This window comes from Hemicordylus capensis, chromosome 1 (genome assembly GCF_027244095.1).
Source record: "Hemicordylus capensis ecotype Gifberg chromosome 1, rHemCap1.1.pri, whole genome shotgun sequence".
NCBI lineage: Eukaryota > Metazoa > Chordata > Lepidosauria > Squamata > Cordylidae > Hemicordylus > Hemicordylus capensis.
In genome coordinates this window covers 272,369,105-272,441,193 of record NC_069657.1, presented here as the reverse complement: position 1 = coordinate 272,441,193, position 72,089 = coordinate 272,369,105, and the positions used below count along the sequence as shown (strand labels likewise).

Genomic DNA, 72,089 nt, shown 5'->3' with positions numbered 1-72,089 from the left:
GATTGAAAAACTGGAAAAGAGGGCATGAGAGAGACAAAAGAAGAGAGCAAGACTAATTCCAGACAGTAACCAGCAGTAGACCAAGCAGGAAAGGCAAACAGGCACTCCTCTCTCCATCCTCCTTGCTGGACTTCTTTCCCCCCTCGCTCCATCCTGTACCACCTGCTTGTGCCTTGCATAAGGGGTTTGTGTACAGCATGTTGGGAAACTATGCTCTAGAACAGGCATACTCAACTTTGGTCTCCCAGGTGTTTTTGGACTACAACTCCCATAATCCCCAGCCACAGGGGTCAAAACCCAAGGATTATGGGAGTTGTAGGCCAACATCTACAGGAGGGCCAAAGTTGAGCAGCCCTGCTCTAGAAGATGGTAAGGACCCAGGGAGCTACCTGCAGTCTCAGGTGGGACAGCTGCTCACTAAACCTTCAGGGAGATCTTGCCTTCCTGACTCTCCTAGTGAAACTCAAGGATCTCCAGTCACTTCCGCCCTTTGGCAGAACGTTGATCCGAGTGTAAAGGTGCACAATTCTAGGCATAGAACTAAAGCAATGGACCACCTTTCTAGCAACACCAACTCCTTAATTAAGTGTGACTTAACAAAACAAGGCTGGTTTACGTTCTCAGCCATCTTGCCATAATTCTCTCCTATTTCCCCTCTTTAGGAACAAAGTTCTGGGCAACTGGGTATGGTTGATCTCCTTGGCCGTGGCACTGTCTTCATTTGGGTCAGCAAATGGAACGTTCTTCAGTGGGGGCCGCATGTGCTATATCGCAGCAAGGGAAGGCCATATGGTGAGGGCTTGGAAGCCATTAGCATGTGTGCGACTTAAGACAATGATCATTGATCTCTTACATCCACTGTAATCCTATGGGAGTCAAGTCAGTCTCTTACTATTATATGCATGTATGGCTCTTTGTAGACTCATGTGACTGCTTCCCTACCAGTTAAGACAGCTCCTGACCTGATTGATTGATTGATTGATTGATTGATTGATTGATTGATTGATGGGTTGTGTGACTTATACTATGACATGAAAAATATGGATCAAAAAAAGTATAAGGCAGCACCTTTTAATGTCACTATTATTTTAATGTATGCCACACTTATTTTTACATGACTGAAAAACCTGGAGTGTTTTGTGAGCTGGGGAGATTGGAAGATAAACTGTCACTGCGATTTTTATTTTTATTTTATAGTTGTTCCTTTTCTTTGTCCGTGCTACTGGTATTAAGTCCCATTTCCTCTTTTGAAAGAGGGTTAACTTTTGTAAGTGGTGGCCAATTTTTTTTGTCAAGTGTGCTACTTACTACCTGAATCTAAAAGGATGATATTCTGGTACTCTGGTGCACTCATGTGATATGGCACCCCCTTGTGGCCTGGTGTGGTTTTGCTTCTAGTCAGCCAAGCCAAAGAGCAGCCTGCAGCACAGAGAGGCAGGCTGGAATGCCATGACTGGACTCCGGAGCTCCTGCCCCCACCTCTGTGTGCCACCAAGCTCGGCTGCCTGTGCCACTTGTGGCATGTTTGCCATAGGCTGGCCACTTGTGTTTACAGCCTGATCATCCATAAATCAATTTGGCAATCCAACTGGGATTATATAAACTGATTTAACTAAAGCAACTAAATTAGCTTAAAATCAAGATTTACTCAACGGGAGGACTACTGGATCTCTAACCATCTATGCCCACACTTAATCATTTAGGAACATTAGGAGTTGTCTTATACCAGTGTTGCATCTAGCTCAGTATTAGTAGCAGCTCTCCAAGACTAATTTAATTATTAATATAGAAACAAGCATTGGAGGGCCATAGTAGCCCTGCAGAGATATTGGCATTGTACAGGTGTACAGGTATCTGCATACATGTGCATGGCTCTGTGTACATGCATTGTTAAAAATGAACTTGGGGATAGCCCCCCTTAAGTGCAGGATACAGATCGGAAGTATGTTACTGTACATGCATGGAACATAACATGTAATAACTGTACATTCATACAGTTTTGTATGTGTCGCGTCCCCCCCCCCCCGCCACTGCTGTGATTAGGGTGGAATTCCATGGAGATTCTCCTTCTCTTCTTATTGGAAAAGTACAAAAACACTCCACGTGCAGCTTACACGTGGTGAGAGTACTTGGTAGAGTTGCTGAGCAATCATTCTTGAGACGTGTTGCACCAGAGTAAAATCCCCTTTCCTGAGTTAAAAATCCACTCAGAGGCAGGTAAAATGCAAAGAACAAAAAGATTTTAGAAAAACTTTATTCAAAATACTACAGACAGTTTCCATCTGAGGCTCTCTCAGCTTTTAGTTACAGGTAAAAGAAACACCCAGCAGTTGCAAGACTACAGTGGTCCCTCGACTTACGTAGTTAATCCGTTCCGAATGGACGTTCGTAAGTCGAAATTTTCGTAGGTCGAAAAGCGCACCCACGGAGGTCTGGAAACATTAGTAAGTCGAGGAAACCGCATCTAATAATTCGTAAGTCGAGGAAGCCAAATCTAAACCGCCAACGACTTCCGGTCTTTTTTGTCATTCGTAAGTCGAAAACGTTGGTTGTCGAGTAGTTCGTAGGTCGAGGGACTACTGTATTTCAAAAAGCACCCCTGTGTTGCCAGGAGTAGAGATGTAGGAAAATCCAAAAGCCCTTTTTACAGTTTACAGAGTCATTCACAACTCCCTGTTGGTTAGTTGGGTGCAGGCTCAGCATTTCTGAGCTTAGTTACATTACAGACAGACAAACTTAGAACAATAGCAGGGATAAGCACAGTACACAAAAAGAAAGATAAGTTTCTGACACTGACTAGCAAACAGTTCCCTAGACTAAATTTCCAGAAGCCCTGGCTTCCTTCCCCCTTGAACTCACCACAAACTCCAGGAGAAAATTCAAGCTTCCTGCAATTCTGTCTCTCAAGGATGTGCAGATGTCCTTCCATACGACAATTCTCCAGGCTAGCTGTTGACCATGAAGCAGCAAAATTCCATTGCTCCTCATGAAGCCTTCCACCTGTCCTCTCTCACCTCCCACCTAGCTGCTTCTAAACAAAGACATGCTTCTCTTCCTGCCTCATGGCCCTCTAGGTCCCACCCACCATGTGCTGGGTGGCTGATCCCTAGCCAGTCAGTCAGGACAGGGTACACTTCCGGTTCACTCTTTACAGGACAGGAAAGGCTGTTACTGCCTGATCATTACACATGCTCATTAAAGTCTTCTGTGTCTTGGGAGAATGCTCCAATGAAGTCAAAGTGAAAAATGACCAACATGGGTTATTCATTGATTCATTGATTCATTCATTTATTTCATTTTATTTCTACACCACCCATCCATTATGACTGTCTTCTGATTTATGTCTTGATTTTCAGCCAGATATTCTATCGATGGCTCATGTACAATGTCTCACACCTTCCCCTGCTCTGATATTTACATCTGTGGTGTCCTTAATTATGATTATACCCGGAAGTTTTAGTCAGATAGTGAACCTTTTCAGGTTTGTACATTTAGTATTTTCATTGTTCCTCTATAATACTGTTTTGTCAGCTTCGATTTGAGTATCATTATTCCACCTCCCCCACCCCCGCTACAGTTCTATTTCTCTGGGGTATATTGATGATGAATTTGTACCTTTTTTCCTTCAACATTCTAGTAATCATTTGTTATAGATGTAAGAAAAAAACTGATCGCAACAGGTTTTTACTGAATGAGGATCATTTTGGGTTGCATATGCATCTATTGCATGTCTTATAGAATTTTCAAAACCAGTATGGATCCCTGGGGGACACCATATAAAAGTTCATGTTTTGAAGAGCAGCAGTCTCCAAGGGACACCATCTGGAATCTGCCCAAGAGATAGGAGTGGAACCTGTTTTTTCTGATCTGACCTGGCTTTACAGAGGAGCAAGGTGAGGCTCTGTGCATAGTTGGCACTGCTCCCTGAGGTCAAAGAGCTGGCAGGACAGCAGGAAAGGGAAAGAGCTGTTAGATTTCTGATTTCCTTTCCCCGGTAATGGCCTGCCATTACTTCTTCTCTTTCCAACCACCACCAGATAGTTGCCCCATAATCAATGAACACACACCCTGTCTTCCCATCTCCAGACAAACCTAGACACATGGTAAAATAATCTCACCCAAGGCTCAGACAAAGAAGTTATAAAAACAACAGCTTCTGCTTCTAAAACCACCACAAAAGAACATACTCTGCCCCAGTCCCACACAGAAGGCCTGGTGCCAAAGGCCAGCCCCCTTTGGTGGTGACTGCCTACTGCTGGCTGCACCTCTGGCATGCCTCCTTCCTCTTAAGCCCCCGAGACCCAGCACCTCCCCTCTCATGAAAGACTCAGAGACTTGGCTGATGGTCATTAATGCCCTCAGGTGCAGCTAATCATGCAATCAGGAACAGAAGGCCACAGCTCCAACAAAGGGAGCTGAGCGGGAGCAGAGCAAGGCTGATAATCTGGCCGGGCAGGAGGGGTGAGAGGCAGTAATCAATCTCTCAGTCCGAAATGGAGGAGACCAGCTGGCAAAGTCCAAGCCTCTTCTTACCTTGCCCCCTCTAGTCTTCCTTCTTTCTCTCCTGGCACACCTCCCTCCTTTTAAGCCCCAGAAACCCAGAATCTCCACTCTCACGATAGATTCCAAGACTTGGCTGGAGTAATTAATCCCTGCAGGTGCAGCTAATCAGGCAATAATAACCTGGCTCTCCCGGGTTACCTGGGAGAGCGCGCTGCCTTCTGCATGATCCTCACTCCACATTAAGGTAATCGAGAGAGGTCCATCTCTGGATACCGCCAGCTCGACTCGGAAGCGGGTCTTCTCATTAGTCACTCCTGGGCTATGGAATGCACTCGCTATAGATATTCAAGGCTTAACATCTTGATAGTCTTTAAAAGAGCCCTTAAGACACATTTTTTAGCCTGGCTTTTAGTAATCTTCGTTTTAAATTGTTTTAATTCATTCTTGTTTGAATTGTTTTATTGTGTTTTTATTATATTTACTGTTGAGAATTGCCTAGACCCTCAGAATCAGGCAGTATATAAATTAAATAACAATAGTAACATCAACAACAATAATAATACATTAATTAAAATTAATCATTTTTAACAGAATAGATCAGTTAGCAATATGAAAAAATTCTAATAGCTTGTCTCAGTGCATTTTGAATGTGGATATACATGACTCATATCTACTGCAGGAGCTTTAAAAGGCTTTCTGGCACTCAGTATTTGTGATCTTTTATTACTAAGAATGTTTATTATGAAAGCAGGTACTGCATGATCCACCACTGACAAGATGTTTCTATGGTTATTTCTCTACAGTTTTACAGCTTGGCTTTTCTATGGGACAACTATTGCTGGTCTCCTGTATTTAAAGATCAAAAAACCAGAATTGCCAAGTTCCTACAAAGTGAGTCTTAAAAAACAAACAAACAAACAAACAAACAAACAAAAGACAATCACTGTTTTCTTGGTTGTACAGAAACATATTTAAGACCTTAATATACTTTAAATAAAGAGTTTATTTCAATTTAGCCTGCAAGAATTTAACATCTATTTCATAGGCTGCACCTTCTTTTAAGGTGTTTCTTTTTGACATAAGAACAGCCCTGCTGGATCAGGCCCAAGAAGGCCCATTTAGTCTAGCATCCAGTTTCACACAGTGGCCCACCAGATGCCACTGGAAGCCTACAGCAGGAGTTGAGGGCATGCCCTCTCTCTTGCTGTTACATGTTAAGCCTTTCCCTATAAACCCTATTCTGAAGTGTACAGTTGCATAGCTAGACACCACTTCTTTATTCATGGACACATATGTGACATGTCAGTTATGTACATGAATAGATATACTTAATATGCCAGTATCTGGGTGAGAAAGAGCATGCCAAGAATGTTTTGTTTTTCACCATGTCCTTTACTGTTCTTCTGCAGCAAAGAGGTGGGTCGGAAGGCAGGAAGAAGGCAAGGGCCCCTGTGGGGATGGAGCCCATCTTCACTTCATACTCCAAGGCCCACTCCAACACTGCTACATCCCTGCAGCTGGCCGGGAAGATTAATCCCTTCCAACTAGCTTTAGAGCTCTTGCTTGCTGGATTGGCAGTCAGTGGAGAGGGGCTGAGGGAGTCTGATTTTATTTAAAACCACCATCAGGTTTTCAAATTGGAAATGTTGACTTTAATCTGCTGTGATAGACCATTTCATCTTCCGTCATGCATGAAGCTATATGACTTTTATGGTCAGATGTGTGGAAAGCTAGAAATATTTTTGACGAGGTTCCCACTCTTCCCTAATTATATTTGTATTGGTATTCATATTCATATATGGCTTCCACAAACATGTGTTCTGTTTACACAGGTACCAATCATCATTCCAATACTTTTTTTGGTGGCATCTATCTACCTCGTGCTGGCACCCATCATAGATCAGCCCCAGATTGAGTTCCTGTATGTCATCCTATTCATTTTCAGCGGTATCCTCTTTTATTTCCCTTTGGTTCGTTATAAGCTTCACCCCACATTCTTAAGAAAATTCACTTTGCATCTGCAGTTGCTTCTGGAAGTTGCCCCAACTGAAAAGGACGTGAACTGATTTAACGTTCACATGAATGCACTGAGAGCAAAAATATCCACTGCTGTCACGGAGACCAGCAATTATCTGTGCACTTCCCTACATCTGAGCAGAACGATATCTTTGTCGGGACTAAATCAGTATATCAGAAACTGAAATTTGGTGCAAACATTGGTATTAATTGAGGAAAAAGGATATTTAATGGATGTTTCCAAACTATGCCTTTTAAATTACTTTGCGTGCACACTATAATAGCAATAGCAATAGCAATAGCACTTACATTTATATACCGCTCTATAGCTGAAGCTCTCTAAGCGGTTTACAATGATTTAGCATATTGCCCCCAACATTTTGGGTACTCATTTTACCGACCTCGGAAGGATGGAAGGCTGAGTCAACCTTGAGCCCCTGGTCAGGATCGAACTTGTAACCTTCTGGTTACAGGGCGGCAGTTTTACCACTGCACCACCAGGGGCTCTGACAACCACTGACAACTCACGTAACTGCTGATAACCATATACCAGCACTTAACAAGGAAGTGGTAGTGGGACCACTATTGAAGAAGCCTTCCCTGGTGCCCTCTAGCCTGGAAAATTATTCACCATTTTCTAATATCCCCATTTGGGCAAAGTGACAGGGCGAGCGGGACTGTCTCAACTACAGACCGTCTCAGATGATATAGATTATGTAGATCCATTTCAATCTGGTTTCCATCCAGGGGTTCATGACCAGAACTGGCTTGGTCACCCTGTGACCTAAACCACAACTGGGTGTGTCTCTGTTGGTTCTACTGGATCTCTCAGCACAGGGGTGTCCTTAGAGAGTCCTGATGAGGTGCAGGGCCTGGGGGAAATCAGCCAGTGTGGGGTTGGGATGTGCACGGAGCCACACCAGGTGGCTCGATGGTGGTGGGGGGTTGCAATTTAAGGGGAGGGGAGGGTGCACTTATCCCTCCCTCTGCTTTTCCCCCACCAGCACCTGGTTTTCAGGGTACAACCCTATCTCGTTGGAGATGCTGCCAGGGAAGGAACTTGGAGCCTAGTTGCTCTTCCCAGATCGGCCCGAAGATCTTTCCTGGCTCTGTACTTGAGATCTTTTTAGGAGAGGAAAGCTGGTCTTGTGGTCGCAAGCATGCCTTACAAGACATATCCCAAAGCTCCATTACAAGACAGGCCAAAAGTCCTTCCTCCATCATCCAGCACGCACACATACACCCCTTAGCTTGCTCAGGTCATGCAGCAGAGGCATCTGGGCTCTCTCAGACTATTTTACCAAGCCAGGCAGTGGCAGTAGTGACATTCCTAGTCTGCATGGTGGGGCAACAAAAGATGTGCCCAACTGCAGCAAGGAAGGGAAAATGAATAGCATGCCCCAACAGGGAGAGGAAAAATGGTAGTAGCAGGTAGGCCTGTGGGATGGTGCCCATGGTGGCAGGATGTGGTGTTCGCTGCCCCCTGTTCCTCACTTCCTATCTGCACCTGATGCAGCCACCTTACCCTGCATCATGGAAGAGCCACCCCTGAATGATTATGCTGATGATCATGTTCACAAAGGCCCCATCACATGGTTTATCAACATTGCCATCAACATTGCCATAGTACTGCTAGAAAACTTCAACCCATCTCCTAAGGGAAGGAACTTGTGTGGATTCTGTGCGAAGCCTTCCTGTCTATTGGACTGTGGAATGAACTAGTTGTAAAGGCACTTCTTGGAATGATACTCCTTCCTTCCATGTTGGGCCCAGTCAAAATACCTGTTTGTAGGCTGCCAGTGCCAGGGGGTTCAAAGCTCTGTCTGAGGGAAGCCCCAAGCTTGTTGCTGCAGGTGTCAGTGATTGACTTCCTAACCATTGTATCACAGTGGCCTGTGACAAAGGAGCCTCTTCCTGACAATGCAGCTGTGCACTGTGGGTAAGTGGGATGATTTCCATTAAATCATCTACCACCAGGATGCCTTGACTGATGCCTTCCCTGCATAGAAAAATGAAGGGGCTTCATCTGTGCAATATCATAATTGGTGTGTGTGTGGAGCTGAGTTGCTAGGGAAGCTGTGTGAGTTGCTGTGTAACCTCTGATACTGGTAGTGTATCTTTTGATTTCTATTGGTAGTGTTTTTGCTTTCTGATTTCTGCTGGGAGTTCATAAGTTCATGATTATGATAGATTAACATAATGCTGTCATGGTGGGACCATAGAACTGGCCTGACCATCAATGTACACAAGGGCCCAATATCATATTGGTATCAGGACATCGATACCTCATCTACACCTGTTTTGACATGTTAATAATTCAGATACAAAGTGCAGTAGCCAGATCTTTTTCATGAAAGCCACAATGCTGTCACTCTCTATCAAAGACACAACATGTATGATACATAGTTTGGCTTCAGCCTAACTCCTGCCACTACATACACACCTACATCTGTTATTCCAAAGATCTTCCTGATGGGAGTTTTCTTCTGCAGTAGAAAAGCATGACACGAGAGCTTGTGGGTCGCTTGCCTTATGCCTCAGCTATGGGATCAGGATTTATTTTCTTTGCTGGAGACCTACGATCCCAAGAGAACAGTCAGCAGGAATGTTAGGTTGAGAAAGTAGGCAGATGCGTTGGAGGCCCAAGTTAGGGAGTGTTTTGGAAATGTTCTAGGAGCTTCAAAAGCTGATAAATAAAACTAGCTAGGACGGACACAGAGCATCTGCGCCTCTGACAGCCCGCCCGGCCCATTTCTCCCCCTCCTCGCCTGCGGTTTCTGGCCGGCTTTCAAGCCAGCCTGTCCCCTCCTGCTGCTGTCTCCTCATCCCGGCGACCAGGCCCGCCGCCTCCTGGCAGCCCATCTGCCTCCTCACCCTGGCGGCCAAGCTGGGCCCGCCACCACCCTCTTCTCACCCCAGCGGCCAGGCCGGGCCTGCCCACTCCTCACCCCGGTGGCCCAGCTGGGCCCGCAGCCACCTCCTCACTCTGGCAGCTGGGCCGGGCCCTCTGCTGCCTCCTCCTCATCCCAGTGGCCATTTTCTCCGCGTCCCATCGCTAAGCCGGCAGCTCCTTACGAGAGCTGCCATGCATGTGATTAACGACGGGTATGCCTAGGAGAAACAAATACATAGATAAGCAAGTGAGTATGGGAATCAAGCAAAGGAGAAGGGTTTTGAGACAGAAGAACGGACCAAGATGCATTTGGCAGTAGCATTTTGGATTTACGTGTGTATGGTGAAATGCGATGAGAAAAAAGAGGGAGACCAGAACTGCCGGTTACAATCAGAGAAAAATGGGCAAATGAATTTAGCAGGACAAACTGACCCAATAAAGTATTTGCCATATGAACCAAGGTTTTGTTATTCAATTGAAAGTATATTAGACAATATTCTTTCTCATAATGGCAGAATAAACCCCAGTATTTCAGGTTCTGTGGGGATGTTTCACACCTAATATTTGTTTCCAAATATCTAACAGCAGAATGTTCAACCTTGCCTTTGCCTTGTCTCTGCCTGCAACCTTCTCACTGTAATGGACCATCACATTGTTTTACACACCATGATCAGTATTCCAAAGGTCTTGTCAAACCATGCTGGAGTGGATGGCATTCTAGGGCTCTTCCAGACATCAGTAAACTGTGGGATTTGCAAAGCTTTTGCACAAAGTCAAAGCATGCTTTTACTCCTTGTACTCACATGGCAGCAAGCTTCTGCACTACTTCCGAGCACAATCTTATTCTCTGTAAAAATATGGAGCAGGGACCTTGCATGATCTTTGCAGTGCCAGCTAGCTCTCGCATTCTGAGAGGAATCTACCCCTTCCCCTACTTGACTGGCAGGTGGCAATGTGACAATCCTGCTTGGTGTATGTACAGAGAATGACACCATGCTAGCAAGTAGTGTGGACGTTTGCTGCAGTGCATGTACAGGGGATAAGATCATGCCTGGGATGATCTTACTCCCTGTACACACACTGATGATCATCCATGTTTGGGATGATCTTACTGCCTGTACACACACTGATGATCTACAAAAGCTTTGCAAATCCAGCAGTTTATTGCCATCTGAAAGAGCCCCAAGCCCATTTCCGAATTCTCACAATTACTCATTTGGCAGCACTAAAGGCCCTTCCAGATGCTGCAATATTCCCACATCAGGGAAAACTGTCACAGTGAACAACATGGGGAATCCACAATAAGAAGAAAGAGGTTGTGTTATATTCTTTGCACCATCTATTGGCAATCTGTGAAACAACTATGAAAGAACCGTCTTCTTTCAAGTTAGAATAGGAGTATCGAAAATGGAGCTCTTTCACTGTTGTTTCACAGATTGCTGCAGATAGACAATAACTCTAGAGGTGTGCACGAAGCCAGCTGGCCCGGTTTGGTTCGAGACCAGACTGGACTCAAACCAGACTGGCCAAGTTTGGTTCAGCCCCCATCGAACCCTGCCCCGGTTTGGTCCGGTCCAGAGGGGGTTCACGGGGGGGGGAAATTAAAAATTTTAAAAACCCTGTAGCCCCTTCAAGGGGGGTTCCTGTAGGCCGCGGGGGGTGGGGGGAAGGTTACCCTTCCCCCCGCCGGCCTCTGAAATCACTGCCGCTGCCAGGTAAATGGACTATTTTCGGCCCATTTGGGCCTCTGTAACTGTGCATGGCAGACATTTTGGCCGCCACCACGCATGCGTAAATGGCCTCTGTGAGGCCTGGCATGGCCCATGGTCTTGCAGAAGTCATTTGCACATGTGCAGTGGCCATTTTGGAAAAACCAAAATGGCCACCACACATGCGCAAATGACCTCTGCGAGGCTGTGGGCCATGCCAGGCCTCGCAGAGGCCATTTACGCATGTGCAGCAGCAGCCAAAATGTCTGCCATGCACAGTTACGGAGGCCCAAACAGGCCAAAAATAGTCCATTTACCCAGCCATGGCGGTAATTTCAGAGGCTGGCAGGGGGAGGGGGAAACTTTGTGAGCCCCCCGAAGGGGCTACAGGTATTTTTTTAATTTTTAATTTTTTTTTAAAATCGCAGACTTGTCTGGAGGTTCGGTTCCGGTCTGGACAGAACCGGGGGTGGGGGTTTGGTTCGATCCTGACCCCCCAAACCTCCAGACTGAACCCCCGAACCGGTCCATACATCCCTAAATAACTCATGTTCCATGTATATTAGTGCTTGTGTTTCCTGTGCTGCCTTGCAAATGCTTATGAAGCTAAGTGGACTTGTGAGAGCAATAGATGATACATCATGGAAATGCAACTTTACGGGGGGGCAGGGTGGAGTCAAAACTCCTACCAGTCATGTTGGGCATGCCTAAAATAGCTCTTTGGATCTCAGCATTGAATCCCAGAAGCAAAACCTAAATCTTTGTCTTTTGCGCGTGCAGACACACACACACAACGTCAGACAGTGAATCCCACTTCTAGTGTGCCACAGTCCCAGAGTCTGTGAAAAATTAAATGTGATTCAGATGGATCTGGGTTTTTAAAAATCATTTGCAGAGAGTGGTCCTCACGTCATTTATTTTATCTTTTTATTTTTAATGCTTCATTTCCTTTCAAAATGACCTTTTAAAGCAGCTCACACATTTATAGAGAAAATGACATCTAATAGCACAGTCCTATGCATGTTTAATTGACAGTGAGTCCCACTGTGTTCAACAGCATTTATTCCCATGTAAGTGTGCACAGGATTGTAGTCTAAGGAGCTTATGGGGAAAAGTACAATTTTTATTTTTTCTGTTGATTAAATAATTACCCATGAAATCTAAGAAAATGCACTGTTGTCACTTCTTTTTCAAAGTTAATGGGTTTGACTTTCCTCTTTAGTAAGACGATGCCCAGCCTGCATTTTCAAAACCTGATGGATGGATAACATACGCATTAACTGCTAATACTCCCAGCGTAGAGCTTCCATTAATTAGTAGGGCAACATTATTCTTTGAAATTCCACAACTTAGTGCTAAGGGCTCTATTATCACTTGAATCATTGCTACAGATGGTTTCCTACAAGCACTTTTAATATGAGGTTAGTAGTGACTGAGACCGCTCAGAACAGAACATCATGAAGAATTTGTGCCTTGTTGGTGACAGATAATTGTGTTTGAGCACCTGAATTTTAAAACTTTATGAGATAGAAAGATTTATGAGATAGAAATATGGGGACTATGTTATCCTTTGGAGAATCCACTATAGAAGTGGGAAACTGTTTAGCTAGTATGTATTGAAAGATAGTCAAACAAAGTCTGTTAGTGTGAAGATAGATAGCCTTAACAAGGTGTCCCCATTGAGTTCTTCAGCTGCAGCATAAACTTTCTTTGCAACTTACCTTTCCTACACACACACATACATGCAAGTTGAATTTAGGATCATCTCCAGTCTCTTCACCCTCCCTCTGTGTTTCAGGTGTGCTGCCTGCTTGAAAAAAACAGTCAAAGCAGCACATAAACGCATATGTTTTCCCACTTTTCCTTACTCTTAAAAAATTACAAACATTTTTAAAAGAGTTGCAAAACTGCTCTAGGATTGGATGAGGTTACTAATGTTATCGTCACCAGCCATTAGAGATCCATAAGAACATAAAAACAGCCCTCTTGGATAGGCCCAAGGCCTATCTAGGCCAACATCTTATACAGTGGCCCACCAGATGCCTCTGAGAAGCCCCCAGGCAAGAGATGAGGGCATGCCCTCTCTTCTGCTGTAGCTCCCCTGCAACAGGTATTTAGAGGCATCTTGCCTCTGAGGCTGGAGGTGGCCTATAGCCACCAGACTAGTAGCCATTGATAGACTTGTCCTCCATGAATTTGTCCAAGCCCCTTTTAAAGCCATCCAAGCTGGTGGCCATCACCACATCCTGTGGCAGAGAATTCCATAGATTAATTATGCACTTCATTTGTCAGTCCTAAATTTCCCAACCTTCAATTTCATGGGATGACCCCTGGTTCTAGTGTTCTGAGAGATGGAGAAAAATTTATCTCTGTCCACTCTCTCTCTACTCCATGCATAATTTATACACCTCAATCATGTCTCTCCACAGTCACCTTTTTTCCAAGGTAAAGAGCCCCAGATGCTGTAGCCTAGCCTCATAAGGAAGGTGCTCCAGGCTGCCTGATCATCCTGGTTGCCCTCTTCTGCACTTTTTACAGTTCTACAATATCCTTCTTGAGATCCGGTGACTAGAACTGTATGTGGCTGCACCATAGATTTGTATAAAGGCATTGTAATATTAGCATTTTTTATTTTTCAATCCCTTTGCTAATGATCTTTAGCATGGATTTTGCCAGTTTCATAGCTGCTGCACACTGAGTTGACACTTTCAACGAGCTGTCCTCCACAACCCCAAGATCTCTCTCCTGGTCATTCACTGACAGCTCAGATCCCATCAGTGAATATATAAAATTGGGGGGTTTGCCCAATATGCATCACTTTAAACTTGCTCACATTGAACTGCATATGCCAATTTGTCACCCACTCATCTAGTTTGGAGAGATCCTTTTAGCAGTCCTCACAATCTGTTTTGGATTTCACTACCCTAAATAGTTTAGTGTCATTTGCAAATCTGGCCACTTTTCAGCTTACCCCAACTTCTAGAGCATTTATGAATAAATTAAAAAGCACTGGTCTCAGTACAGATGCCCGGGGGACTCCATTTCTTACTTTGTGAAAACTGACCATTTATTCCTACCCTTTGTTTCCTGTCCTTCAACTAGTAACCAATTCACAAATGAACCTGTCCCCTTTTCTCATAACTGCTATGTTTACTCAAGAGCCTTTGGTGGGGAACTTTGCCAAAAGATTTTTGGAAGTCCAAGTATACAGTGTCAGCTGGATCACCTTTATCCACATGCCTGTTGACACTTTCAAAGAACTCCAAAAGGTTAGTGAGGCAAGACTTGTCTTTGAAGCCATGCTGGTTCTCCTTCAGCAAGGTCTGTTCTTCAATACGTTTAACAATTTTGTTCTTAAGTATGATTTCCATCAATTTTTCCAGCACAGAAGTTCAGCTAATCAGCCTGTAGTTTCCAATATCTGTCCCTTTTGAAAATTGGAGTTACATTGGCTACTTTCCAGTCGTGTGGAAGAGCCTGACAGTAAGGACAAATTACATATTTTTTGCTAGGAGACAAGCGATTTCACATTTGAATTCCTTCAGAACTCTTGGGTGGATGCTATCTAGTCCTGGCAATTTGTTAACTTTTAGTTTTTCAAGACAGTTTAGAACATCCTCTCTTGTCACCTCAAAGTGGCCCAATTCTTCGGCCTCCAAGCCTGAGAAGCTCAGTTACAGTGCAGGATATGCTCAGTATCCTCTGCCCAGTGGCGGCTGGCAGGGACCTAGGCCACACAGAGGCCCATTGGGCATGTGCGGCGGCCTCCAAAATGGCCACCGCAATGGGGGTGAGGCCTGGAATGGGCTGAAGACCACCTGAATAGGGCAATTTTACACATAATGGAGGCTGGCAGTGAGAGGGGGAACCTCTGGAGACCACCCCACAGCCTTTAAGAAGCCCCCCAGAGGGGGTAAGTAAATAAATAAATAAATTAAATAAAATAAATTAAATAAAAATAAAAGAAATAAAATCTATCTATCTATCTATTTTAAAAGTTCACAACCCACCCACCCCCAACCAGAATGAACCGGGGGGGGGGGGGGTGTTCAAGGGGATGCCGGACCAAACTGGCCTGATCCAGTTTGGACCCTAACTGAACCGGACCAGCCGGTTTTGAGCACATCCCTAGCAGATGGTGGTTCCTGGGACTGCAGGGGGGGCAGCATTAGGCAGGGCAGGTTATGAGTGGAGTCACAGGTAGTGAGAAGTGAAGCCAATTGTGGGCAGCTGCGGAGGTAAAACAGGTACTAAGGAGGAGCCTTAGCAATAACTGGCAAAAGTGTAGATTTGTAGCTAACGAGTGAGATCAAAATACAAGCACAAACACACAAATCTCAATTGATCTTTAGCAGAGATACAAAGAAATATGGAAAACATCAGTTGCTTTATAGTGCTTAACCGGTCTACATTTTATTTATTTATTTATTTATTTTTGCATTTATATACCGCCTTTCATTAAAAAGATAACCCCAAGGCGGTTTACAAAAGTTAAAAACATACAATAAAAACACAATAAAAACATCATGTTAAAAGTACAAAAACATATAAAAACAGGCATAAAAACAACACAACAAATACAACAAATAGAAACACAGAGAAGCCGCAGTAGAAAATAATCATGTAAAAGCCTGGGTAAAAAGCCAAGTCTTTAAAAGCTTTCTAAAAGCCGTGATGGAGTCAGAGGAACGAATGGCCACTGGGAGAGCATTCCAGAGTCTGGGGGCAGCAACAGAGAAGGCCCTGTCCCGAGTGCACGACAACCGGGCCTCCCTCATTGTCGGCACCCGGAGCAGGGCCCCCTCAGATGTCCTCGTCCAGCGGGCAGCAACCCTTGGGAGCAGGCGGTCCCTCAAATACCCTGGGCCCAAACCGTTTAGGGCTTTAAAGGTCAAAACCAGCACCTTGAATTGGACCCGGAAACGAACCGGCAGCCAGTGCAGCTCTTTCAAAATGGGAGTGATATGTTCCCAACGGGCAGCTCTGGATAAAACCCTCGCTGCCGCGTTTTGCACTAGCTGCAGTTTCCGGATATTCTTCAAGGGCAGCCCCACGTAGAGTGCGTTACAGTAATCCAGCCGCGACGTGACTAAGGCGTGGGTAACCGTGGCCAGATCTGCCTTCTCGAGAAAGGGACGCAGCTGGCGCACCAGCCGAAGCCGTGCAAAGGCACCCCTGGCCACCGCCTCCACCTGAGCCTCCAAAAGCAGAGCCGGGTCCAGTAGTACCCCCAAGCTGCGTACTTGCTCCTTCAAGGGGAGTGCAACCCCATCCAGAACCGGTAAAATCTCCTCATCCCGATTGGCTCTCCTACTGACCAACAGTACCTCCGTCTTATCCGGATTCAATTTCAGTTTGTTAGCCCACATCCAACCCATCACGGCCTCCAACCCCCGATTCAGGACATCCACCGCCTCCCTAGGATCAGATGACAAGGAGAGATAGAGCTGAGTGTCATCTGCATATTGCTGACAACTCAGTCCAAATCTCCGGATGACCTCTCCCAGCGGCTTCATGTAGATGTTAAACAGCATGGGGGACAAGACCGATCCCTGCGGGACCCCACAGGCCAACGGCCACGGGGCCGAGCAGTAGTCCCCCAGCACCACCTTCTGAACCCTCCCCTCAAGAAAGGACCGGAACCACTGCAATGCAGTGCCTCCGATTCCCATACTCGAGAGGCGGCCCAGAAGGATACCATGGTCGACGGTATCGAACGCCGCCGAGAGGTCCAGCAGAACCAACAGGGACGCACTCCCCCTGTCTAGTTCCCGGCGTAGGTCATCCACTAGAGCGACCAAGGCAGTCTCAGTCCCATACCCGGGGCGGAAGCCAGATTGAAAAGGGTCCAGATAATCCGTATCATCCAAGACCCTCTGCAGCTGGGACGCCACCACACGCTCCATCACCTTGCCCAAAAAGGGGAGGTTAGACACAGGTCTATAGTTGTCCAGGTTGGAGGGATCAAGGGAGGGCTTTTTTAATAGAGGTCTTACCACCGCCTCCTTGAGGCACGATGGCATCCTGCCCTCCCTTAACGAAGCATTAACGACAACCTCCAGCCATCTACCTGACCCCTCCCTGGCAGCTTTTATTAGCCATGAAGGGCAAGGGTCAAGAGCGCACGAAGTCGCCCGCACACTGCCCAGGATCTTGTCCACATCCTCAGGCCGCACCAACCGAAAAGAATCCAACACAACGGGACCAGATGGTACCAGAGGCACGTCTGCCGGAACTGCCAAAACTCTGGAGTCCAGGTCAGCACGGATGCAAGCGACTTTATCTGCAAAGCGACAGGCAAACCGATCACAAAGAGCCGTAGATGACTCCTCCCCCATTGTCCGGGGGGATGTGTGGAGCAATGTTTTCACCACACGAAACAGCTCTGTTTGCCTGCACTGAGCAGACGCAATGGAGGCGGAGAAAAAACATTTCTTCGCCGCCCCCACCGCCACGGCATAGTCCCTAAAATGGGCTCTAGCCCGTGTTCGATCGGATTCGTGACGACTCTTCCTCCAGCGTCGCTCCAGCCGTCGTCCGAGTTGCTTCATCGCCCTAAGCTCCGAGGAAAACCAAGGAGCAGAACGGGCTCCACCAAGCCGGAGAGGGCGCTTGGGGGCAACCGTGTCAACAGCCCTGGCCATCTCTCCATTCCAGAGATCAACCAAGGCCTCGACAGGGTCACCAGCTCTGGACACTGGAAACCCCCCGAGGGCCGTCTGAAATCCAAGCGGATCCATAAGCCTCCGGGGGCGGACCATCTTAATCGGCCCACCACCCCTGCAGAGGGCAGACGGAGCAGTCAAACTAAACCCCACCAGGTGATGATCTGTCCATGACAAGGGAGTGATCTCAAATTCCCCCACCTCCAGATCATTTATTTCCCGATCGGCAAAAAACAGATCCAGAGTGTGTCCCGCCACGTGGGTAGGGCCCGATACCAACTGAGACAGGCCCATGGTTGCCATGGAGGCCATGAAATCCTGAGCCGCACCCACTAAGGGGACCTCAGCGTGGACATTGAAGTCCCCCAAGACAATAAGCCTGGGGGAACCCAAGGCCACCTCCGAGACCACCCCCGCCAGCTCAGGTAGGGAGACTGAAGTGCAGCGGGGTGGTCGGTACACCAGCAGAATCCCCAGCCTATCTCGGAGGCCCACCCTCAAGGACAAACACTCGAAATTCTGAGATTGCCTGACCGGGCACCTGGAAACGGGGAGGGTCTCTCGAAAGATGACCGCAACGCCTCCTCCCCGACCCTCGAGGCGGGGCTGCTGCACGATCTGGAAACCTGGAGGACAAAGCTGAGAGAGACCAACCCCGCCCAGCGCATCCAACCAGGTCTCCGTCACGCATACCAGGTCAGCACGCTCATCCACAATCAAATCGTGGATGAGAGATGTTTTTGCGTTAACTGACCTGGCATTCAGCAGCAGCACCCTAATCCTCGAAGGAGTGTTCACAGAGCTCCCTAGGGTCAGAGGGTTGGGGGAAGGGCCGGAAAAAGGAACAGGCCTCAATTGCCTGGACCGTTTTCCCCTGTAACGGCCTGCCCAACTCCCACCGCCATACCTCCCTCTGCCCGCTACCCGTGATATTGCCACCCCCACTCCAGACCCACTTTTTTGCTCTCCCAGACACATCTCCCCAGACTATTCCACCACGGCTACTTGGCTTAATTTAAAACCAAGACCAGACTCATACAGTCCCTGCTGACTTCTTGCTTGGTGGAAGATGGATCGTCAAGGCAGGAGGAAAAGGTCTTCAGGGCTCCAGGCAGCTCTCCCCACGGCTGAGAGCCACAAGGACGAGAGCCCTTGTGCTCTCGCCCTTCGGCTCACGCCAAGAGGCTCACGCCCCTGGCCCAGCCCCAGCTTTAAAGCCACAGAGGCTGAGGGTAGATGGCACACACCTGGAGAAAGAGGTGGGGCAGAAGCCCAAACACAGTCACTGCCCTGCCAAGATGTTCCCTCTTCCCTTCCTCAGTCCCTGGCCCAGCCCCAGCTTTAAAGCCACAGAGGCTGAGGGTAGATGGCACACACCTGGAGAAAGAGGTGGGGCAGAAGCCCAAACACAGTCACTGCCCTGCCAAGATGTTCCCTCTTCCCTTCCTCAGTCCCTGGCCCAGCCCCAGCTTTAAAGCCACAGAGGCTGAGGGTAGATGGCACACACCTGGAGAAAGAGGTGGGGCAGAAGCCCAAACACAGTCACTGCCCTGCCAAGATGTTCCCTCTTCCCTTCCTCAGTCCCTGGCCCAGCCCCAGCTTTAAAGCCACAGAGGCTGAGGGTAGATGGCACACACCTGGAGAAAGAGGTGGGGCAGAAGCCCAAACACAGTCACTGCCCTGCCAAGATGTTCCCTCTTCCCTTCCTCAGTCCCTGGCCCAGCCCCAGCTTTAAAGCCACAGAGGCTGAGGGTAGATGGCACACACCTGGAGAAAGAGGTGGGGCAGAAGCCCAAACACAGTCACTGCCCTGCCAAGATGTTCCCTCTTCCCTTCCTCAGTCCCTGGCCCAGCCCCAGCTTTAAAGCCACAGAGGCTGAGGGTAGATGGCACACACCTGGAGAAAGAGGTGGGGCAGAAGCCCAAACACAGTCACTGCCCTGCCAAGATGTTCCCTCTTCCCTTCCTCAGTCCCTGGCCCAGCCCCAGCTTTAAAGCCACAGAGGCTGAGGGTAGATGGCACACACCTGGAGAAAGAGGTGGGGCAGAAGCCCAAACACAGTCACTGCCCTGCCAAGATGTTCCCTCTTCCCTTCCTCAGTCCCTGGCCCAGCCCCAGCTTTAAAGCCACAGAGGCTGAGGGTAGATGGCACACACCTGGAGAAAGAGGTGGGGCAGAAGCCCAAACACAGTCACTGCCCTGCCAAGATGTTCCCTCTTCCCTTCCTCAGTCCCTGGCCCAGCCCCAGCTTTAAAGCCACAGAGGCTGAGGGTAGATGGCACACACCTGGAGAAAGAGGTGGGGCAGAAGCCCAAACACAGTCACTGCCCTGCCAAGATGTTCCCTCTTCCCTTCCTCAGTCCCTGGCCCAGCCCCAGCTTTAAAGCCACAGAGGCTGAGGGTAGATGGCACACACCTGGAGAAAGAGGTGGGGCAGAAGCCCAAACACAGTCACTGCCCTGCCAAGATGTTCCCTCTTCCCTTCCTCAGTCCCTGGCCCAGCCCCAGCTTTAAAGCCACAGAGGCTGAGGGTAGATGGCACACACCTGGAGAAAGAGGTGGGGCAGAAGCCCAAACACAGTCACTGCCCTGCCAAGATGTTCCCTCTTCCCTTCAAGGAATGTCCCTTCCCTACATTAGTGTGTAGATCTAACACGGCAGGGTCAAAACACAAGCATGCACACACACACTCAAGAAAAGAACTGTACAAGCCATAAGTAAAGTACAGACCAGCTACCAAGTCTGCTTCTGTGGAGAGTAAATGCATTCTGACATCACCAGGGCAGCTCTGTCTGCCTGATTATTTAAAAAATGAATACTAATAATAATAAATAACAATAACTCTAAGCCAAAGTGGTACAGTGGTTAGTGTGCTGGACTAGTCTGGGGAAATCCAAGTTCAAATCCCCATTCAGCCATGAAATTCACTGGGTGACTCTGGGAGAGTCATTTATCTCTCAGCATAACCTTCCTCATAGGGCTATTGGGAGGATAAATGTAAATGTATACCACTCTGGGCTTCTTGGAGAAAACACAAACTATACATGTAAAAGTAAATAAATCCGTATAAGCCACAGGTAAAGAAGAGACCAACTACAAAAGTGGAGAGAAAAATGCATTCTGAAGTTACAAGGGCCACTCTGCCTATTTTCAAAAATGTATACATAAATAATAGAAAAATTACAGGTTTTTCAATGATACATGCTGCAGTTATGAACCATCTCCTGTAATTTAAAGGACACCATGGGAAGAAAAGATGCATGGGGACACCCTCTCCCTACACCATTCCTGCTGAACAGCTGGGTGCCACTCTCTGCCCCACGTGGGTGCCTGCCACTTAGCCTGGGTGTCCATCCTAGAAAACAACATTTTTAAAAATAGTGATCACTTCCTTAATCCTTGCCCAATAAACCATAACCCCCAATCAACATATTGATGTTACAGATACTGGCTGCAATCCAGAGGAAAACCTGGTTAGCTCTCTGCATAGCAAATGGATTTTTAAAAATCATTTTCCTTCCAACAGATTCCATTTCTTCTCTACATAAACTGCACCCACATGTCAAACCACTTCTGCAATTATTTGAAAAACAGTTTGGACTCAGAAATCCATGCATATGCCCTAAAAGAATTGCCTGGCTTATGCCAGTTTCTAATCTAACTGGACCAGTCTTACAGTTTGCTGTTCCTTCCAATGTTTTATGGCATGTCATTTTGGGAATGGGCTATAATGCTTTGCATACAGATCAGATCAGAGAGCAAGAGAAAGAAAGCAGAGGTTTTATTCCTCCCCTCCAAACAAACACAAATGAAGAAGCCAGCAAAAGATCAGAGTTACCAACAGCCAGCCAGACTGCCTGCTCTCTAACAAAAATAGTGATTGGATTTTTCTGAATAACTAAAAGAAAAAACTTCCCCATTCTCTGGAGACTCTGATTGGATGCCTGAGGAGTCAGTCAGCCCAGTTCTTCTCTGACTGGTTTATAGGATGGTCCTAGGACTGCCCACTTTGTTAAAAAAAAAAGTGAGTGGTTTATTGGTCCCTGCCTTTTTAATATCAATATTTTAAGAGAGCTGGGGCTTTTCATTTCACAGCTGTTAAAGCAGCAGCATGCTGCAGGCAAGAGCAGCAGGGAACAATAGAAGGCGGCAGTAGGCACACAAAATGGAGGTATAGACAACATGGCTAACTGAGAAATTTAAGGTGAGCACCACCCACTTTGCCCATAGAAAAGATCTGCCCTTGCCTCCACCATGAAGACAGATGCAAAGAACTAATTTAGTTTCTCTGCAATTTCCTTATCCTCCTCAATTATCCCTTTATGTCCACATCATTTAAGGGTCCAACTGCCTCCCTGGCAGGTTTTCTGCTTTTGATATATTTAAAGAAGTTTTTGTTATTCCCCTTGACACTTCTAGCTATATGACTCCCAAACTCTCTTTTTGCATCCCTTATTGCCTCTTTCCATTTCTTTTGCCAGAGTTTATGTTCCTTCCTGTTCTCTTCATTTGGGCAGGACTTCCATTTTCAAAAGAAAGAATTCCCTTTTGTGGCTTCCCCGACTCTACTTGTTAGCAATGCTGGCATCCTTCTGAACCTGGTGGCACCACTTCTCCTTCTTGGTATTCATTCCAACTGAGCTTCTATTATTGTGGTTTTAAATAAGCACCATGCTTTCTGGAGTGATTTGATCCTCCTGACTTTCCCTTGTCAGGAAATGTCAAATGTGTGTCCCACTCCTAGCTGTCAGCCTGGGATTGGGATGGCTCTATCACATGCCTGAGAGTCTCTTCCCCATATCTCTCTGCCTCCCTGAGCTTCTCCAGGTCAGCCACCATGGCTTCAAGGGAACAAACCTGTTCCCTGAGAGCCAGGAATCCTTTGCACCAAGCGCACACTAATGACTTCTTCCCCTCAAGCAGATAATCATACATGCAACACTCCATGCAATACACTGGGAAGCACCCCACCCCTGCTAGCTTTCTTCCTTCATACTGTAACTGGTTTTATAGTCTATTTAGAATATATAGAACTTGTTTACTTGGAAGCTAAGCTGCATTTATCAGCTAATTAAAGGTTTTAAGCTCTGTCTCCCAAGAGTATTACAATAGTGAAGTAGAACTCACCTTTTGATCGTGCTTGGTGTTCCCTTTGTGTTAAAGGAGGACTTTCTGCACACTTCCCTACAAATTCTATGTGGAACTACTTGATATCTGTTAGCAAACTCCTGTTTGCAAAACTCCAGGTAGCAAAGCTCTCCTGGTCTGAGCCTTGTCTTCTCAAGAGCTGCCTTCAAGCTGAGTTTACACAAGAAAGTGGCCCCACACACAAGCTGTGTGACCCACCTGCAGTTAATGCCCACCCACAGTTAACCCGTACCCACAGAGATTTGTCTCCCCCCACCATTAGATTATGCAGAGACCCTGCACGTCCCACCTTCTGAGACCCCTGGCTCTCTGAAACTCCATGCCCCATGATATTAGGCTTGCCTCCTCCCTGATTTGGCTCTGTTTTGGGTGGGTTATTGGAGTGAATATTGGGGGGACTCGTGGCAGAGATGGTGGCAGAGAAAGAAAGGGACCCCTGCTAACTGAGCAAAAAGGCATCTTTTTAAAGTGGTGATTCTCTTATATTTAGCAGGGGGAGAGCAACCTGACCTACCCAACCCCAGCACAGCATCCCTCCAGTGGCTGTTGCTGGTGTCAACCTTATGTTTCTTTTTTTATTGTGAGCCCTTTGCAGACAGGAGGCCATTTAACTTTGGTTGAAGGGCTGAAGATCAGAGGAGAGCTGGTCTTGTGGAAGCAAGCATGACTTGTCCCCTTAGCTACACAGGGTCTGCCCTGGTTGCATATGAATGGGAGACTAGATGTGTGAGCACTGTAAGATATTCTCCTCAGGGGATGAAGCCACTCTGGAAAGAGCAAAAGGTCTCATGTTCCCTCCCTGGCATCTCCAAGATATGGCTGAGAAAGATTCCTGCCTGCAACCTTGGAGAAGCCGCTTCCAGTCTGTGAAGACAATACTGAGCTAGATGGACCAATGGTCTGACTCTGTATATGGCAGCTTCCTATATTCCTGTGTAAGAGTGGTATATAAATATCCATATTAGTTGTAGTCGCTGTTGTAGGAGTGGGGGTGGCATGGTGGAGAGCAGAAGCAGGGAACAGCATCTGTGCAAAGGGGCAATTTAGTCTTAAAGGCCATGAGAGCTGTGTTTCCTGAGTCTCTCCCATGAGATATAAGATATGAGCACATCTCCCATAAGATATTCCGCCAAACTATTAAGAGGAGAGAAAACTTTTGAAAATATCATCCTTGTTTTTCTGACATTTAAACTGCTTACTATTGAAATTGCTTAACGCTTTTCCTTCCAAATGTTCCATAGGATTCTACTGTTGCTAGGCTAATCTTAAAGTCTATTTTCTTGAAAACTGTAAAAATTACAACAATAATCCTTGTTTTTGTACCTACTGATTATGTGACTGTACTTATGGGACTGAACTTGAAATCTGAGAGTTAGGAAAAATCTCCATCACTCTTTTCCTTCCCATCTCTACTAGAGTTGACAGTAACTCTTCTTGTGAGTAACATGGAATGGGGTCTTGTGGAGAATACTATGAGGTCATTCACACAATCGAAAACTGTGTTCTACCTGGGTTTGAGAAATGTGTGTACTCCCAATTTTTGATTGTGTGGAAGCAAGGTTAGAGGAAAACCTGGGTAGAAGTGATTGTGTGGAAGCAAGGTAGGAGAAAAAGCTACCCAGGTTTTCCTCTAACCTTGCTTCCACACAATCAAAAATTGGGAGTACACACATTTCCCAAACCCAGGTTAGAACACAGTTTTTGATTGTGTGAATGACCTCTATATCTCTTTGGCTTCCTGGCAACATGCCTTTGGAGAACTCAGTGGTTGCCCTTAGACTTATCAAATGTGGGGCGATCAAGGACCATATACTGCACCCTGCATAGTACCCATTATTATGTTGATTTCCCCAGACTGTAATAGGAACATTAAATAAGGGGCAGAAGAAAAGTCCTTATGTGAATCTATCTGTCATATCAGTTATAAAGGAGGACAAAACGTCCATCCTGTCCCTATAAGATTTTTGGAGAAGAAGGAGTTTTGGCATGTGCAGTTTGTGGTGCAGGTATAAAAAAAGACTAGGCACTCCTGAATTTCTCTCTTCTATACAATGATTAAGGATACATAAGTCGTGTCTTTCTTTGCATCTAGTCATCCTAGTTACAGGGTGTATGTGACTAGGTCCCACCATGATTTGAAATGCAAGAGATGTTGCCATCTGAGTTAATAAAGACTCTGTAGTAGATCTTTATACATGCTGGGTGGAGCACAAATCAAGATTCATGGCTCCTTTTATGGGGGCAGCAGGGGCTGATTCCATAGATTCTCTGCTGTGACAGTATTATAGCACTCTGGCTGGCTCCAGACTGTGATATATTAGAGTGCACTGCTGGAAAGCATTTTTACCAGTCCTGCAAATTTCAACCTTTAAAGTAAAAGAATCATGTGCTTCCTTAAGGGACTGCTGCAATATTGAAAAGAAGGGTGTGGGGTGGGAAGTTGGAATTAACCTATACAGAAAATTTAACTTTGTTTCTACATGCCAGTGCTCACTAAGCAATTTTCTGGAAGACATCCTCTATTTTACCTGTTTTCAACATACGCAGTTATGAAGTTTAGAAGATCATGAATTTAGCACAGCAGTTAAGGACATAAATATCAACAGATCCAGCTGAACATTGCCATTTAGAGCATACAAAAATATCTTGCCATCTCTTTGTTGTTAAATGTTGTTAAATGTTAAATCAGAGCAATCTACGCAGAGGCAGGTCTAAAACTGAGCAAAAGTGTGCAATGAACACAGGCGACCACTAGGGTGAGCTGTGCCCAAATTTTTAAATCATAATTTCCTTATAGGATTAATGGGAAACTCAAAAATATTATTAACTCTTGAATGGCTGGACAGAAAGCTCTGAAATTTCGTATGACATTCCTACATGATTATAGCATTAAATATATGGATGCTCAAGGAGATCAGTCCACCTGTTGATTTTTAATGAATTGTATTTTAAAAAATTAAAACATGCATTAAAAATTAATGGGTGGACTGACCCTCTTGAATTTCCACACATTTAATGTTACCATCATGCTATTCCCATATGAATTTTGAGAACTTTATGCCAAACCATTCTGGAGTTATAATATGTGGTGCAAAAATTGGGGTACTACTCCTTTTATAACAAGACAAGGAGCAGTTGTGAGGCATGAATGATGGACAATGCAGGAGATTAAACTCCACCTTTTTTTTTTTTTAATAACACAGTTATTTTCTTTACCTTTCATCATTCCGTACCTTGTGTCACAATTTTTGTTATGAGTTTATTTTCTTAAACTTAGCAGAATCTATGGGTTTTTAAAAAGATTTTCCTGATGATTCCCATAACGAAGACTGTCTTATTGTTGTCAGCTGGTAGTTTCCTATTCAAGCCTAACTACTTCACAGGGTTGTTGTGAGGAGAAACTCAAGTATGTAGTACACCGCTCTGGGCTCCTTGGAGGAAGAGCGGGATATCAAATGTAAAAATAAATACATAAATAAAATAATTAATAAATAAATTGGTCTATTTCCAGATTGAAGACACTTCTTCAGGACCTTTCCACATAGGGCTTTCAGCTATCAGAGTAATGAATGAGCGAAGCCACTTCGAATGAAACTCACGGCATTAGGGAAGCAGCCCTTCCCCTCTCTTCTCCGAGTTTTCTTTTGTGTATGTTCACACAGCTTGCTTCCAGGTTTTCCTTGTGGCGGATAGCTTCCTAGAAGAGGCGGGATTCCATGCCTCCCTTTTCCCCAAGGGTTTTGTAATTAGAACACCCTCTGTGATCTGGCTCTGTTGCAGTACACACACACACACATGCTTCTGCTTAATTGGTTTGTGATCAGATTGCCTGTTAGCCATCAGCCTTTGTTTCTGGAGTGCGTGTGTGTGCGCGTTCGTGTGTTGAAACTTATCAGCCATAGTGCATCACAAGCAGACGCGACCTAAATGCCAACCTTGTGCCCTGAGAGCTTGGCTTGGCTTTTTATCCCCCACTCTACCACAACCCCAACACACACATGCATACACACACACACAAAGTCCCAAGCATGTGCTTGGCTTCCAACGGCCTCCTCGTCATGTGATGCAGGAAAGAGGAAAGGCAAGCCACCTGCCTCCATGCTGCGGTCCTGCAGTGTCGCCTCTGCTTTTGCAGCCCCCTTCCCAGCTTGGATTGCATGCTCATTTTCTGCAAGGAAAGCCCTCTGCAAACCCTCTCTCCTCCCCAGATCTCCCCCCCTCCAAAACCTTTTAAAGAGTGAAAAGGTAGCTATGCTGTCTGAAAACTGGTTTTCCCACTCTTTGCCTCTGGGTCAGCTTCCTCTTTGCATTTCAGCTTCCTCTTTGCATTTCAGAAGCTTGACTTGCTCTTATGTCAGCACCTGACTGCAGCCCCTCCACTAAAATATAGGATTTTGAAAACCCAGACATAAATCAGGATGAGGTGCAATTCTGAAGGGAAAGCTTGAATTCTTTGAGAAGTGCTCTCCAAAGTCTCGTATGGACATTGGGGCAAATCTGGCTGATGTACCAGATCACACACACTCCCTTCTGGCAAAGATTCGAGGTAAAAGCCCTGTGTGGAAAGGGCCCAGGCAATATCTTTCCCCTGACTGTCTCTAGAATTAAGCCTTGGCAAAGGTTATTTACAGAGCCAAAGAAAGGAAGAACTGGGCATTTAGAGATACTGAAATACTTGCCTCATTTCCTGGGTTGCTTGGTTTCCAACTGCCTCCATCCATTACAAATTCCTGTTCTAGAACAGAAAGATACTTCTTACCTGAAAGCTTTACCATTCATTTGTATATTTGACTGTCTCATGATTATTGCATCTATTCTTGGGATAGGGGGAGCAGAACCAAGCTGCCCCTGTGAGATGCTGCTTCTTCTCCTGCATCCTCCACACCACTGAGCCTGACCTTTGAGCTTCAGCCATCACCAAGGAGACAATGAGTGCTTCATAATAGAGAAGCCACAGCTGATGTCATAATTGCCTCCAGCAGAGGTATGGGCAAAGTGTCATCCTTCAACACTTAGGGGAGATTTAGCTGGTGGGCACCTTCCTACACTACAAATATGTATGTGTTTTATACCAGTTCTATCCTGGAAGTTCTAACTTTCTGCCCATCCATTCAGTAGTTATTAATCTTTTTGAGCCTCCTATTGATCCCTGTGGGGAAATTATCTGATGGGGCCCATGTTTGATTCTTGCACACAGCTTGTCTCTGAATCTATGCTTTACTCAGAAAGAGGCAGTGGGACTGAAAAGAAAAGGACGAGTCATGGTATGCCCTTAACTTATTGTATTTTAAGAGCATGAGCATCCATAGACTGACAAAGTTGACTTTAATTCATGAACGCTCATGCTTCTAAAATAAAATAAGTTAGGCTTTAAGGAGTCACACAGACCAAGTTATTTCTTATTTAATAAAGACTCACAAAGCTGTGAAGCTGAATTTCATAAATGGAAAACTGAAATGGTAGAATTCTGGACTCTTGTAACAGAGCACTAGAGGTTCTTAGCTTCCAAAAGAAAAGATACAGTTTCTTGTGAATAAAATCAAGCTGTTTATTTTCAGTGTAACTGTGGCCCAGTCACTAAATGGCAGTAACTCCAATAGCCATCTTACAAAACCCCAAGCAGTTGCTTCTTCCAAAGCAGCCAAGGATGCTGATTGTGAGGGTTGTCATATTCGAGCTCTCCAAATCTGGTCAACCTAATTTGCATATTATGCAGATTAGTTGGCATCTTATATCTACTCTGGATATCAATCATTGGAAATGACCTTTTAGCCTGACCATTTCATGCAGCATTGAACACCAAGACTTTATATCCCAACACCTTTAAATATACAAATTCAGTTTTTAACCTTGTCTAATTCTCTGTGTGCCATGCTGTCATGGATTCTACTAGGGGTGTGCAGAACCAGGTTCAACTCAAACTGGCCCAGTTCAACTGGTTCAAGTTTGAACTGGCCCAGCCCCTAAAAAGAGGGGGCCAGTCCGAGTTCGAACCGAACCAAGCCTGGTTTGAACCAGTTCGATGGTTTGAATGTGGTGGCCGCCATTACAGAGCTGTATTTACAATTTTTCTGTCCTCCTGATTGGTTTTTGGCAACTGCCTTCCGATTGGCTAGCGATCTCCTTTGCTCTGATGGGCTTGTTGTGGTTCAAATCAAAGTGTTGTTGCCTGACCCCTGCCTGCCTCCGCTGCTGCCTGATCCCACCTGCCTCCACTCCCACTTTTGGACCCAAGCCTGCCTTTCCACTGCTGTCTGACCCCCGCCTTGTTTGGATTACCTCTTTATTTGGATTTATTGAATTACCCACCTACCTTTATTTTTGATTACCACCCCTCACCCACTACCAAAGTTCTCAACTTTACCATGTGGATTGACTGACCGCCCTGTCGTCAGATCGGTGAAAGACCACCGCCACCACCCCATTTTAAATTTCTCTCTATTTCTTGGTTAGTTTCAGTAAGTTAGTTTTGTTGTTTTGTTAGGTTTTGGGGGTTCCTTGTGTGTTTTTCTGTGCTTAGATTTCTTGCATTGTAGTGCTGTTGTTGTTTTTCTATTGTTGGATTAATTAAGTTATAGTGGTTTTGTTGTGGTTGGTTTGGTTGGTTTTTGTGGTTTTTGTTGTGTAGTTAGGTCCTGGTTCAATTTTGTGCTTAGGTGTTTCTTGGTTTTTCTTGTTAAATTGGGCCTAAATGGGGGGAAGGGATGTTGAGGAGGGTGCAGAGTAGGTCTAGGAGCAGACTTGCGGGCAGAGGGAGGAGTGATGCTGGTTTGGGGCAAGGGCGAAGAGAGGCCCACTCCCCAAGTTGCCCAAGTCTTTCTAGAGGTCTTTGTGTGCAGGCTCACATTTCCAGTGACCCTCTGCTCCTGCAGCACAGGTGCACAAGGTGGTGGAGGTGGTGGTAGTAGGAGGGAACCCAGTCAGGGAAGAAGGACCTACTTTTCCCTTGATGGGGACAGAGGAGGTGGGCAGGGGCGTAACTACTATTAGGCAAGGGAAGGCGGCTGCCTGGGGGCCCCCATGCCTCGAGGGGCCCCCCCAGAGGCAAGTCACATGTGAAGTGTGTGTGTGTGTGTGTGTGTGTGTGTGTGTATCAGTGAGGGGCCCATTTTAAAATTTTGTCTCTGGGCCCACTCCAGCCTTGTTACGCCCCTGGAGGTGATGATGGCTGCTAGCCCAGCCAGATTCCCCCATTCCTCCCCACTGATACTCCCTCTCAGTGTGACCCTTGCTGGAGCAGGCTGAAGATCCCCCTAAAATTGGCTACTCGGTAGGGCCCCCCCCACTCCAGGGATGATGAAGAAGCAAAAAGACTGCTGCTGTTATCAAGACTGGCTGACAAGGAGGGAGAGACGCGGCCCTTTCTTTAGGATCCAGCAGCCCACTGCAGAGCCTTCCTTGCTTTTCCTTGGGGGCAGAGTTTAGCTGTGGAGGGAGGAACCAAGTTTTAAAGCAATGGCAGATCAACACCTGGGATTTGGCAAAACTGTGTTGTTTTAAATTATTTATAATCATAATTATTTATAACCCTTATTCATTGCTTCAATATAAAACCATAGTGATTGACTTGTTCATAGTAATCCTATCACAACAATATAGATTGCCAATTGCTAAGTAGAGTTGGCCAGCTTTTGGCCCATATTGGCCCCACCAAATTGTAATCAAAGTATAGTGAAAAGTCTGGCTACAGTTTCACTCATAACAGAAACAAAAATGTGCTCAAGTTGTAAGAAATGTAGATATTCCACTTTTTAATGCAACATCACTCTTTTTTATTTTGCTTGGAACATATTTCAGCAATTATGACTGACTCATAAAGAGGTCAGTTCATGCAGCAAAATATGCTTTCAGTCTCTGGATCATTGTGTGGTTGACCCCAATAAATAGAGAACATGGCAATCCTTGTATTAAATAATTCCTTTCTAAAATGCTGTGCAGAACTGACTAATTACTTTTGGGGAAAATATATATGTAAAGGAATCCCGTAGTAGTTTTCTTCAAATGGAGGTTGACACCCACCCTGATAGCAACCATCTCCCTTTAATTCTAAGGATGAACCTGACAGCTGGGACATCCCATGCTCTGGATAATCTCAATTTTGCTTTGGAAGTGGTGGCTGGGGAAGTACAGATTAAATGGGATGAGAGATGGGCTCAGGTTATGGGCATTTTGCTAAACTCAGATGATATGATGGGACTTCATGATGAGTTAATAAGGGGAGAAGTTGGGCTTGTATATGATCATTATGGGGCACTCATTCATACGATACGAGACCATCTTGTGCAGCAAAGAACTAATTATAACTGCCGGCCAATGGGTAGGGCTAGAAGTTGGTATGACCAAGAGTGTGTAGCTGCCAAGAAGGCTCTAGTGGCAAACTAGAAATTGTACCAAGACCCTCAATGTGCAACCCCTTCAACACTACTAGTCCTGAAAAAACAATATAAATCCTTGATCAAAGCTAAGAAAAAAGAGGCTCAAAGGTTATCTTGGCAGCGGCTGATTGCTTTAGTAAGAGAGAAGAATTCCCCTCTCTTCTGGCATATTACAGCTGGCTGCTCGAAGCATTATTCCTCCCATTTGGCTACTCAGGTCCATATGGAGACATAGGAATTACACTGTAAAGCTCTCTATTTGGCCCTGGAGGGGGAACTAGCCCCAGTAGATTTTTAAAATGACCTGCTCCCTGATTGGCTACCTGTTTCAGTTGCCAAAATTAAGAAGTTTATTGACTCTTTAAAAGTTGGCAAGGCCGCGGGCTGTGATTGTTTCTGCTCTGAAATGATTAAGTTTAATGCCAATTGGTGGGCCCCTGTACTGGCAGCCCTCTTTACATGTATAGATTGAACTGGGCTCATACCTGAAGACTGGGGCATAGCCATAATAGTGCCCATATTTTTAAAAGGGGGATAGATGTGATCCTGCCAACTGTCACCCAATTAGCCTGCTGAGTGTTGTGAGTAAGCTTTATGCGAGGCATTTAGATTGGAAGTTGCAAGACTGGATGGAGACTGAAAATATTCTGGGTGATGAACAGGCTAGTTTTAGAACAGGGCGGTCAACCATGGACCATGCCCTGGTGTTATGCCATCTGATCGAGAAATATAGCCACAAACCTAAGTCTTCCTTGTATGTGGCCTTTGTAGATTTCAGAGCAGCCTTTGATTCAATCTTGAGGGATAAGCCTCTGGGGAAACCTCAGAGACACTAATATCGACAGGTGCTTACTCTTTCTTATTCAGAAGCTCTACAATAATACCAGTGTAAGAGTGAGATGTAATCCTCAAGGCTCACTTTCACATTTAATAACCACTAGTAAAGGAGTTAAACAAGTGTGCATTTTGGCACCCTCCCTGTTTAATGTTTACATAAATACCCTAGCTAATAATCTTTTCGATCCAACACTACATGCCCCAACAATTGTGGGCGCAGCTATCCCAATCCTGCTGTATGCAGATCACGCTGCTATCATCTCACGAATTCCTGTGGGCCTTAGGAGAGCACTTAGACGCCTGGCCACTCACTGCATGGACAACCACTTGGTAATTAACTTCCAGAAATCCAAAGTGATGGTCTTTGCCAAGAGGCCTAAAAGATTTAACTGGTATAGAAGGCCATTGTATAGAGCAGGTCAATAGTTTTAAATATCTGGGTGTGGTTTTTCATGCCACTGGGGCATGGAAGGCCCATGTGAACTACATTGCCCAACAGGCACAAAGAAGTGTTTCAGCAACATTAAGATTTTTTCGCTCCAAGGGTGGAGAAGTTATCCCTGCAGCGCTAAAGTTATTTGCTGCTAAATCATTGGTCCTACTTTTGTATGACTCACAACTGGGCCCCTACCCTAACTATAGGCCGCTGGAGATAATCCAATCTAAGTTTCTTAGAGCAATATTCAGGTCCCCTTGATGTATCTTCAATGCAGCACTGAGGTTGGAAAAGAGCTTTCAGAGGGTGGAAGCAAAAGCATGGATTTTAATCCTCAGTTATTGGTTTAGGATACATTTCTCCCCTCTGGGATTGATCCCTCTTATGTTGGCAGATAGGTTTCAATCCACCTGGACACGAGCACTGTCATCACTCAGCCTCTCTGTTGAACATTTGTCTTTATTAGATTACAGTCAGGCCAAGGAGATCCTCAAAAAGAGGGTCTTGGACATTGAACATCAGAACAATTTAAGCTCCATCTTGGAGACCATAAGAGGGTGCCTTGGTGACTTCAACCAGGAACTTGCTAGCTATCTGTTCCCCTCTTTACCAAGCCATCACAGGGTTTTCCTTAGAGCAAAATATGATGCCTTACTGCCAGCAGGCTTATTGGGAAGATTTTTGAAAACCCCTCTGGCCAGTCAGTTATGCCCCTGAGGCTCAGGTGAGGTCGAATCTGTCCACCATGTGCTGCTCTTTTGTCCTTTTTATGATAGCCAGTGGAGTCTTATTTCTCCCTTGCTATCATGCTTTCTCGGCCAGATTGCTGAATTTTACGCCATTCTCCTCCTGGCAGATAAGAAACCTTCTACCAACCACCAAGGTTGCCAAATTTTGTGCAGCTGCTGTTAAGATCCATCAACAGCTAGCCTCTAGCCCTTCATTTTAGATATTGTTACATAAGGCTTCTATGTTGATGTACGCTGTATGATTTACTTCTGATCTAAATGCAGTATCATCTGTTTGTATATATAACTGATCAATAATCGTAACAAAGTATTTCATTCATTCATTCATATATGTAAAGGGACATTTGAAGCGCAGCATTAGTCTGCTGTTAAATCCTTCTGCCAATAGGTTGAATTAAACTATTTTATGGTGGCCAAAGAACCTTCCAAGAAAATTAATATCTTATTACCCTGCTCTTCCTACATGTGGTTAGTGATAAATATTTTATCTGCACTTTCTATTCAAAAGGGCTAGGAGAAAGGAACACCCACCCCCCACCCCCCAATTCTAAATGTGTGGACAGAAAACACTTGCAGTAAGAAAACATGGTAATTCCAAATGTGGAACGCCTAATGCTTGCTGGTTATGGCAGCATTAATGAGACCAAAAGAAGTGTTGCTAGAGTCTTTCTGGTTCATTGCTGGTAATATTAGCACTTTGCCTTCATACCACATGACAGACCTTCTACCCTGAATCTTGATAGCACCAATTCCTGTCACTGGCCAACATGACAGACAGTGATCCACTGATGGGATCAGAGCTGCTTCAAGGCAAGGAACCTTCAGAGTAATTGCCCTAAGGGCTGATGGGCAGGGAGGGAGATCAGGAAGCAATTGTCGCTTTTCTCCCCTCACCCTGCAAAAGCACTGTTCATGGCCAGAAATATGTCAGTGAGGACTGCAGGGCAACTACTCTGGAGGCTCTCTGCCTCGATGCAGCTCTGATCCCATCAATGGATCACTACCCATCATGTGAGCCAGTGGCTGACATACTGTGCAACACTACATAAAGCTGTGCAAGAGTGCTGTTGCACTACAGTACGGAACTGCGCAAATACACCATGTTTGTGCAGTTTCCCAATTGGCAGCCATTATTTCCAGTCACAGGCAATTGTGTCTGTGCAATTCTTGCACGTTGTACAGCCACACTCTTGTGCAACTGCAGAAACATTGGAGCTCTTCTCATGATCAGTGAGAAGGGCTCCAGGGCAGTCTGCAGGGAGACTGGGTTATAGCCTCCCTGCAGGTGAGCAGCTGTCCCTCCTTGGGTGGGTGGATCTCTTGCCCAGACAAGCATCGGCTCCTGCTGGTAGCTCCGGGGGTTGGGGTACTGGAAGCGCTACCACATATCACCCCGTCCACAGAGCTCCAATAATGCACCACACAAGTGCATGGTGCATTATTGGGATCACCATCCCCACCCCGTGAGAGTGCCAGCCATGGCTGCAAGCAGCCGCGGCTGACACACAATTGCCAAAATGGGATTAGGACACCGCTCGTTCTCCTAACCCCGTTTTGAGGAATGGCTTCACAGGTGGGTTTGCTGCTGTGTTGCTGCCGGGATTGGGCTCAATCCTAACAGTTCACATGTGTGTCCAAAATCAGGCTGAGCTTCCTTAGCTCAGTTTTGTATGCTTGTGTGAATAGCCTCATTATGTTGCAACACGCACATAATTTTGCACACTACGTCAGCCACCGACACTTGATTTATATGGAAGCATTTTAGAATGGGTCTTTAGGCTCTCCTTTTATGAGGACTTGAACCTATCAGTGGAATATATTAAGATGTATGAGAAGTGGGTGTTAGAGGGTGTCCAAGCCTAGACTGGGAGGTGCGTCTCGAAATCCGTGAGACCCGCTTTTGTAAAAACTGCGGGGAGAGTAGGCTAAGCCCACTCTCCCCGCAGAGAAGCGGGCAGGGAGCCCTGGGCGGCCGGATCGGCTGCCCACACGATGGCTAGCTTCGTGACAGAGCCAGCGGGGGGTGGGGGGAGCGGGGCCGCGCAGCCGCCGCAAGCCCCAGTATGCCCTGCGCAAATGCGCAGGGCATATTGGGGAGACCCCTGGCTGGGGGTCTACTCATGAGTAGGCATGGCGCGAAGGCGCACCGCAGCTACTCACGATCCTAAAAAGCAGGTTTGCTGGAGCGCTCGCTCTGCAAACCTGCTTTTTAGCAGGGGTTCTCGAGCGGGTTACCCGCTCAAGAACCACCGGGCTCGGCTGTGAGCCTGGTGGTTCTTATGACCAACAAATATCGGGCTAGGCTCTCCTAGCCCGATTTTTGTTGATCGTGAGAATCGCCCCTGGGGCTGCCAAGCCCCACACCTTTGCTTTAGCGGCACTAGTACAAGCAGGGGTCTGCATGGCTACCGCTAATGCCCTGTTTGCCAAGAAACACCCATTTGCTTCTTTGTGTTCCCATTTAAGGCAGCTGATCTGAAAGAAACCAAAAGATGTTTTTGCAAGAGGGTCAAAGGAAACCTTGCACGCCACTAGCAGTCATTGCATGGCACAGCAAGGTTGCACAGTAGCAGGGGGGCAGTAGGAGCATAGCTGCTGCACTGGGAACCAGACCAGGTCCAGGGCCAGCCCGACTGCGAAGCAGGCTGCAGGTCTCTTCTCCATAGGCTCCATTTCTCAGGGACAGTCCCTACGTTCTGGAATCGGTCCCTGGTAAATCACTGGCTGACAGTAATCCTACTGAACTTAAAAGGATAAGTTAGGCTGAACTTATTTTAATTTCAGTGTAACTACTTTGAGTATTTAGTCCAGAATGTAGTTAGTCCAGAATGCGGCGGCCAGATTGGTCTCTGGGTCATCTCGGAGAGACCATATCACTCCTATCTTAAAACATCGACACTGGCTGCCGGTAAGTTTCCAGGGAGAGTACAAGGTTTTGGTTATAACCTATAAAGCCCTAAACAGCTTGGGCCCTGGGTATTTAAGAGAATGTCTTCTTTGCTATGAACCACACCGCCCATTGAGATCATCTGGAGAGGTTCATCTGCAGTTACCACCGGCTAATCTGGTGGCTACTTGGAGACAGGCCTTCTCCACTGCTGCCCCGAGGCTTTGGAACACACTTCCTGCTGAAAGAAGAGCCTCCCCATCTTTGACAGCTTTTAAAAGGGCAGTCAAGATGCATTTGTTCACCCAGGCTTTTAATTAGATACTGTTTTAATTGTGTTTTAATAGTTTTAACTTCTTGATTTTAATTGCTGAAATGTTTTAATCTCTTATTGGCTGTTTTTATTGTTTTGTAAACCGCCCAGAGAACTTGCGCTTTGGGTGGTATAGAAATGTATTACATACATACATACATACATACCCTTATCAGGCCACTTTCTCTATTTTGGCCTCTTGGAGATGTCACATTCAATTTCCCCCCCACATGTGTTGGTGGCTAGAGAGTTGTCATTTCAGGATTCAGATCCCTCCCCAGAGTCTAGAAATTAAGCCTCCCCATGGGTGGGTGGGCAGGTGGATGCATCATGTCTTTTGCATAAGTAAAGGTAAAGTGTGCCGTCGAGTCGGTGTCAACTCCTGGCGCCCACAGAGCCCTGTGGTTGTCTTTGGTAGAATACAGGAGGGGTTTACCATTGCCTCCACCCGCGCAGTATGCGATGATGCCCTTCAGCACCTTCCTATATCGCTGCTGCCCAGTATAGGTGTACCCACATGTAAATGGGTGCACATCACTAAGACACTATGCTGGGCACAGCATATAGTGGGAGTGAGTGTGTGTGTTTTTTTTTTTAATTTGTTTATTTCGGCCAGGGAGTGAGTGGAATCCAGTCCTCAGCAAAGTGTAATCGTGGGTCGGGGCACTAATCCTTGGTATGAGAATTGCTTGTTACAATGTGTCCCTGTTCTCATCTGTGAAATATGGCTTGGCTCATCTGCTTGGTAATCCAGAACAATGTGCTCTGCCAGCATTTTTTTTTTTTAACCTGCTTACCCTTTCCGGCATGTTTCTCTTATTGTTGTGACTGATCCACGCCAGCTAGATAGCAATGCACTGCATTGTGTGGCTGCAGCAATAAGAAATAACCAACAAGCTCTATACTTCCAGTCTCACGGTGCGGGGTTGCCACATCTGCCATTGGGGAAAGTATTTTATGATACCATGGAAACGTGCAACTGACAAAATTAGTCACTAGAGGGAGCCACTACTGAGTAAAAATGAGAGGAAAGATGGACCATAGAAACCTGTCTCAGGCACTGGTTCCATCTAGTTCAGAATGATCTACATAGACTGGCAGTGACTCTCCAGGGGTGTTTCCCAACCCTGCCTGGGAATTGAACTTGGGACCCTCTGCATGCAAAGCATAGTTCTTCTGTCACAGATCTATGGCCTCAGCCCAGAGAAACTCCAGTTCACAGTCATAGCAAAACATGTGCTTTTCAGAAACCTCTAAAACTTTGGAAGGACTATATGGATACTTTTCTCCTCCTTAGCAAATAGGATGCATGTCAACAATCTAAATGCATATTTCTTATATAAAGTAAGTCAACACGGATAGGAACAAATATATATTAGGCTACAGAATGCCACTCTCTCCCACAAACATCTGTCATGCCCAGCTGGATGAAACAGAAGAGGAAAGCTGTCTAGATTAATGTCTACGATCATTTGGCAGGGTTTATGGGGGAGGGGGCACCTGCTCCGTCGCAGTACTCGAAAAATCATACCCACTGGGCCAATCAGGAAGACTTAATTTTAAAAAATTTACATAGTAGACCTAAAGATAAGATGTAGGTTTTACTTTGGCGTACAATAGGAGCAGCTAATAAAGCTGAGCTGTGAGGAAAACATCTGTGTAGATGTTCCTTGTTTTTTGTTATAGTTATGCAACACTTGTTCTACAGCAGGGATTCTCCATCTTGGGTCCTCAGGTGTTATTGGACTTCAACTCCCATAATCCCCAGCCTCAGTGGCCTTTGGTTGGGGATTATGGGAGTTGAAGTCCAATAACATCTGGGGACCCAACATTGAGAATCACTGTTCTACAGGAACAGTTAATGTATGTGAATGCCCAAGGTCTGAAGGTTGGTAATCAGCCAACAGGAAGCAAACACCATGCCATTTGGGCATCCCTATGTATCTCTGCAGCTGTAGCAAATTTGGTTCAAATTGGTTAGGTGGTTCACAAGTTAGCCTACTTGCATCTCAAAAGTGTATGTGTCCACCATCTTGGATTGGGGTGGATGACATCATCACAAACTACGCCACTGAGGTGTCCCTATGTGTCTAATCCAGAAGTAAATATGAACAGTCAGACAGGGGAAGTCACCTTACTGGGAATGAGAAGCTACTTGGAGGATGAGTGGGGGAGGATACCTCTAAGATTATACAAAGATACTACGCCATTTCAGATTAACGTTAGCCTGCCACCCCTTTTACATGCAGTAAAGCTCAAGTCCCAGTGCAAACATGCCCACCCCTATGTCACTCAAGGACATGCCGACACATTCTTGGCACATCCTTTTACTTGCACATAAAAGGATTTGGTGATCATCCAAATCCCCCTTCTAAAGTAAAGGTAAAGTGTGCCATCGAGTCGGTGTCAATTCCTGGTGACTACCGAGCCCTGTGGTTGTCTTTGGTAGAATACAGGAGAGATTAACCATTGCCTCCTCCTGCGCAGTATGAGACGATGCCTTTCAGGATCTTTCCTATATCGCTGCTGCTCAATATAGGTAGGAAACACACCAGTGGGGATTCGAACCAGCAACCTCTGTCTTGCTAATCAAGTCATTTCCCCACTGCGCCATTAGGTGGCTTAACCTTTCTATAGCACAGCAAAACCTTGATTGAACAGGGTTTTGCAATATGTATAGAGAGGCCATTCGGATGATCACCCCGCAAATGTGATTAAAGGACGTACAGAAGACACGCCGTCATGACCTTTAATGATCTCACGGCAGGCACATTCTTGCCTTAATCATGCATAGTGGTGCCGGGGGTGGGGGGTGGGGGCTGCATTTGTCTGAACTGGCCCAGTGTTACACGTCTATATGTCATTAAGTACATGCAGTTAGCAAAACAGTACACTTAGAGGATGGTGGTCTGCAATAACAAGAAGTGTTCCTTCTAGTTGTATTTATCTTCTTGCTTAGAACTCAACAAAGGATTTTATAGCTAAACCTAGGGGAAAGTCAGCCCCACCAACCAGAAAAGAAATGATATTTCAGAGGTGATGTCCACAGTAGCTCACTTTGCTGTATGTGAGCCACTCCTTACAAAAATACAAGGGAAGGAGAAACTACAAACAAGTTTGTTAGGAGATGGATTCAGTTTATTCGCTTTTAGTATATGGATATTATTTAGGATAATATGCATCTGTACATGTTGTTTTCCATTATCTGAGGCAAATGATTTACTTATCTCTGCCATAAAAGCCCAGTTTAGACATTATACTGTACTACTGTACAGACGTCTGTACACTCATACATGTGTTTGTGTGAATGATGAAAGCTGCATTCATGTTAAAAGTGAACCTGAGTTCAGGCCCCTCAAATGCATGGTACAGATAGGAAGTGTGCTGCTGTACCTGTATTCCGCACAACGTGTGAATAACTGTACTCGTGTACAGATCTGTACCTGTGTACACTGTACATTCGTTGTATGAGTGCAGAACATAACGTGTGAATGGGTCTATAGTGAAAGGGGAATTGAATATAATTTTGAATCCTATTCAGTACCACTTTGTATGTGCTGATATTCAAAAAAGATGGACACACATCAATTAGTAGGACATTTGAGGCTGAATAGAAGGTCATTAAGTAAGGGACAGTAGAAGTGTACAATTAGCAAGATATAGGTGGAGAACAGATAGCTGTGAACTTAATGATTTCTATCCCACCCTTCTTCTAAGGAGCTCAGGGCAATGGACGGGGCTCTACCCACCCCCACCTAATCCTCACAACAGCCCTGTGAGGTAGCTTAGGCTGAGAGAGAGTGATTTTTCTACAGCCACCCAGTGAGCTTTATAGCTGGGTGGTGACTTGAACCTGGGTCTCCTCAAGCCCTAGGCCAACATGCTAACCCCAGACTGGCTCATTGTGCAAAAGGTGCAGAAGCATCAAACACTATGCAATGAACCTCTCTTCAGATATTGTTCACGTGTTGTCAAGCTTGCCTCACCAACCATAAAAATAGAAAGCCGAGGTCAATTTCCCAGCACTAGAGCCTCGATTCCTAACAAATGGTGGAGGACAAACTGCTCTGCACCTTGGTGTCTTGTACGCAGTTGACTTCCGGTAAGGACAGACCACGGTTTCTTGCCTCACTAGATTTGCACTGCAACACTAGCGCCTGGCCACAACTGAGTGAACACCATTTCCTGCTGAAACCAGTGGGCTTAAACAGACTGGACTATAGCCATGGCCCGTAGGCAAACATTACAGTTCACCGGCTGACGAGAAACAATTTAAACACATTGAACTTTATTTACATATCCACAAAGTATATGTTCTTTTGTTCAAAGGGCAATCTCCCTTTTTAAAAAATGCACAGGCACACATACAATTTGGGGAGGGTCACAGTTCCATGGTAGAGCACATGTGTTGCATACAGATGGTCCAATGTTCAGTCACCAGCTAAAAGGATCAGGTAGCAGATGATGAGAGAGACCTCTGCCTGGGACCCTGGACTTGAGAACTGCTGTCAGTCAGAATACTGGGCAAACCAAACCAAAGGTCCGACTCAATAGAAGGGAGCATCCATATGTTCTCTCATTAAGCCACTATGACCACCACAAGATGGCAGTAAATCCCAATGAAAACCAGTAGCCTCAAGCCCTGCCTTTCTTGAAAAGTACAGAGGTACTGTGGTTTCCTATAAATTAAGTCAAATGTAGATATGCCACTTGGAAAATGAGGCATGACTGTGCTTATTGTAAGGATAATATCTGTGCAATAATCATAGACTCTGTAAAATACAACATGCAAATACCCCACAAATTGGCTGGTAGAGTTTTTGGAAACTCACATATTCAAATTGATTGCACACTTAAAAAATAAACAAACTGGTCATGCTCCTGTACCTTTAGAAATTAAGCAGCTCAAGCTTTTTCATGCATGCAGATGCAGTGGTGAGAAAGGCCTGCAGGGCAGTTGCTAAAGGCCTACGGGCAGCATGGACAAAGAGGAGACTATCCTATTTACAGGTGACCATCCTCATACAGATTCTATATGAGGCAAACCACAATGGGATACTAGTAATCTCAACAACCTGAGCCATACGGAAAAGTCTTTTATATTATCAAGTCATACACTTCATTTCTATTTAACAAAAAACAGAAGCAAGTACCTGAAGGGAGGATAAAAGGAGGGGGGATTCAATGGACTGAGGAAAAGGGAACAATAAGAACATCTCACACCAGGCGCCTAGGTACAAAATGAGTTGTATGATGGTGGTGGGACAGAGGGATGGAGTGGTAAAGGATCTGGTTAAACAGATAATAGTGTGGGGGTCTCCAATTTATTTACATGGTACTATATTTATTTTAAAAATCAGCCCATGATCAATGGGTTTGGCTTATCTAAATAAAGGTTTCTTTTTATTGTTAGCCTACTTTCCAGTAGGCTTATGAGATCACCCAGCATTCTGTGTGTGTGTCCGTGTGTGTGTGTGTGTGTGTGTGTGTGTGTGTGTGTGTGTGAGAATGTCTGTGTGTCCCCTACATCAACTTCGCGACACCTGGAACCAATATGAACCCAAACAGGTACAGTTGTAGGGACACATAGGGACACCTCAGTGGCGTAGTTTGTGATGATGTCATCCACCCCAATCCAAGATGGTGGACACATACACTTTTGAGATGCAAGTAGGCTAACTTGTGAACCACCTAACCAATTTGAACCAAATTTGCAACAGCTGCAGAGATACATAGGGATGCCCAAATGGCATGGTGTGTGATGATGTCATCTACTCCAGTTCAAGATGGCTGCTGCATGAACATCGACTGGTCTAACCAATTTAAACTAAATTAGGTACAGTTGCAGTGAGTGACACACTGGGACACCTCAATAGCGTAGTTTGTGATGATGTTATCCACTCCAATTCAAGATGGCAGACACGTAAACTTTTGAGGAGCAAGTGGGCTAACTTGTAAACCACTTAATTGATTTGAACTAAATTTGGTACAGCAGTAGGGACACATAGGGACACCTCAACAACGTAGTTTGTGATGATGTCATCCACCCCAATCCAAGATGGTGGTTGCGTGAACATCTGAGGCACAAGCTGGCTAATTTGTGGACTGTCTAATCAATTTGAACCAAATTGGGTACGGCTGAAGTGAGTGACACACAGGGACACCTCAATGGCATCATTTGTGATGAGGTCATCCACACCAATTCAAGATGGTGGACACATAAACTTTGGAGATACAAGTGGGCTAACTTGTGAACCGCTTAACCGATTTGAACCAAATTTGCTACAGCTGCAGGGATACATAGGGACACCTCAACGGCATAGATTCTGACAATGTCACCCAACCCAATTCAAGTTGGCAGATACGTAAACTTTTGAGGTGCAAGTGCACTAACCTGTGGACAGTCTAATCAATTTGAACCAAATTGGCTACAGCTGTATGGACACATAGAGATGCCACAATGGTGTAGTTTGTGATGATGTCATCCACCCCGATCCAAGATGGTGTGTGTGTGAACTTTTGAGGTGGAAGTGCGCTAATGTGAGGACTGTTTAACCAATTTAAACCAAATTTGGTACCGTTGTAGTGAGTGACACACAGGGACACTTCAATGGTATAGTCTGTAATAATGTCATCCACCCCCGATCCAAGATGGAGATGCATGAACATCTAAGGTGCAAGAGATCTAACTTGTAGACCTCGATTTAAACCAAATTTAGTCCAGTTATAGAGACAGTGAAAGTTGGCTGATTAGTTCTTACTTGAACAACTTGTCTTCTCATGTCTTTTAATCTTTTTAGATCCATTTTTATTTTCCCCCATCCCTTTTTATGCCTTTTATGCACTTTTATGATTACTTTTATGCCCTCATGCTTCTTGTGTACTTTCTACTATTTTTATTATTTTTAGTATCATTATGTGATACTAAATATGCCTTACCATATGTAATCACCCTGTGTACTCTTTATCTATTTTTACTTTTAATATGTAATCACCCCTTATACTTCATGCTGGTCTATGACTGTAATAAAGATTGATTGACTGACTGGTTGCCCCTAAACCCCCTGCTAACTGGCAAAGAGGCAAAGAGGCACCTTTTAACGTGGTGATTCTCTTTATATAGCAAGGGGAGAGTAACTGGCCCTCTCCACCCCCAGCACAGCACCTCCAGTGACCGTTGCTAGCGTCTATCTTATGTTTCTTTTTAGAATGTGAGCCCTTTGGGGACAGGGAGCCATCTTATTTGTTTGTTATTTCTCTTTGTAAACCGCCCTGAGCCATTTTTGGAAGGGCGGTATAGAGATCGAATTATTATTATTATTATTATTATTATTATTATTATTATTATTATTATTATTAATTTTAAAAAAACAAGCCCAACCCCGTCTGGGAAGCAATGAGACTAAAGAAAATGGCTGACATGCTAGCGAAGCGCACAAAGTGTGCAGGGGCAGACCGGGAGCCCGAGCACAACTCCCCTAGCCTTCCTGCATGTGCTGCTGTGCAAGGGAGTTAAGACTTCCAAGTGCTGCTTGCAATCCCGAAGCACTCTGTCAGCTCATAACCCACCTTAGCCCCCTTGCACAACAGTGCACACACAGGAGGACTGGGGCAGTTGCGCGTGTGCTCCTGGGGCACCACTGCCGCGTCTTCTTACCTGTATACTTCATTCATCAGGGTGTCATCTGATATTTCAGATTGCCCTGTTGTTTCTATTCCTAAGAGTAGCAAGATGTTTCTATTTTGTGGTGGCTCTAGCATCTCAACAGCAATGAAAAAGAGGGAGAGGGAGAGAAAATTGCTACATTTTTGCTATGACAGAACATCAGCAGCTGGGAGCAGGGCCTTTACTGTGGTAGCCCTAAGGCTGTAGAAAGCCTCCTGTGTGAAGTGCAAGGTTGTGCTTCCCTGCTTGCGCTAGAGCAGGGTTTCTTAACCTGGGCCCCCCAGATGTTGTTGGACTACAACTCCCATCATCCCCAGACATGGCCTTTGTGGTTGAGGATGATGGGAGTTGTAGTCCAACAACATCTGGGGGCCCAAGTTTAAGGAATCCTGCTCTAGAGGATATAAGAGCAATTTCAATGTGCCTTTTGAATGTCTGTAAGCTTCTCTGTGCGTTGTATAGGATGAATTATTGTACTATGTAGTGCTTGTTTTACATTTCAGTTTATCGTTATTTTTGTGATTTTAATTCCACAATCTTAAACACACTTAGTAGAGAGTAAGTGCCTGTGCCAATGAAGACAGTGACATACTTCTGATTAAACGTGTCTAGAATTGTGTTGTAAATCTTGTAAGCTATACTGAGCTCTGGAGAGGCGGGGCAAAAACATTTCAAATAAATACATAAACATAACTTATTTGCCACAATTATTCAATTTATATTTATATTTAATTTCATGGCCAAAAAAATTTAATGCAATGCAAGCCAATTGGAAAGAAGCAAAAGTCCAATTAGTGTGTTGATGTGTAAGGCTTAATAATTCTTCAATCACCACCACACTCCTTTGCAGTCAAAATCTGTCACAATACTGCACTAAAGCAAAACCTTGCCATTTTCTTTTAAAAAATTAATTGGAAACTTCTTGTCTCAACTGACTTCCCCAAGGAGCTGAGTTTTGTCACATTTTTAATTATTGTCTCTGCTAGGCAGTAGTTATATCTGATGATCCCAAGAGTGGTTTTTTTCTCTTTTGGGTGTGTGTGTTTGGTGGGGGGGAGGTTTCACAGCTCATACATACAGAAGAGTTAGGGTGGGGGGTGGGAGTGTTCAGGGCTCAAACGATGAAGCTACGTGCACTGCACACCAATGAGTTTTGCTGAATCCTGGGATGGAATATTGTTGTAGGTGAGGCACAGAATCATAAAGTGGATATGTTTTCTTTCTTCGAAGCAACTGTTGCAGCACAAAAGAAAAGGCAAAGCAAAACAAAAGGTAACACACACACAAATTAGCGACAAGATTATGAGGAAGTAGAGCTGGGTTGGGCTACAACAGGACTGCAGCTTGTGAAACAGACCGTTTTCGACCGCAGTGTCCGATGCACTTATGCCCAAAGCACTTCCATTACCCTCCCTGGACCTACTCTAGTGTAAAAAGCTTGAGGGCGATCTCCTTGAATTCTGGAGGCTGGAGCGGGGCAACAAGTGACAAACCGCAGACATGATAATGGGCGCATAGACAGCTACGGATCCCGTAGAACTAAGCGCCGTTTTGCCGTGCTATTTCATCCAATGATTCAGCACAGCTGTTGTGCAACTCTTACAAAAATAGGCGGGGCGGGCGGACTGGAGCACCGAGGAAAAAGGCCCTGGAGAAAAGTTCAAAGAAAACCTCAAACCGCAGACCCCTCCATGGGCATTTAGGAAACAGGGGAGGCGTTCTTTACCGAGGATAGCGGGTAACAAAGATTCGACAGTGATCTCCTCTCCCAGATTTAATTCTGCCCCCAAACCCCACCACCCTCAAATCTCAGTGATTTGCAGCAGCGGCAACAGCGGAAAGGACTCCTCCTACCCTCTCTCATTGCTCGCTGTCACTCACTTCATACTTTGCCCCGCCCAAACGCCTGCAGCACCGTCTACCAATCACTAGTCTTCTTCAAAAAGATGACCTCACCCTCTCCCTTTCCATTGGCCGGCTATATTAAGAAAGTAGCCGGTCCCTTTAAATACCAGCGTCCGGTTGTCGCGGTGCTATGGAATAAAGTACAGGGAGCTGTAATCCGAATTGCTATCTTAAAGGCGCAGCTGCAAGAAGACACGTTGCTTGCTTCTCCAGAGAAGATTAGTATTATTTGCAAACGGGAAGCAGTGGAGAGGCAAGCTCAGAACCTTTCTTCAAAGAAGAAAAACTGCACCCAGTCCCTCGCTGCTGTGATTTTCCTAATTCTTTTTCCTCGGAAACCAGAGAAAGCAACAGAAGGGGATATTCTCCAGAGTCGGTGCGGACTGCACAGGGAGAAAAGAGCAGTGTGATCCGTTTTTCTCCACCGTGCCTGAGGGGAAAGATCGGGAGGAGCCAGCCAGCAAAAAAACAGAAGCTGACCTCTAAGCCCTGAACAGAGAAGTGGGCGGCTCCCTGTGCAATCTAGAAGTGCTGCACGCAGCGCCTAGATAAGAGAGCAGCGAGACTCGCCCGGCCTTCTTTCTGCCCTGCCCTGTAGCGCGCCACGGTGCCCTATAGAAATCGAGAGGAGGAAGCAGCTCGGGGGCCAAGCGGCGTCTCGACCTCCCTGCTGGAGCAGCACACCAACAGGGCGGGCTTGGCGAACCTGGCCATGGCGGCGATCCGCAAGAAGCTGGTGGTGGTCGGGGACGGGGCGTGCGGCAAAACGTGCTTGCTGATCGTCTTCAGCAAGGACGAGTTTCCGGAGGTCTACGTGCCTACAGTCTTCGAGAACTACGTGGCCGACATCGAGGTGGACAGCAAGCAAGTGGAGTTAGCTCTCTGGGACACGGCGGGACAGGAAGACTATGACCGCCTGCGCCCCCTCTCTTACCCGGACACCGATGTGATCCTCATGTGCTTCTCGGTGGACAGCCCCGATTCCTTGGAAAACATCCCGGAGAAGTGGGTGCCCGAGGTCAAGCACTTCTGCCCCAACGTGCCCATCATCCTAGTAGCCAACAAGAAGGATTTGCGCAACGACGAGCATGTGCGGAACGAGCTGGCGCGCATGAAGCAGGAGCCGGTCCGCACCGAAGACGGCCGAGCTATGGCCATCCGCATCCAAGCCTACGATTACCTCGAGTGCTCAGCCAAGACCAAGGAAGGCGTGCGAGAGGTCTTCGAAACGGCCACGCGAGCCGCCTTGCAGAAGCGCTACGGCACCCAGAACGGCTGCATCAATTGCTGCAAGGTCCTATAATAGGTGGGGGAGGGCTGTTTTGGAGGGACTGGGCTGGATTGGGAAGCCCGGTGCAAGAGGATCGCACGCAAAACAAGCGGGGGTAGGACTGCACTCGTCCGGAGGGGGAGGGGAGGGGACAGAGTCCCTGTGTCCCCCGGGCATGGGGCGGGGGCTTTGATAATGTATGGTGGCGAACCCCTTGCAAACGCATCGCCCCGTCTACTGACACTGAGAGGCAACCGAGCCCACTTTGCGAAAGGGCTGCTGAGAGACTTGAATGTATTCTGTTCTCCCCGCCTCCCCCTTTCCTTGCTGTGGAGGACTGTTCACTCCTTGCTTTCTGCACCAAGGCACGTGGGAATCCTTGCCGGGATCAACTGTGGTGGACGTTCTAGAACTCTAAAAATGGTGGTGTTCCTCCACACTGCCTCGAAAGAACTACCGCTTAAGAATACAGACTCTACCATGGCAGGCAGGCAGATTTGCTCTCTCCTCTCCTCGCCGGTTCCTCCCACTCCTCTTGCTGTGAATGGGTATTTTCCTCGAGGCTTTAGATTGAGGGGTGGGGAAGACTCTGGGAGGAGGGTGGGATGTCTGCTGTGTGTGTAAAAATATTCTCTTGTTCGAACTGGGCATGGGATACCTAAGTGACGTGGCTTTATTTAACACTGGATTGGGCCCCAACCTCTCTTGAGAGTTATTCCAGTTAAAGAAAAGCGCAGTCTTCCCCCCCACCCCCATCTTCCTCCGTGATGAAAAGCTTTTGTTCTTGTGATCGCTCTTAACAGAGGCTTGAACTTGTCTCAAGTTGCTGGGGAGCAGGGACAGCAACAGGAGGGTGGGAGAGGAATATGGGTTGACAGATTTTCATGAGTTTGGTGCCAGTTTCTTTGTTGTTGTTCTTACCTGCAAATGATTCGATTTGGTTTATTTAAATTATCTACCTTTGCAAAAAAAGAACCTACTTTGCACAACTAGGTGTTTATTTTGACACTTTATGCACTTGGTGATCTGAAATCCAACACTGTAGCATTGCAAAAATCCTCTGTGGATCAAAACCTCATTTGGGGCACAGCCCAGCTAAGCACTTTCCAGTTAAGCTTTTTAAGAGCCATTGACTTCAACTAAAGCATGTGTGCTTAACTTTCACCAGTTGATGACCAATGGGACTTCAAAGTGCTTCACTCTGGCTGGATAGTACCCCTTTGTTTCTGTGTTATTGATTGACTTAAGAAGCAAAACCACTGTAATTGTATTTTTGTTTCTGTTGTCCTGAAAAACGAGTGGAAACACTGTCTTTATTGGTAATGCCTTTTTCTTTTCTTTTTTTTTTAGTATGATCTGAAGTCCTATTTGGGTCCACTCAAAACAGTAAACTTATTTTCATAGGTCCACTTCCAGGCCTGTTTAAGAATCACTTTGCTTCTCTGTTTCAGGGAACACATTTCATTTTGCCCATTAACACTTTTTTTTTTTTTACAGTGGTACTAAGGATTTTTTAAAGTGAAAACAAAACACTAAACTGACCTGGTAAAAAGATAAGAGATGTGAAGTTTACACAAAACTATATAAGCTGTGTATGCAGTTTTTAAAATGTAAAGTATTAAAAGATTCTATGATTACATTCATGAAATACTCCTTGTGCTTTTTTGTGGTGCAATGAATAAAGTTCAAGTCTTGGACACAGTAAAAGCATTTTTGGGCTTAAGGTGTCGCTATTAGTGTACATGGTTCTTGGAATAAACAGTCATGTTTCCAAATGGAGTTATTTCCCAATAAAGTTGACTTTATTGTATTGATGGTGATTTACTGTAATTAGACCCCATAGAAGTGGCTTATAGCTTTACTGGACAGACTGAAATCCCATTCAGAGTTCAGTTGTTTACAATGAACTTCAGTGGGATTTAAGCAGCATAAACACATGCAGGATTGCAGTCTTTGTGGACTGCACTATGCATATGGATATCTTGCCCTAAAGAAGGTTCTCCCCCTCCCCACACATTGGGGGGCGGGAGCTGTGGCTGATCTGTAACAACTGAGCATCATTTTAAAAAAGCCTTTGTCTTGCTGGGGTGAGGTCAGTGCCTTTCTTCCCGTTTCTACTGGGTCCTAATGCTCTCTTGTCTTGCATAGCCTCAAAAGCAAATTACTCCTCTCTAAACTACACCCAAGGAATAAGGCTTGAGAGAGAGTTTGCCTCCTGATAGGCCTCTGCCATCCAGGCAAAAATCTGTTCTGAAATTGGCAGGAGTGCATTAGCATGAACCTAGCTGTCTCTCATCCATTCCTAGTGACTCTACTGGGCTTTAGTGATTATGATGTCAAAGCACCTAGTAACTGGTTTCCACTAGGAATATAGGTTGGTGCTCAACTTTCTCGTTAAAGTGAATATGTTGTCAATGAAATTTCAAGCTAACTATGGCATTAAGTCTCACCCTGTTAATTACCTTGGGTCCCTCTGCCCCCATTACACTAGTGCAGAATGTAACAGCCAAAAGGATGTTCCGTTTCACTAAGAAACCCCTGAAAGCAGGTCATCTAGTGAAAGAAGACTGCAGCCCTGTGCACACTTAAGCTAGAAGGAAGCTCCACTGAACACAGCAGGGCGCTTTCAAACAAATGTATTATTGTGCTGCGTAAAAATAATCGGAACCCAAGTGTCCACTTAACTAGCCAATTGTGGCAACTAAAGGTGGCCTGTGAATCGTTCCTGTAGAACTGTCTGATGACATAAACTTTAATTTGCGGGGGGGGGGACCTCAGTCAATGGGTTAAATTCTATGTGGTTATGTGAACAACTGTGAATGGGTTTTTTTTCCCTGGTGGTTAGAATTTTAAGTACGGCTTTTTAGGGCAGTGATGGCCACTATTTTTCAAGCAAGGGCTACTTTTGCAAACAAAACAAAAAAGCCACCACCTTTCAGTGGGAGAGCCATTTCCCACTGTGCTGACCTCTGCACAGTACCATGCTTTTCTCAGTGCTGGGAGGGCCCTTTGATAGGCACTCCTCTCTCTTAGGAGCTCTATGGGGAAAGTGCTGGGAAGTTTAATTCTTCCCCCCACTCCATGCACATCTTCTGATACAGTACAGGGGCTCAAGAGGGCTCAGTTGCCCTTAAAGGAGCCCACGGGTGCTGGGCAAAGTGCAGCCCTGTCCAGTGGGAACAGTTACCTCTGCATGGAGTCATGGGAATCGGTGAAGTATTCAACTTGGGCCAAAGCTTCACACATGCCCCATAAAGGATAAGTTGGGGAGCCATACTTAGGGTTGATGGAGCTGCCACTGGCTCCTGGGCCTTTCAATGAATACTCTTTTAGGGTAATGTTTATCCAGTTCTGACCTGTATGTCCTTAATTTGACCTCCTCTTCAACCCCCACCCCACGAATACTTGTAGAAACAAAATTCATTTGTTGAGATGAGTTATCTTTCAGTGACTGAGTCTGAACAGTTTATAGATGCTTTTTGTAGTCCGGGCAAGGAGGGTTTTGTTGCTCGGAAGGAGGACGTTCAACTGATCGTTCTAAGAGGAAAGAATCCCTCTGCAAAAGGAAAATATTTGGAACTCCAGTATAAGCTGAAAGGTCTTTCAGTCAACAACCTACGTGAATTCAAATACTTTTTGGTACTTAGGGTTCCAGTATGCCTGATAATGACTTGGCAAAAATGGCTTGAGTCAGGTTGGGATCACAATCATATTTATTAAATATGCATGGATCTGGCTATTTCACTTGGGTAAGAAGATATCCCCCAAAGTGAGACAATAGCAGAGGCAGTGCTGGAATATTGTGCCCTTAATATCTCAGTAAACCTTATTCTGCATAAAGAATGGATTTCTTTCTTGGCTTCATTTCATATACCAATGAGGATGGAGATCTGAACACATTGATTTCAGACTAATGAAACTGGTGAAATTAAATGGAATGAAATCCAACTGTTCTGATTCAGCTAATGTCATAGAGTGGGCTGCCTGTACATTCTAACACATCAAATAAGTACGAGAGCACTAACTAGAGTGATGGTTTGTTGGATACACTCTCTCAAAGTTCCTCTAATTAACAGCAGGAACCTCTCAGCTGTTTGATTATACTGTTGTCCAGGACAGTTTTGGCATTATTTAATAAGATCAGCAAGTCCCTACTGTTCCTTGCCCTGATCTAGCAAAGGAAATCCATGTCCAGAAGCAGATGGTACATACATAAGCTTGTGTAGATCTGAATGTGTTTTTGCATCTCCCTTGTAGTACTCAATGTGGGTCCCATTAGACTTCTTAGATGTATCTTTTGGAATGGATGACATTATTCATTCCCATCTAGGATTAGTGTATGTTGTGCAAGACTAGAGCTAGATTGGGGCCTTTATGATTAGCCTTTGTGCAGGAGATAAGCAATAGTAAACCCCTCCTGTATTCTACCAAAAACAACCACAGGACTCTGTGGTCACCAGGAGTCGACACTAACACGACGGCACACTTTTAGAATACCAGAATAGCAAATTTCTGGTAACGCTATGTGGATGATACAGAGAAAACAAGGATTTTCACATAGATACTGTAAACTAGGTGATATGAAGAAGGCTTTAAAATCTATGCATTTCATGGCATAATGATCTACTATTGCTTGTGGTACAAGCATGTACTCCTTTATTACTTACTACATATTGCCTGGAAGTTAAAGAAGGCCAGTGCATATTTTGGTTGAGCACGCTGATATTAATAGATGTGTTGAGTTTGGGAGGCTGCTGGATCATTTTGGGAAGTAAGTCTGGTATGTCTTGGTTAAACAAACCTTGTAAGGTTGCTTCAATCATACGCGAGAGGATTGTGAAGCACTTTGTACCACGAAACATACTACAGAAACAGTTCTTTCCAGCAAGGCCTCTTTATTTCAATTAAAAATCACCAGATGTTACTGGTTAAAGCAGAACAGTTTCAATGTACAGACACTATCTCCAGCAGCTGGAGATAGTGTTTGTACACTATCAGTTTGCCTACACTGACTGGCAGCAACACTTGCAAGGTTTCAGACAGAGGCCTTGCTTGAAGCTGCCAGGGACTGAACCTGGAACCTTCTGCACGTCATGCATGCCAAGGGTGATTTCCTTCTTGACACACTTCAACGATTTTCAGATTGGGCAATAGGCAGAAATAAGGCAGTGATGGATGCAAATTGTGTGGGGAGGAAGTAAGCGGTTGCTATTAAAAACTCACTTCACTATACACTGAGGCAAACATAATCATCATCTCCTGTATGGGTTACTTGGAAGAGCGTCTCTTACTTCAACACATTTTATGCACGGGGATATGGTACTTCCTGCCTCACCACCCAATCATCATATTCAGACATTTCATAGGAGGATCTCCCAGAGTTCATTTGCTTTCTAAACAGGAAGCTGACACCCTGTTGTGAGAAAGTTCTTCTGAGACCCAAACAGAAAGATGAAATTTGGTTGATACATAATGTCAACATGTTAGCTCTGTTCAGAGTTAGGAAGAAGTACTTCTCTTTAAGAGAGTCACAGCTGTACTCTCCCTCTCCTTCAGCCTGTTATGCTCTTTAAGTTCCTCTTCTTTTCCCCTGAAAAAGAGGAGTTATGAACTGGCTGATTATGTGACTCTGGCCTTAGCCTCCACCACAGAACTTTTGTCATCTTCATGGTACTCCAGGCTGTCACAGCTCTTCTGCTAGAATGAGTCCTCAAGGCCAGAAACTGTCTCTCATAGCTGACTGCTGTCGGGGATAAGGGACAACACAGACCACTCAGTCAACATGACCTAAAAGCAAGCACACAACTACTTCCAGCTGCTTGTGTCTGCACACATCAGATTTGGGGAGCATTTCAGCCCTTCCATCAGCACATTACACACACACACACACAGAGACCCGAAGATTTACAAACTCAGGGAAGGACTTAGGACTGCCTAACAGCTTGCCTGTATCTCTTGCTTCAAGAATTGCGATGCTGTGGCAAATTTAGCATTCAGCCTCAGGAGAAGTATTCTTTGCTAAGCCTGGACCAAGCACAGATGTCTAAAATAAGCATGCTTATTGAATGTCTTGATTCAATGCTTGGCAAGCCAGAAATGTTCATTGTAGCCCCATCCTCATTAGGAGGCCGGTTGTCTTTTTATGTCAAGTTAATAGAAAAGCTATAGTGATTAGTATAATAAAAAGTGTTAATTGATTCTGTTATAGATTGTACAGCTTATTCTATTACTTGAAAACCAATCCCACTGAGTTCAGTCAGTGTGGCTTAATCAGATAAGCATGCATAGGATTTTATAGCTTTTTCCTGATATCATACTGGCATCATAGATGGCCCAATGGCCTGACACAGTATAAAGTTGCTTTATGCCCTTCTATTATGTTGTGTTTTCTGGCCTGACTTGCTCCCTGCTGGAGTACAAACAATTTCTGTAAACATTTCTAATAATAATAATAATAAAATAAAATAATAATAAAAATAAAAACTATTTGTTAGCTGCCCCAAAACAAATTATTCTCTGGGTGGCTCACAACACAATATTAGAACTTCAAGTAAAAACACATAACACTTGAAATCACAACACACACACCCCAAAATACAATACAAAACAATTCAAAAACATCTTAAAAATCAGTTTTGAAGATCAAATGTAAAATTTTTGGCTTGGTGCTATTCCCCACTTGAGATGAAATGCAACAAGCTGCTTCTGCCCCATCTTGCTGTCCCTGCCCCCTGGGTAAGGACTGGCACAGACATCACCTCTTTTCACCCTTGCCAACATTATCAGCTTCTGGAGTTCCCTATCACTGTCTGTAGTCCAGCATGAGGCACTGCTGCTGCAGTGCTAAGCCAGCACCCACTCTTTCTCTCCCACTGAGCATAAATGGTGTAAATTTACACAAATAATTTCATTCATTCATTCATTCATTCATTCATTCGATTTCTATACCACCCTTCCAAAAATGGCTCAGGGCGGTTTACACAGAAAAACAACAAATAAGATGGCTCCCTGTCCCCAAAGGGCTCACAATCTAAAAAGAAACATAAGATCGACACCTGAAACAGTCACTGGAGGTACTGTGCTGGAGGTGTGTAGGGCCAATTACTCTCCCCCTGCTAAATAAAGAGAATCACCACGTTAAAAGGTGCCTCTTTGCCAAGTTAGCAGGGGCTAACTTGATTTGTTATTTGGTACTTGATTTGGTACAAATCAGTTTGGTACTTGATTTGGTGAGGAGTGCATCAAAAGGTTTTGTTTCCATTTCTGGCAGGCATAACTACCGTATCTCTTCAGAATGGCCTTGGCTATCAGAGGTCAGGCGGCAAAAGTTGCATAACTGAAGAGATTCCAATCTTTGTGTGCTCAGATCTATTACTCACGTCAGTCTGCTGAATTGCACTCCCATGTCCTATATTTCTTGGGCTCTAGTAATGAAAGAGAGGGGAAGGGCTGTAACCCAAGGGCTGAGAGTGTGCTTTGCATGCAGAAGGGCCCAGGTTCAATCCCTGCCATCTCCATGCAGGGCTAGGAAAGAATCTGTATAAAACCCTAGTGCAGACAATATTGACCTAGAGGTACGAATGGTCTGAATCAGCAGAAGGCAGCTTCCTATGTCCCTGCTAACTTGGCAAAGAGGCACCTTTTACCGTGGTGATTCTCTTTATTTAGCAGGGAGAGAGTAACTGGCCCTATCCACTCCCAGCACAGTACCTCCAGTGACTGTTGCTGGTGTCTATCATATGTTTCTTTTTCGATTGTGAGCCCTTTGGAGAAAGGGATCCATCTTATTTATGTATTATTTCTCTGTGTAAACTGCCCTGAGTCATTTTTGGAAGGGCGGTATAGAAATCGAATGAATGAATGAATGAATATGTGGTGGCTAATGACCATCTTAAAGAAGGTGACAACTAACAATGCCACATAGTCTGCCCACCTCAGTTCTCATTCTTGGAAGAATCAATTGACCCTTCTTGGCACCAGTCACATCAGGCTAATATTTATGCTTGTAAAGTTTATTTGCTTAGCTCCTCATGAATATCTGCAGTCAGCCCCTTTCACCCTTTGCAGCTCTCATAAACTGTGTGTTCAGCTGTGCTTGAACGTCTTACCTTTCCCTGCTTTGCAATCCTCTCCCTTTGGTTGTGCCTGACCTTTTTTGAACAGCCTGTGTGGAGTCCCTTTTGTGCAGGGTCTTTAAAAAAAAAAAAAAAATCCTTGTATAGTGTTAAGGCCAAGCTACTGTAGAAGTTAGAATGAAACAGGGGATTTCCAGTTGTGTGCTTACCCAATAATGCTGATGTGGATGCTGAGGCAGGCAGCTGCAGGGGAGATAATTGGCTTCAGGAAAGGAGGTGTTTAACCCTTCCCATACCTCCTGCTTCCACCCTGAAAATTTGTTCCTTGACAGTTTTTTCACAGTTTCTTTTTTTAATTTGCCAGCTGGGCTCTGAAATTTTAGGTATGTGTGGTAGATCTGCAAAGAAAAACCATGGGCCGTGGAGGGGTTAAGCATCTGCTCCTCCCTATAAGTGCCTCACAGCTGACCTACTGCCCATTCTCTTGGCAAACATGGGATTGGAGCCATGCAGAGGTAAGGCCAAGTCTGACTCCTAGGCTTGTTGCTGACACTTCTAAGTTAACCTCTAGGAGCAATACAGTGACTGTGGACAGAGGTAAAACTCCTAAATAAACAAAATTACTTTGATTTTTTTTTAATTTCATGGGTTTTATAGACTGCCTTTTAATATAAGTATTCTGAGAGTGACTCAGACTAAGATAAAAATAATACAACACAATAAACAATGCAAGATGAAAAATAGTGGGCAGGTTCCAACTGAAGTTGCTCATGATTCAGTCCTATGTGAATTAATGGGCTGACTTGTCTTGAGTTTTTCAGTGGTGCTTAGTCATTTCTCACTTAGTCTGGATCCTGTATGTAAGAGCCAGGAAAGAATGGGCTGCTTCTCAGCCCCATGAATGCTCCTGAGAAATGATCATGTGTTGGCAGAAATCACCGTAGGAAGAGGCAGAAGTGACCATGTGTGAGCTGCAATCTGGGTAGGATGACGGTGGCCAGCCATACCATGTACCCAGCACTGTATCAAGGGTGGAGGAAAGGCACACCCCACAGTGTACAACCCAGATCGCAGATCGCATATGATAATTTCCCCCTCCTCCCCCCTCTATTTTTGCTGACACACAGCCATTTCCTGGAAGCGTGCACAGGCTTTGGAGCCTGGTTGGATGCTCTTCCTATCCAGCAATATTTCATGAGAACAAGCCTAACATATTTTAAATATTTTATATTGTGTTTTAATTCTGTACACGCCTAGAGATTTTGATATTGGGCAGTATATAAATTCAATAAATGAATATGTTTCACAAGTTAAAAAGCTAGGAGGGAGAAAAGCCTTTGCTTGGGAATTATTCGCACATGGCTTCATGCTGTGGGTAAATGTTGAGTGAAGCCACTTCGAATTACACTCACAGCATTGATGGAAGCAGCCCCTCTCCTCTGCTCTCAGGTTTTGTTTTGGTGCAAGTTCACATCACATCTGTGTTTTCCTCCTAGCCAATTGTCGGGGGGGGGGGGGGAAGATTTCTAAAGAGCTATATCTGCATTCCTAAACGAGTGTATCCCTCTTATCATGCTAATGATTCTACCTCAGTGCCTCTCCCTATTTGCTCTGGCATTTTCAGAAAAAGTCACTTGAAACCAGCATTTTAACAATCTGGAAATCCATTGAGATAAGCTAGAATTTGGAAGACAAAGCCCAATTTATGTGTAGAGTGCTTCTAAGGGTCTTGAAGGGTCTTTGGGGTAAGTTTGGCTGGTGTGTGAATGTACACACTCTCTACGGAAGGAAATTCAGGATAATAGCCCTGTCTGTAAAGCCTCCTGGTGCTGAAAAGACAACCTACCAGGTGAGCCTCCCTCGGGGTCCCAAACTGAGAAGACTTCTTCCCAGTCGTCATTGACTTAGTTTTGGTCAGTGGAGTTGCTCAGAGGAGGCCCTCTCACAATCATCTTACTGTACCTCCTGAAGGGAGGGTAGATGTGCCTTTAGGTATCCCAGCCTCAAGCCTTATAGGGCTTTAAAGGCAAGCCCTAGCACTTATGTGTTGTGATGCGAAACAGACCAGTAAGCAGTGCAGATGTTTAAGAGTCAGTGAGATATATTCCTATTGACTTATGCAGTCAAGCGTCTAGCAGCTGTATTTTGAACGAGGTGAAGTTCCAAACAGGCTTCAAAGGCAGCCAGGCCCATGTAAAACATATTCCAGCAGTCTAATCTGCAGGTTACCAGAGCATGGATGACCGTGGTGAGGCTATTTCTACCCAGGAGGGCTGCAGCTGGTGCATCACTCTCAGGTGGTAGCATGCTCCTAGCCCCTCAGGCCTCCTGTGATAATACTAATCTACAGTATTCCTCAAAGGCAAATCTAATCTTTTAGGGGCGGTGCAATCTTGTCCAGAGAGTGAATTCCACCCCCACTACCCCATCTAGAAAAACAATCCACCAATAGTATCTCTGTTTACTGGCCCTCATCCAGTCTATTACCAATTTTAAACACTCATCCGGCATCTCTACTACATCATTCCACGAAGATGCCAAGGAGCGACACATAAGAACATAAGAACAGCCCTGCTGGATCAAGCCCAAGGCCCATCTAGTCCAGCATCCTGTTTCGCACAGTGGCCCACCAGATGCTGCTGGAAGCCACAGGCAGGAGTTGAGGGCGTGCCCTCTCTCCTGCCATTATTCCCCTGCAACTCCCCTGCCATTACTCCCCTGCAACACATCTGGGTGTCATCAGCATATTGATGAGATGGCATTCTAGATTCCTGGCTGACCTCACCTAGGAGCTTCATGTAAATGAGGAGCCCCTGGTGGCGCAGTGGTAAAACTACCGTCCTGTAACCAGAAGGTTACAAGTTCGATCCCGACCAGGGGCTCAAGGTTGACTCAGCCTTCCATCCTTCCGAGGTCGGTAAAATGAGTACCCAGAATGTTGGGGGGCAATATGCTAAATCATTGTAAACCGCTTAGAGAGCTTCCAGCTATAGAGCGGTATATAAATGTAAGTGCTATTGCTATTGCTATTGCTAAATGTCAGAAAAGCATAGGGGGCAAAATGAACCCTTGAGAGACCCATACAAAGAATAGCCAAAAGGTTATCTGAGTTCCTTCTTTCCTCATCCGGGGACAGAAGCAGGAAGTCTTAATGCCAAGACAAGGATCTTGGCATCAAGACTAGGACTAGGATCATCATCACTGGGCAGCTTCCAAAGATCCAGAGCCCACTGCTGATCCCTGAGACCCTCTCTGTGCCTATAACCTTTATCTGGTGGTGGCAGAGGGACTTTCCACAGAGGGGACTGATGGAGGGCAGTTTCCTGAGGGCCCCTTGAAACTTGGAGCTGGCCCTGACACCCGCATAGTATAGTTTATATGCTGACTAGTAAAGGCTTTCCGGAATTTCAGGTATGGCTCTTTCCCTAGTCCTACCTGGAGATGCCAGGGATCAAAACTGGGCCCTTCTGCATGCAGAAGAGATGCTCTGGCAATGAGCTACAGTCCCTCCAGAGGGAGTTCTCCACACAGCAGGCTTCACCACGAGTTTTCTGGGAGGCTTTACTGCAAACTCTTATCCCAAAAACCTGACACAATCAGTGTACTTTTTTACCCCGGATATAAATCAGGCTGCACTCTAACGTGCAGTGAAAAACCCAAATTGTGTATGAAGTACTCCCCAATAGCTCACAGGGACTTCGGGGTAAATCTGCCCGATATGTAAATGCAGACCCTCCATTCCGGAGGGGATGCGAGCTAAAGGGCTTGAAAAGCTACCAGGTGCTCTACTACTGGCCCCTCCCATCATGATCAGAGCAGTGGCCCTTCTATAACTGTGAGGTGCACATTAAATCGAAGAGGTAGCGTGATAGAGCAAAAGTAGTAAAATGCATAGCAGTTTGCCTGCCACCTGGCATTAAAGAAGTGCTTTAGTATAACAGTAAGACTGAATAGTGACATTCTAATATATCACAGTACATTTTAAGTAGGATCGTTTCACATTAGGTGTTTTAAACAACCTGAAAACTGATGAACGTAAGCATTCACTCTGCAAATCAACAAGGCCTGCAGAGTTTCCCCCAAAGCAGCAGCTCTTTCTGCAGAGCAATAGAGAAATTTGGCTCAACAGAGTTCCTTTTGCATAGCCCACTCACAGCTTTAAATTTCTGCATTAAAGAGATCCATACAAATAGAAAGTTTCACATCGTTAGCTCTTTCACATCTTCAGATAGCCTGATGTTACTCAACAAGTTCCACTCGCTGGGAAGATTTAAACTTAATGAAAGAATCCAGTCTTCCTCCTCTTCAGTAATGTCAGAGTTCAAAGGCTGTTCTTGTAACAGTACTTTTAAGACTAGCATAGGCAGAGGGCATGCTGGATGGTGTACTGTTGCTCTGTAGTTTTTGGAGGGGTGAGAATATGCAAGGAGGGGTGTGCCTCTCTTTGTACTTGTTGCCACTGAAGCAAGTTCAATGGATTGCAGTTGGCGTACAGTCCTCTATATGGATGGGTATATGCACTCTGCACTCTGCTTGATACTAGACTCAGTTCTGAGTCAGTTAAAACATTCTGGAAGGGAGAAAAGGTGATCGTTCCTCCTTCACCAATCCAGGACTAGGATTGCTAGCTATGACTGAAGCTTTTGCTGGAGATTGCTTTCCCCCCCAATGTTTTTCATGATTGCAAGCTATTAAAATCTCCAGGATTGCTTTCAATTGTCACCTGGAAGTTGATGCTGATTCATGGACACTCCAGCCCAGCCCTGGAGGGTTGCCAACCCCATCCAAGACCACTAGGGTAGCCAGGTGGGCTGTGGCCCACTGCTGCTAGCTTCCGCCTCTGCCAGCCTCACCCCTCTGCCCGCATTGGCACCAGCAAAGAGCTGGCCCGCAGGCTAATGACAACACTGCCCAGCAATGAGGGAGGGGGGCAGGCAGGCAAGCAGCTGTGGAGGCAGGCAATATGTAGCCCCCTGGCCTGACTGGGCAGCCTCTCTGGTCCTGGCCCCATAAGGCAGTCCGTATTTGCAGCACAGGGTTGCCCAATGGTTGCTCTACCCCTGTCAAGTCAGAAGTAAGCAAGTCATAAAGGTAGTGATGCACTCATATTCAGAGAAAAGGACTCAAAAATCTGTTGCTAGTCTATGAAGCCATGACCCCTTGCACAATCAAATTGATATTTTGGTGTTGCCTCTGTCCACTTTTAAAAAAAACTTATTTCATTTAGAGTGCAAGCCTGTGTGCAGGGACACACCATTTCGTATAGTAATTTGCACAACAGGTAACAGATGACTAGTTGCCTGAGACTACAGATGGTTCAGAGCCCCTATGCTATGTTTCCATACTTTTGCCAGCTTGCGGGACATTTCAGAATGGTTTTAAATAAATATAGATATGATTCTAATTGTGAGTATCTCTAGCTTAAAGTATACATAGAGCTAAGACAAGGCACAGCCCTTGGAGCATGATCAGCAATATATATTGGATTTGAATCCACACCTTCACAGCTCTGTTGGTTATTAATTCTGGTTTCTCGTCTGAAAGTGCTAAGCAGACTGGAAGGAGTGCTTTCTCTATGGCTTGTTTCCTCCCCCTCCATCACAATCAAACAATATATGGCAGAATTTCAGTTTCCTTAGTTAAAGTTATTTTTTCCTGTCCTGATTGTTTTAAATGTGTTTCTAAAAATACAATAGTAGAATTTCCCTCATGTTTTGTTTTTCAGACTGTAAAGTTGGCCCTGTAATTGAGCCCAGAGGCACCTTTTGAAGTGGCAATTCTCTTATATTTAGGAGAGGCAGAGGCGTAACTAGGGAAAACGGCGCCCGGGGCAAGCACTGAAATGGCGCCCCCCCACGCCCCCCCCAACATACTACATTATACTTAGGTTTTTCCTCACAAGCGCCCGCCGCCGCCGCCAAGCCAGGCCACTGACTGGCCGCCAGGTGCCAGCAAAGCAATGGGGGGGCGTGGGCGGTGCAGAAGGGACCGCTCGTGGGGGAGGGGGCGCCGACGCGCTCCCTTGACTGCTGCAGCGCTGCTGCACTGAGCAGGAAACATTTGTATTAACAAAAAATAAATAATAATAATAAATATTTTTTGTCATGGCGGCGCCCACCACGTGACCAGAAAAGATGGCGCCCGGGGCACGTGCCCCCCCTGCCCCCCCTATAGTTACGCCTCTGAAGAGAGGGAGAGCCTGTACCCAGGTTCACTTTTAAAATGGACACAAGTACAGTCATTCACACAAACACATGTGTGAGCATACAGACATCTGTACACTTGAACAAAATGTTTGAAAAGGGCTTTGGAGAGTCCAGTTGAGACTGAATGTTACCTTAGACCCTCCCCTACCTTCTAAGGGTCTACTTAAAAACCTGTGTGCCCTGTGGGGAAAGTCTGATGAGGAGAAGCCCAGGCCAGAGAGCCTCCACACCTGTCAGCTCCTGTAGAGACCACACTGGCCTGAGACAACTCTGCTGCTTTGTCACTTTCTGGTTTTGTTTCAGTATTTTTAAATTGCAAACAGCCTTGAATGTCTTGGCAGAAAGGCGGTACACACATGCAGCCAATGAATGAGAGAGTGAGTGAGTGAGTGAGTGAATGAATGAATACTAAAGAATGTATAGATGTTGTTGCCTTGTTTCAAACTTTGGTTGATTATTCTCAGTTGGAATTTCCAGAAAGAATTTGGGTATGTTTGGATTGGTTGGAGAGGGGGCAGGAGTTACTGGATTAGGGGTCAAACTTCAAAACAAGCAGTTGATTATGTTTGTGTAATATTTGTAGAAGAATAAACCAAAACAGTGCAAAAGTGCTTTTAAACAGGATGCTGTTGACAGAACTTTGGAAGTGATACCAATACTGGAATTTTGGCACATTAACAGCTGACCAAGACTTATTAGCTGGGACTTCTAGACAGGAACCTGTTTCTGATCTGAAATAAGCACACAGCAGGCTTTCTTCTTGTTTAGTTGTATACTTTGCTTCATTGTGGATATGACACGTTGCTTCCCAAGCTTCTTGCAAACTGCTCCACACTGTTGAAAAACACTGAGAGTAGCATGACTGGGTTTCTGCCATACTGTTTTGAAATCTCATGTTGAAAGTCACTGAGAGTCACTGCTACTTTTTGTGTGTGTGTAAGTCAGTCGTGTGAACATTCCAGCGCCCCGTTCTCTGCACCACACTGGACTGCATTTGTCTTCATCAACTCAATGTAAAGAAAAGTTTCTTGTTTTTGAAGATCATCATTGTGCTTCACCAAGACATACTGGCTAAAATGGCCTTCTAAGAAATGTGATGTCTCAACCTTCATTTATTTTCACAGTTCGTTTTATCAGCTGTAAAGTAAAGGTTTCATATTTGCTGACTCTTTTTTTCTTTTAAAGAGAAAGGCTGAAATTAAATCCTAAGCACTGGCGTGGAAATAACTCCGATTAAACACAGTGAGGCTTACTTTAAAGTGAGCATGCACAGGATTACGTTGCAAGTGCTTATTAATTATTCTCTTTAGCTCAAGAAAAGGCAAGAAATGCAGCAACCAGCACCTTATCTTGCCAGTGTTCATTTGTACATTTTTCATCCCATGTTTATTCAGAACTAAGTCACACTAGCTGACTTGATATCTTATGAAGGCAGAGCAAGACTTTGTCCTCACATGGACCCCAAAGGCTTGGCTTGCAAGTGCAGCACACGGGGGCGGGGTGTGAGAGAGAGAGAGAGAGAGAGAGAGAGAGAGAGAGAGAGACTTTTTGCTTCTCTCCCCTCCCTGCAAACTCCCTTTTTACCTCCACAAATAGGTCCCTGAGGGTCATGGAACCCTCACAACAAAAGCTTTTGCGAAGAGGGGAAGAGAAGTGAAAATAATGTCTCCATTCCCCTCTGCATGTGCAGCACTGCAAGCCAAGAATCACATACAGCTCGTTTACTGGCTTCTTGCAAGGACTGAGCTCTTGCTCCACTCTTGTAAGGCTTCATAACCTTGAGAAGAAAGAGAAAGGAGGAACGATATGGGGAAAGAGAGAGGTATATATACAATAAAGATTAAAAGTGGGTTCCATTGTTATTTTCTTATATATGCAACTGTCCATGTCCACCTCCAGAGCTGAGTAGGTAAAAGGCAGAGGCAGAGAAGAGATGTAAACTCAATGTAGTTACAATCTTCTATTATATCTGTTCATCACATTATTTCTACATCCTTGAAATGGAGGCTTTCCCATGACTGACATTTTTCACCAAATATTTTTAAATTAATGAAATCTCTAAATGCTCCTTATATAAATAAGGACCAAGTTGAGGTATGTTATTCTCTGGTGTGTAAACTTTCCATTCAGTGCCCGCACACTATGTCTCACAGAATTTGTAATCTTGACACCAAGACTGATGTTTCTGTCCTGTGTTAAGTATGTCCCCCATTCTGCTGTTAAGCAGCTGAGGCAATGTACACAGTCCTTGCCTTGAACGTCAGGTCACTTGCCAAGGCTGGATGTTTGGATGTTGCCAATGAGTGTTATGTTTCTGTTGGCAGAGGAAATGGCTAAAGGATAAACCGTGAAGACTGTTTAAGGAGAGAGGAAGAAATGGCCTTGACAGTTGATTAATATTAATAATATTGATACTAATAGCCTTGGTATGTGCTTTGGCTGAAGCAGATGAAATATTTGGGTTTGTGTGGTCTGGTGTCTGTGTGCTAGTGGCCACTTCTGTGGTGCAGACACCAATCTTGGCTGTACAGTTGTCCCTCGCCAACCGCGAGGGTTCTGTTCCTGGAAATCATTGAAGTTGGCAAATTCACGGTTCTTGCAAGCATTGAAATGAATGGGAAACAGGGGGTTAGGGGAATCGTGATTGGGGAAGTACCTAAAAATAAAGAAAAAATGAGAAAAAATTCCCCCTGACCCCTGGAAATGATCCCCAAGCCCCCAGAAAAAATGACCCCCAACCCCCCGAAATTGCCCCTGAACCCCTCAAAGTTGCCCCCTGACCCCCAGAACCACCCTCCCCCAAATGCCCAATTTTTTAAAAAAGGTGCCAAACCATGGATACTCGGGTCACAGTTGGCAAGGGTGGTGACAATTTCCCAGTCGCAGAAACTCAAATCCGAGATTGGGGAACTCGTGATTGACAAGGGATAACTGTAGTTCCAAGTTCAATGCCCATTTGACTTATAGGAAGCAAAGTAAGCACAGGGAGAGGTCTAGCCTGATTAGGCAGGCAAACTGAATACTTGCTGTAGGCAGGACTGTTTAAAAGGGCACAGGGAAGCTAGCAACATGTGGACCAGGAAGAGCTCCCCAAGATTCCTTGCAAAATCACAGAAGATGTGGGGGCACAACTCATGCATAGACAAACACATTCCGTGAACTGAAAATAATCTGGACATACCAGCACCACACAGATGTGGAGTTGGGTGGCATGTAGCCAACTAGGGACTTTATAGAGGACATGCAACTATTTTGGGAACCAAATGACTTTTGCTTTGCATTAGGAGGCATAGGGACTATTTTGGGGACCAAATAACTTTTTTGCATGTGTTGTAGTGTCCAAAATTCTGGGCAGCAGCTGGAGCATTTTGTTCACTCAGAGCACTTTGCTCTCACGAGCGGCTTCTCTTCCTCTGCCTCCTTCCCCTTCCTACTGACCATCCATCCAATGGGGAAGCCAGAGGGGAGGCTCTGTTTCAGTGGCAGGCTGCAGAGCCACATGATGCAGGATCGGTGGGCCCGGCAAGTGCATCTTGCTTCCTTCATGTGGTGGCGGTGGTGAGAAGTTAGCAGTTAGCTAACTAACTTTACTCAGTTAGTGGTGACACTTCTAAGTAAAAAGGAAACTTTTAAAGTGGTGAATCTCTTCTATTTATCATGGGGAGAGCAACTGGCGCTATTCAACTCTAGCACAGCATCCCTTCAATGAAGCGATCCTCATGATCGCTGCAGGAGGCTACCGCCTTCTGTGGGGAGGAAGCCCAAAAGGGCTCAACTCCCCACAGACAATCACTGCTTCCTCTCTGAATGGCCAGATTGGCCACCCACACAATTGCCAGTCAGCGGGGGCTGCGGGGATCAGGGGTTGCGGGGATTGGAGGCCGTGCGGCCCCTGGGAGTTCCCGGATGCCCCACGCAAGAAGTTCCAGGATGCCCCGTGCAAGAGACCTCCGAGTCCGGGGGTCTACTCGTGTGTTGCTGCATGCTACAGCGACACACAAGCAATGAAATGTGGTTAACGGAGCACTCACTCCATTAACCTCATTTAAGGGGAGGGTTCTTTAGGCAGGCTAGTGGGAGCACCAGGCTCACTGAGCCCACTGGTTCCCATGATCCAAGGAAAGCAGGCTAAGGGAGCTTAGCCCACTTTCCGTGGATCGTGGGAATTGCCTCAATGACTGATTCTGGTGTTACCTTAATTTCTTTTTAGACTGTGAGCCCTTTGGGCTCAGAGGAGCATCTTCTTATTTATTTCTCATGAAAAACCACTGTGAAACCTTCTATTGAAAAGCGGTATATAAATGTTGGTAGTGGTAGAGAACAGCAAGTGAGTGGGAAACTGTGCACACAGTGCTGTGCCTGAATGCAAAGAGGGTGGCTCTATAGCTAGCTGGCTGTCCTGCCTCGGGCCAAGATTTGAAGTTGCTGGCCTGACTGAGGAAAGCAGGTTGGGTGACCCGCAAGGGAGGAGAGCAGAAGACTGTGTGTGTGGTAAACCTAACCAGGAGCAGGGGCGTAGCAAGGTTGGAGTGGGCCCAGAGACAAGATTTTAAAACGGGCCCCCCCATTACTGAAGCTCAGCTCATGAAGTAAAGAAATCTTAAATTAGGCTGAATAGTGGTAACAAAAAGCAGAATATAATTTATATTTTTATTTATATCCTACGTGCCACAATAGAATATCATCCTAAATTATTTTTTTAAGGGTTTTGTCAATTGTGGACGATGCAAGTCATGTAATGGTACTAGAGAAAGACCTGTTGTTCTGGTAGCTCCAGGTCTTAACACTCACATCAATTTCAGAGGATGAATACAACTGAAGGAAGCCCGGGCGGGTGTGCAGCTTGGGGAGTCAGTCATGTGACTTGCCTCTGGGAGGCCTCCCAAGGCAGTGGGCCCCCAGACAATTGTCTCCCCTTGCCCTTTTATAGTTATGCCCCTGACCAGGAGGCTTATAGACAGGGCTGTTACCCTGAATCTCCTTCGGAAGTAAGTGTGTGTGTGTGGGGGTGTGTGTGTGTACACACCAGCCAAACTTACCCCAAGTCCCTTTGAGATCCTTGGAAACACTCCACACACAAATCGGGCTTTGTCTTGTGAATTCTAGCTTATCTCAATGTATTTCTGGGTTTTTAAAATGCTGGTTTTAAGCAACTTATTTTGAAAACGCCAGAGCAAATAGGGAGAGGCACTGATGTGGAACCATTAGCATGATAAGAGGGATACTCTCTTTAGAAATGCAGATATAGCTCTTGAGAAAGCCCTCTCTCCCTCCCTCCATTGGCTAGAAGGAAAACACAGAGGCATGCCATGTGAACTTGCATCAAAACAAAACCTGGGAGCAGAGGAGAGGGGCTGCTTCCCTCAATATTGCGAGTGTGATTCGAAGTGGCTTCGCTCAACATTTACCCCACAGCATGAAGCCATGTGCAAATAACTCCCTGGAAATGGATTTACAATTAAGAAGCAGGGGCCATGAGAACTCAGCACCTAGACAGCAGACTGAGCAGATATACAACTCACCTGATCATCAGCTTCACAGCAGTGAGCTGTATTTCTTCTCAAATCAACCAATTATTCATCAAAACATGCATATATATATATATAATACCAATATATGCCGATCTTATGCAAAGTGGAGACTTTTGGGAGACCTTTTTGGTAAAAAGTGTCCTCTATTTCCACTTGTTTGGTGATGGATATTGACTTTTTTCACCATCTGGACCTGGCAACACTAGTGGCATGGAATGATCTGCCACCAGTGCTGGCCCTGAGGACCAGCCTTAGGAGTGGGCAAACTGGGCAGTCACCCAGGGCACCTACCTGGAGGGAGAGAGAGTGTGCCAGGCTGAGCATGGTGGCTCATTGTTTGTTGAGTATATTGTCTGCAGTGAGCTGGGCGGGGGTGGGGGTGGGTGGGAAGCAGAACCATGGAAGAGTTTTCTCTGCCTAATTTCTCATACAGTAAGAAAGGGAGTCGGCTAGGTTGGAAAAATGCTAGAGGCAAAGATCTGGAGAGAGGGAAGAAGACTGAAGCGGCAGAAGGCCTGTGAAACTTGAACGGGATCCCAGAACTGGAGCATTAGAGGAGTGGCAGCAAAGTAGCACTTTACTGAGAGGGAGCTCTGGGCCTTTTTCATGGGCATTGCTTGGAAAGCCTGGGAACAGTCAGTCTCAGAGGCTATTCACGCGATTGTAGAAAATCAGGCTGGCCTCCACTAGCCCGATTTTCTACAATTGTGGGAAGAACCACCAGGCTCGGCTGCGAGCCCGGTGGTTCTTGAGCGGGTAACGCACTCAAGTAGCCCGCTGCTTAAACCAGGTTTGTGGAGCGAGCGCTCCGCAAACCCTTTTTTAAAATCATGAGTAGCCACGGCATGGCTCTGCGGTGCGGTTACTCATGAGTAGACCCCCAGCGGGAGGCTGAAAAGCAGCCTCCCGGCTCTGGAGTCTCCCCAGTATGCCATGCATGCTCACGCAGGGCATACTGGAGCTTCTGGGGGCCGTGCAGCCCCCGAACTCCCCAGCCCCTGCCAGCTCCGTCACAGAACCGGCAGTCATGTGGGCAGCTGATCCGGTCGCCCAGGGCTCCTGCCCTGCTCATGTGCGGGGAGAGCAGGCTTAGCGTGCTCTCCCCGCTCACTCTTACAAACCGGGTCTCACTGATCGTGAGACTCGGCTCTCAGCCTAGGTTTTACAGTCTGCACCAGTCACACAGGAGAGGAGAACTGGTCTTGTGGTAGCAAGCATGACTTGTCCCCATAGCTAAGCAGGGTCTGCCCTGGTTGCATATGAATGGGAGACTTGATGTGTGAGCACTGCAAGATATTCTCCTCAGGGGATGAAGCTGCTCTGGGAAGAGCAGAAGGTTCCAAGTTCCCTCCCTGGCTTCTCCAAGATAGGGCTGAGAGAGATTCCTGCCTGCAACCTTGGAGAAGCCGCTGCCAGTCTGTGAAGACAATACTGAGCTAGATAGACCAATGGTCTGACGCAGTATATGGCAGCTTCCTATGTTCCTATGTTCCACAGCTTGGCAACTGACAAACTAACCATTGGGAAGGTGGGCAGAAGGTACTCCTTGTCCAGGGCACTATTTACCCTATCTTATGTGCTAGGTTGCTGTACAGATGGTGGGTCTGCAGTTATCCACTGTATGCAGTGAGTGGACAATGAACCCATGCCACGGTGAAGATTGCATAGGTCAATTCCACCTTGGTATACAAGGTAAAACCAATTCAGGAGCCTGTTATCTGTCTTCTAGAGTGGTTGTTCTCTGAGGTCCTCTAAGGCACTCTTCCTGCTTCTGATGCTTACAGTCTTAAGCAAACACTACTTTTCTAAATCTTCCTCTCACCTTCCATTATGCCACAGCTTAGTTAATTTGCTCTGACTGTATTTAAAACAGCTTATTTTAAAATCTCCGCTTGGCAGAAAGCATCCCAGTCTGCATGGGGAAATTAATGAGTAGTCAGCTACAGTTTACAATGAGGTGGTTGACACAGAAAGGTTTGGGGTGGTTCTTTTCTTCACAAGCATCTGTCTTTTCTTTTCTTTTAACAGTTCTGGTAGCAAGACAAGACAAGACAACAATTTTAATGGTTTTAATGGAAGGCATTAACATTTTTTAAAAAACTAGAAAGACTACTCAATGGGCAAGGCATCATATATTAAAATATTTTTTTTAAACCATTGGTTTAAGATGAGAGTTAAGGTACTTACAGTTTTCAGACATAGTGTAAAAGTGTGGAAATTGCAACTTAAGAGTGGTCACCTACCTTAAGCTGTAAAGACTATGTACAGTTTGGTATATTATGCTGTATTTACAAGTTAGGCTTCATGAACCCACATTTTACCTTGATATTTCAGTTCAGCTGGGGAAGGTTGCATATGGGCAGAAATTCAACAGGTTCTCCATTCATTTGCTATAGATGAATATGAGGTCTAAGGAATGAGGACACACACCCATCATCACCCTCACTGCCAGAAGACACAGGTATAGCAATTCCAAAGAAAGGGGCCCTTATATCACCCATATAATCTCAAAAGCTGCAGTCGCCACATGCAGCCCCCAGAAGTCTACTGGTGTCAGAAATGTATCAGAAACACCCCATACTGAACTTGCAGCACCATCAAGGAACGAGGTCACATGTCCATCATCACTCTCATTGCCACAAGAGTAGCAGCTGCCCAACGTGCCCTCTGGAGTTTTGTTGGAGCCAACCGCACCAGAAAGCACCCAAGAGATTTATCACTCTGCCTCCATAGCCCTGTGCATTCAACTCATCACTCCTCAGGATACACCACTGGAAACCCCCACACTGGTCCCTGATGATAAAACCACAGACTGCTGCTCTGAAGACCAGCATAATGTCTCCCTTCTGACCTGGAATGTGGCAGGTTGGACCTGGAATGTGACATTCCAGCAGCAGGGATGTCTCCTTCACAGACCTTCTCCAGATATGATGTCATAATGGTGCAGGAAACCTGGACATCTGAAGACCTCACGCTCAAAGGCCTCAGCTCACACTCATTGGGAGCAGAAGCTGGTGTGGGAAGAGGGCAGACCCAAGGTGGACTGGGAGTGTTAGTCTCTACCACCCTGCACACCACATCAGTAAAACCTCATTTAAGCAACATGCTATGACTGTGAAAATCCACTTCAGACACTGAATGCTGTTAGAGCCTTTGGATGGATAGGTTGGTGAATGAATGAATGAATGAATGAATGAATGAATGAATGAAAACATACATACATACATACATACATACATACATACATACATACATCTACCAACCTCCGCCAAGGTGGAAATTCCAGGTTAGGAAATTATGGTCTGAACTGGAAAGCTACCTTATTGTTCTTCTCTCTACCTTCCATAATGTGTATACAGTGAAAGGTGGTGATCTTAACACCTCAAGATTAGGCCTTGGTGATAACACCCTGTATGCATGCCATCAGTGCTGCCCGCCTAATCCTGAAGCAGATGTACTCCTCCTCACACACCACTCGAAGGACAAGAAGCCAAATTATAGAGGACTGTGCATGGCTCAAATGTCTAAGAGACTTAATCTACCCTAAATGGCTCCCTCAAAAATGACCACACCCTGCTGAATTTACCTTCTGAGCTGAGATCAATTAGCATCATTGATTATGTAATTATCTCTGGAAACCTGTTCCAATTCGTAGATTGCTTTGAGGTCATCCCCCAATTTGACAATGACCCCTTCCCAGTCTCCCTACGCCTAAAATCCTTTGTCCAGCAGCCCCATGCACTACTAACCACATATTTTGCCAGTGGGAAGAGCCTGTTGCATCAAATGATCCTCCCAATTGAACAAAGGATGTTTGTCCAACAACTTACCTCAGAATGTTTCCAACACATCCGCCTCTCCCTGCTCACAGCAGAGTCCACAAACTCAATCCTAGAGAGCTACAGCAAACTAGTGTAGGAATTACAAAAACATCTTACCTATGAAAATACTGTTCACCCCCAAAAGGCACCCGCACCACTCCAAACCATGATTTGACTCCAAATGTGCTGAAGCAAAAATAAGTTTTTCTGATAAGAACTCATCTGCCTATTTTCCTTTTACTGTCATCTTAATTGATAATTATAGTCTTCACAAGTTAGCCCACTTCAGCCTTAAATATTCACACATTGCCATCTTGAATTGGGGTGGATCACAAACTATGCCGTTGAGGTGTCCCTATAAGTCCCTAAACCTGTACCAAACTTGGTTCAAACCGGTTAGGCAGTCCACAAGTTAGCCTACTTGTGAATCAGCCATTCATACATATGCCATCTTGAATCAGGGTGGATTACATCATTATAAACTATGCACTTGAGCCATCCCTATGTGTCCTTACACCTGTAGCAAATTTAATTCAAATCGGTTAGGCAGTTCATAAGTCAGCCCAGTTATTATTCAAACGTTCATGCGTCCACCATTTTGAATGGGGTGGATGACCACATATCTGCAGCCCATAAACCATTTGAAGCTAAGTTATTGAGATGTCCTTATGTATCCCTACAGATGTAGCAAATTTGGTTCAAATCAGTTAGATGGTTCACATGTTAGCCCACTTGCACCTCAAACATTCATGCGTCCACCATCTTGAATTGGTATGGATGACATCATTACAAACTATGCCACTGAGGTGTCCATATATGTCACTCACTAAAAAGGTACCAAATTTTATTAAAGTCAGTTAGGTGGTCCACAAGTTAGCCCACTTGCACCTCAAAAACACGTCCGCCATCTTGAATCGGGGTGGATGGCATAATCACAAACTATGCCATTGAGGTGTTCCTATGTGTCCCTACAGCTGTAACAAACTTGGCTCAAATCACTTAGGCTGTTCACAAGTTAGCCCACTTGTGCCTCAAATGTTTACGTGTTTGTCATCTTGAATGGGGGTGGGAGACGTAATCACA

At 45.5% G+C, this 72,089-nt stretch overlaps 2 protein-coding genes and 1 long non-coding RNA gene across 3 annotated transcripts in view; 2 read left to right on the top strand and 1 right to left on the bottom strand.

The window, feature by feature from the left end:
* LOC128336943 (b(0,+)-type amino acid transporter 1-like) overlaps positions 1–6,757 on the top strand; it is a 16,799-nt gene extending 10,042 nt beyond the window's left edge. The window contains exons 3-6 of the mRNA XM_053277307.1: positions 663–792; positions 3,357–3,481; positions 5,307–5,394; positions 6,336–6,757. Coding sequence (XP_053133282.1) covers positions 663–792; positions 3,357–3,481; positions 5,307–5,394; positions 6,336–6,569 — 577 coding nt within the window. The 3' untranslated portion in view covers positions 6,570–6,757. The remainder of the gene's footprint in view (positions 1–662; positions 793–3,356; positions 3,482–5,306; positions 5,395–6,335) is intronic.
* Positions 6,758–46,222: 39,465 nt separating this feature from the next.
* On the top strand, positions 46,223–49,012 carry RHOB (ras homolog family member B). The gene has a single exon (XM_053285222.1). It carries the CDS (start codon positions 46,816–46,818, stop codon positions 47,404–47,406), a length of 591 nt encoding a protein of 196 aa, XP_053141197.1. The 5' UTR covers positions 46,223–46,815; the 3' UTR covers positions 47,407–49,012.
* A 3,236-nt stretch (positions 49,013–52,248) lies between these two features.
* Positions 52,249–55,565, bottom strand: LOC128349326 (uncharacterized). Its single transcript, XR_008318753.1, has 2 exons — positions 55,482–55,565; positions 52,249–53,116 (listed from the first exon to the last, which is right to left on the bottom strand). It is a non-coding gene; the product is annotated as an uncharacterized LOC128349326 (long non-coding RNA).
* Positions 55,566–72,089: the final 16,524 nt, after the last annotated feature.

Coding starts and splice junctions, on each gene's coding strand:
- RHOB (XM_053285222.1), top strand. CDS start 46,816: ATGGCGGCGATCCGCAAGAAGCTGGTGGTGGTCGGGGACGGGGCGTGC.